The sequence below is a fragment of the Hakea prostrata genome, chromosome 6, assembly GCF_041222555.1.
Source record: "Hakea prostrata isolate BN-2017 chromosome 6, UWA_Hpros_2, whole genome shotgun sequence".
Taxonomy (NCBI): Eukaryota; Viridiplantae; Streptophyta; class Magnoliopsida; order Proteales; family Proteaceae; genus Hakea; species Hakea prostrata.
Window position 1 is genome coordinate 18,511,732 of NC_142605.1, and position 72,089 is coordinate 18,583,820.

The 72,089-nt window shown below is 37.7% G+C and overlaps 1 protein-coding gene across 1 annotated transcript; it reads left to right on the forward strand.

Moving 5' to 3' along the window:
- The first annotated feature begins 7,579 nt into the window (after positions 1 to 7,579).
- Positions 7,580 to 50,874, forward strand: LOC149012437 (Di-glucose binding protein with Leucine-rich repeat domain-containing protein). The gene is made up of 9 exons (XM_089159832.1): positions 7,580 to 7,847; positions 7,936 to 8,982; positions 9,199 to 9,349; positions 10,642 to 10,713; positions 11,814 to 11,882; positions 13,084 to 13,152; positions 30,860 to 30,937; positions 46,477 to 46,685; positions 49,318 to 50,874. The coding sequence occupies exons 1-9, from the start codon at positions 7,757 to 7,759 to the stop codon at positions 49,416 to 49,418; spliced, it is 1,887 nt and encodes a 628-aa protein (XP_089015958.1). The 5' UTR covers positions 7,580 to 7,756; the 3' UTR covers positions 49,419 to 50,874.
- Positions 50,875 to 72,089: the final 21,215 nt, after the last annotated feature.

A 72,089-nucleotide genomic window follows, 5' to 3' on the forward strand; every position in this document is an offset into this window, starting at 1 on the left:
GTAGGGAAGAGATTGAACCATGCATTGTTGGATACAAAATGATCAAGAAGCCCTTACCATGTTTTTGCTTAAAGTATAGGAGGGGTTTTTTTTTTTTTTTTGGTACGAAACTAAAAGCTTCATTCATGAACTGAAAAGAAAATACAGACACAACAAAGAAAAAAACGAAATACAAAAGATAAATACATGAAAACACAAGGTTCGATCTGAACTAGGAAATGGAAAGTGACCAAATGTCATACATGCAATAGACAAGGTCATCTAGGCTAAGGACTGGGTCGAGCCCAATCCCTTAGAAAAGTGATGGTAACAACTACAACAATAATTAAGCACCAAGGATACGATATACGTATCCTCCATCACAAACACCCAAAGAGGTGACACGCCACAAAGGCGGACATAGACACGCCACAAGGACGGAAATACACGCCACAAGGGCGCAGAGATAACACGCCACAATGGCGGAAAGATAACACGCCTCAAGGGCAGAAACAACAGCCACGGCGAAGACACACACGGCCACCAACAACACGAGACTCTCGTAGTAGCAAAGCTTCCAAATCCACTAAAGATACTTCCAGCTCCAGCGTAAAACCTTCAGACTTGCGGAATGCACTACGGGATCTCGCATCTACCTAAACTCTTTTTTTTTTTTGTCCTTCTCTAAACCGTTGAAGGGAGAGAGGCTGAAAGAGGGAGGTGAGGGAATAGAAGAGGGTGCGGATACCTGAACTTTTTTTGTTTTTTTTCCCTCCTCTAAACCGTTCACGGGAGAGAGAGGCAGGAAGAGAGAGGTGAGGTAATAGAAATAGGGGTGGGGATGGACAAAGCAAACAGAGAGGCAGATGGAGCACACAGGGGCGGAGGGAGAGAGGAGGCGATGGAACAGAAAAAACTGCAGAAAAAAGAAATCGATAGAGAGAGCCGGAGAGAATGGGAACCTGAGAGTATTTTTTTTCCCTTCTCTAAACCAGTCACCGAAGAGAGGCAGAGAGAGGCGGAGAGAGGGAAATCAGGGAGCAGAACAGGGGGGGGGGTGGAGGGAGAGAGGAGGCGATGGAGCAGAGAAGAGGAAACCCGAGAAACAAAGAAAAACAAAAGCAGAGAAAACGAGAGGCGGAGAGTGGAAGAGAGGAGATGAGGTAGAAAGTTTAGGAGGGGAGGTGGAGAGACAGTCTCTCCACCTCAAGGCGGGCGGCGACGATCGGTTTATTCAAAGCGATTTCTTCAGAGGAGGCGCTAGGGTTTTTTAGGTCTTCATTTATTGTTGTATAGGAGGGTCCAGTATGTTTAATTGCAGACAATCCAAACGACATAGCAAAAGATTGGAAAGAACTTACATTTGATAATGTTAAACATCTACCTTCTTGGCGATCTTGGAGATCCAGTTCCAATCACCCCCTAGGATCCATGAGATGTCAACAAAAGATCCTAATTGAGTAATTGATGTAGAGTTTCCCACTATCGTGATTGAAAAGAAGGAATAGAGCTCATATAAACAAAAGTCTTGTAGCCAATTTTGAGATTGAGCAGTAACCATGACATGCATGCATCAACTAGATTGTCACACCACGTCTACATAGATTCGATTGTCACAATATAACAAAAGACCTCCTGATCTATCCTTAGGGGGAGAGAACATAAAACTTTTTAATCCCCAGTATTTACATAAGATTAGGGGATATGTATCATGTTTTTTTTCCAGGTAACCGGATATGTATCATGTTAGGTCCTGTAATATGATGTCCCTTGATATCATGCTAGATTTTTTTTTTAATTATTTTTATATTTTTTAATTTTTTTTTATTTTCTTATTGTCAATGACATTTAAGGTTCATCTAAACTAGCTTTGATCCTCTCACTACATCCTGGGAGATTTGAATACATTAAGTTATGCCCCTGACTCTAAGGAGATTTGAATCATTGATCTCATACTATGAGACATTGGCCTTTCACCAAGTAAACCAACCCATTGAAAGTTGATTTCATGTTAAATTGTTAAAGCTGCTCACGGACGTCCACCTTTTTTGTTTGAAACTAAATATATTCAAATCCATGGTTGATATATTAGAACATGAGTATCTATGAGTAAAATTAGTACTTCTAATTAAGAAGATTAAAATTCTACACCAGGGTAAAGGGTCAATCAACGCTTCTAACAAGCCCATATTTTAATATTTAATGTAATCAATACAACAATAACATCAGAAAGGACTCTAATCCAGACTCTCTCTTGTCTCTCATTACCCACTGTTATGTTTGTCCGATACCACCAACTGTCGGATGGAGAGGAATCACGCATTTTGTAAATGGACCGACTCTTTTTCAATAATTTTTAGACAAACTGATTCCGTTTCAGCCTTTCCATCTGACGGATGCAATTAATCCAATCCATGCATCACCCATCTTAAAAGGCAGAAGAAATGGAAAATTTAGATCCAAAGAACTGACTCAAGATAAGAACATAAAATTTAATCTCCCTACTTCAAAACTAATCTCATTTCTCTACAATAGATAGATTGGCATCCACTCCATTGGGTCCCGGAGGAAGGAAAGGAAGATGAAAAGCAAAGAAAGTTAAACTAAAGAGCTCTTAGTTCTTGGTGGGTTGAGCTTTTACTCCAAATTAAAGTTTGACTGATTCTTACGAGCTTTTCCATGGATCTTGTGGGATTTGATTGGTTCCATGTCTTTCCTCACTGCTTCAATGTCATCAATGCAAACAATAAGTGTAAAAGCTTCCCAGTTCCAAACTACCAACTACCAGCCGGTCAGTATTGATATTTTAAAGAAAAATCAAAATTTTTTAATGAAGCAGTTATGATTTACACGGATTCACATCGAAATTCCCAGATAAAGGCCTCGTTGAGTCATGAGCACGTTTGGGGCTCTTATTTTTAATCGTAGGAACAAATTAAGCATTAAAATAAGGTTTTTATTTTCTTTTGGCTGTTTGCAAAGGTGGGGTGAAAAAAAAGAAGTGAGAAAATAAAACATGTGGGTCCCATGTGTAGTGGGATGAGGGAAAAGGAAAAGAAATAAAACGGTTTGTGAAAAAATGATAGGGTGGGTCCCACTTTTTATTTTCCCCAACTTTCTCATAAAGTCCCACCAAATATGTGGGGTTTTAAAATGGCATGGGGTGGAAAAGTTTGGTTGCCACATCAGCAAACAAGTTTCCTTGAATCAAGAAAAAGTAAAAAATCTACCATTTTGGAATTTAAAGGAAAAATAAAAAATTTATACTTTTTTCAAGAATTTTTCCACCCCATTTTTATTCTAGCAAACAAACCCTAGAGTACAGGTAAAATACAAAGAAGAACCCTAGATTTTTTTTTTTCTTTTTGGTAATAAGTGATTCCAACGTTCAAAACAAAGAGAGGACAAGCTCTCAAGGTTGCAGCTTCTGCCACTAAGGCCAAGGTTCCCAGAAAACCACCTGAGAAAGCACAATACCTTGGTCATCTCTGATGATCACACCAATACCATTTCTGTTATTCTCTTCCCACCACATAGTATCTTTGTTGAGTTTGAAGCAATCTTTAGTGGACAGGTCCAGTGATAGATTTCAGATTGGCTAGATCGAACTAGAACAGGAGAGAACATTGAAAAGCTTAGAGAACTCATCAACAGCTTATGTAACAATCTTAACAACTTCCAAAGGAGACCAAGAACTATTTCTGAACTAAAAACCTATATTTCTAACTATCCTCGTCAAGAAAACAGCTAGTTGCTAATTACTTCTCCTGTACTTAAATTGTGCATGGTTTTTAAATACCAAATTACCGTTGGGTCTTGTAGCACTAGGGTGTAAACAAATAATTGAAGTTTGCTTCCGAAATCCGTATTCTTTTAGCAGTGTCTGAATCCGTTTGATTACTAATAGAATGTGGATATGGTATACCCATTTCTTATCGATTATTATCTGTCCAATTAAATTCTCTGATTAAGTTATTTATTTTAGATTTATTTTTCTTATTTTTATAAATTTTTTACTTGAGATATATATGTGACTATTTTTCAGATTTCATCTACTAAAAAAACTACCAAAGTTGTTAAAGTTATTAAATTTCGAACCCAACATTCATATATAAAATGGTAAAAATGTCAACAACTAGTCAAAAACTTACATTTAATTTGTATTGATGCCCATTTAAAAGAATCTACCTAGGAAAATAATTATCCTATTATAATCCGAATTTGATTGAATCCGTCTAACTAAAAATATTATCCTACTATTAAGATGCAAATATAGTAAACCGATCCCAATCCCATCCATTAACACCCCTAACTAGTTGTTGACCAAAAAAAAACACCCCTAACTAGCACCATAAATAAACCCCATGGTCCACTTTAACAGGTCTAGGTTCCAGAACCCATTAATAATGGAATGTGATCTGGTGCAAAGTCCAATATGGCATACTTAACTGTAAATAAATAACATAGTCAAAGAATTATTATTTTCTCAATTATCGCATTTCTGAGGTTCTCCCACCGTCCATGTAGAATGTTTATAAAGGAGATCCCAAATCATTGGGCAATGGACTATTCATTCCATCGTTTTCATGAGAAAGACACAACATTTGGTCACCCTTTAATGGGTGCAACTGTGATTGCCTTGCAATAATGTACCACTTTTGAAACACCCCCCCTTGAAAAAGTGAGGACCAGGGAAAAGCTTTGCTTTTGGTAGCTTTTTAAGCTTTTCAAACTCTTAAGTGGGTTTTCCCCTCCTCCCCCCCCTCCCCCCCCCGCGCGCGCCCCCCCCCCCCTCCCCCCCTCCCCCCCCTCGCGGCCGCGTTGGTTGGTGTTTTTTTTTTTTTTTTTTTTTTTTTTTTTTTTTTTTTTGGGGGCCCCCCGGGGTTGTGGGGGGCGGGGGGCGCGGGGGGGGGGGTCCGGCTCGTTGGTTGATGGTTCACCCTGGTGGCTAGTAGGGATATGGCACCCACTTCTATTCCATTAGTTTTACTTTTTTTTTTGGTCAAAGCAAAGGCTTAAGGTAAAGAGTAATGTAAAAGGGTTTTAAGAAAATAATAGACTTCTTTTATCTCTCCTAAGGTTATTTAAATTATTTACTATTGTGAATATGTTTTGCTTATACTTTCATTTAGGACATGGTTTTTTTTTTTTCTTTTTTCTGTTTTCGAAGAATAAGAAAATTTATAAAAGGGTCATAATAGTAAAGGTCTTTGGAAACCACCTTTACCATCACCCTTGCTTGTAAACTCCCTTCATCTTGCTCTCCTACCCCATGCTCTTGCTTGAAAACAAGATTTCATATTATAAACTCAATTTAGAACTGTGTTTAAAGCAGATTTGTCAATGCCTACTTTCAAATAAAAAACATTCTACGAATACAAGAACATATAGAAATGGTTTTGCACATAAATTTTCTAAAAAAAAAAAGAAGGTTTTAGTACCCTAAAAGGAATTATGAGAGTATGTTTAGGCATCTTTCGCATAATTTGTTTTACCCAAATAAATACAAATGGTAGTGATCGATATAGTTTTTATGTTTGGCCAAAAAAAACAAAGATATAGTTTTTACAGCCTATTTATACTTAAAAAAGATTAAGAAGAAAAAACCATAAACAAGTTGAGACTTTGTTTGATTTTCTATGAGAATCATTTTCATTTGTCTTTTGCACTAGCTTTTAAGAGACATGTATACACGGGTTAAAATAGTAGTAAATTATATTCATTTATAAAAACCTATTTTTTTTCCTCTTTGTTTGTCCATAAGACCCCTAATGTTTTGTAAGTTTAGTGTTTTATGAGCTGATTGGTATTAAGTTTATGAAGAAAATATGAATGACCTACAATTGATGGTAAGAGAGGATCTATATAATTTTTTTTCCCAATACAAATTTTAAAATTTACGAAAAATTATTTACATAAAGGTAATGCCCAACGTGTTTTTTTAATGAAAAATCTATTTCACTCATTATTTACCAAATGTTTTTTTTTACTTTTATCCAAAATGAGTTTGAGTAATGATTTTTGAAAAATTGATACAAAATAAAAAAATGAATATCATTCCAAAAAAAGCCTTAGATTTGTTTGAAATATAGAGAAATTGTTTCACTTTCTTGCGATTCAGATTGGGTTTGAATACTATGTGTATTTTTGCAACATGATGATTGAGTTGTAGTCAACTGTTTGATGAAATACCTCATAAAGATTCGATTTCTTGGATGTCATGATTTCTAGATACGTTTGGATTAGAAATTATTGTGATGCTTTTGGATTATTGGATGACATATGATCGAAAGAATTCAGTCCCAATTCGATGACAATGTTGATCATGACATGCATGTTCTGTATATGAAAATCCAGTTACACACCTTCACGATGATCTTATCAAAGGAGGGGTTGAAAATAATATATCTATCCAAAATTCCATCTTGGCAATGTATGCTTACACAAGGAACTTTAAAGACAGAAATTCTTTTTGATAAGATAAGTAAAAGGATGCTAACCCATGGTCTGTCATGACTTTTGGTTATCTCTTGACAGGAAATTCTATAGGGTTGTTGAGAACTTTGACATAATGCATTATGAAGCTATTCCTGGCCTTGAAATATTAACTTTGGTTACCTCAGCCTTAGTCAAGTTGGCTAATCTCACTCTAGGTGAAAAAAACCAAAAAAAAAAAATTAATAATATTACATGGTTATGCATTAAAATCTGGTTTAATTGATGTAGTTGTACAAACTTCTTTATTAATTCTACATGCTAAGTGCAGTGAGTTGGGGCTATTAACTCTGTTGCTCAAAGAAATCTGTAAGAACAACATTACCTGAAATGCTATTTTGTATAAAATGGATATTATAAAGAGTCAATTGATTTGTTTTAGCAAATGTAGCTATCAAATATGTATTGGTTTCGAAAATATTTAAAAAATATTTTTAGAGTATGTTTATAAAATGTTTCAAAAAATATTTTTAAGCATAAAAACTGTAAAAAATATTATTGTTATTTAAAATATACAATGTTTCTACATACCATAGAAAATAGAGCAAATTATTATGGTACCTAGGTCTTAAAGCACTTGACACCTTATTTTATGTTTAAAAAACATAAAGACTTAAAAATTAGATTTTCATTGGATATATTTGTCCAATTTATCACTGAAAACTATTTAGATTCTATTTATTATAGAAATATTTTTAGAATTGAAATAAAATAAACATTGATATAACTGTTTTCAGTGATAAATTAAACAAATATATTTAATAAAAATTTAATTTTACCATTTTATATTTTTTAAATATAAAAATGCTTTAAGACCTCCACAATTTGCACTAGAAAATATTACCAAAATAAAACACATACCATTGAAAGCGTCGTTATCAAACGCATCTTATAAGGTTCGGGTAACGACGGATTAAATTAAAAAACGAAAAAGTCCTCGTGACAGTAAGGAATGTATCGTGACAGTGATGTTTATCAAAATATGTTGATCAATGAACAAAAAAAAAAAAAAAAAAAAGTTGATAGAAAAAAAAGCTGCAGTTTTATCCAAATGATGCCGGTTGAAGCGGTGGGGCACTACGGTAATTTCACTCAAGTCTCTCTCTCTCCTCCGTCAATTTCGCCTCCGTTTTCCTTCTCCTTGTCTTTCTTCTCTCTGCGGAACTCGGGAAGACTTTTTGTACTGTCCAAGTGTCAATTCCTTTTTAGTCTCTGTTTAGGAGTTCACTCCCCATTTCTTCTTCCTCTTCTCTCTTTTATGTCCGAACTCTGAGCTTCTGCAATGTCTTTCTTCTTCTTCTTCTTCCTACTCTCTGTTTCTCTTCTCCTCTCTTCCTCTTCTTCTGCTCAACTCAACAACCACTACCCCTACGGTAAGCTTCTCATCTCACTCTCATTCCCATCTTTCCTCTGCTTTCCTCTGTCATTTCCAATTCTCACTAACCATTTCATCAAATGCAGAAACATCTTACAGAATTGACTGCGGCGGCAAGACCAATTTCACCGGTACCTTTAACGAATCGTGGCTCTCCGATCGATTCTACACCGGAGGTTCTCCTGGCTACGTCTCCGAACCTCATCTCTTCCCTCAATTGCAGGAACAAACCGTCCGATTCTTTCCTATCTCCTCCGGCAAGAAGAATTGCTACATCGTCAACGTCCCTAATGGTCGATACTACATCCGTACATTCACCGTCTATGACAACTACGATGGAGAGCTGCATTCACCAAGCTTCGACGCTTCCGTCGAAGGTACCCTCGTCTTCAGCTGGCGTTCGCCTTGGCCGGAGGCGATAAGCAAATCTGGTGCTTTTTCCGATCTCTTCGCCTTTGTCAAAGACGGAGAAGCCGACATTTGTTTTTACAGCATTGCTACTGATCCTCCTGTCATTGGATCTCTTGAGATTATTCAGGTCGATCCGTTGAGCTATGACTCTTCGTCAACTGGTAATGACCTTATTCTGGTCAATTACGGGCGGTTGACTTGCGGTTCTAATCTTTTGGGTTCTGGATTCAGCAATGATACCGATTTGTTCGGCCGAGCTTGGCAATCTGATGCGAAGTTCCGACTCGGTAACATGGCCGCCATTAAAACTATTTCGACTACAAAAACTATTCTTGGTACTGAGCAGCCACCGAATTACTTTCCTATGGAGTTGTATCAGAATGCGGTTACTGTTACAGGAGGTGGAGCTTTGGAGTATCAGTTTCCTGTGGATGCGAAATCGGATTACTTGGTGTGGTTTCATTTTGCGGAGATTGATAGCAGCGTCACACAAGCAGGGCAGCGGGTTTTTGATGTCTTGATCAATGGAAGAAATGTTAGTAGGATCGATATTTTTAAGCAGGTTGGGAGTTTTGTGGCTCTAAATTGGCATTATACCATAAAAAATTTGAACAGTACGGTTTTGAGTGTGAAGTTCGTTCCTGAGGTTGGTGCTCCGTTGATTTCTGGACTTGAGAATTATGCTTTGGTTCACAAGGACCTGTCTACAGTTACCCAACAAGGTATTTGCGTAACATTACAAGTTTGCAAATTTTTTTATCCAATGGATTGTGTTTCTTTGACCGTCCGGGTTAAAGTTGGACGGAGTTGCAGAGAGTCAGGAGCTTGAGAATGCTTTCGCTATTTCGTTATTTATTTAGTTTTCTGCTAAAATTTGATGGGCAATACTCATAGAATTTAATGTTGATTAATGTTTTCTTTTTCCTTCTAATTGGAAGTGGCTGCGATGCGAGCATTGAAAGAGTCGCTGCGTATTCCTGATAGAATGGGTTGGAATGGAGATCCTTGCGCTCCTCCTAGCTGGGATGCTTGGGAAGGAGTTACTTGCCATCCTAATGCGGGCAAGTCTGGCCTCGTTGTATCCCAAATGTAAGAACTCTCTTTCTTTTGTTCTTAGTGATGAAGACGTGTAAACTGTACGATTCACAATATGCTTGAGATAAATAATAGAGACACCATAAAGACTTTGCCATGCAAAAATGATAAACGTTTTATGATACAGGGACTACACTTTGAACAGTGCTGCTTCTATTCATGTAGCATGAGCATTCCCCTTTTTGAATGATGAAATTCATCTAGTGTTTGACTTGGGATGTAAAAGCCATTCATTGACTTGGTTCATATGCTCCAAAAATGGAGATGACTAGATGCTTTCTCATTGAACTATGGTCATCATAATCTCGTCATGATATTATAATGGCAAATCTGGCGCTGAAGGCTTTGCTTGTGCAAAGCCTTGGGTGCAATTTTTCTACGCAGCCTACCACCCCAGCAATTTTTGATGAGAGGTTGTTTTGATACTTTGACCTTGTCATGATATTTTCTTGTATGTATGGTCAATTGATATTGTTATTTTGTAACAGTGAACTTTTAAAATGTTGTTTCAACTTTCAAATATCTTGTTAATAAAATTTACAAATTTGGCAAATAAGTTTTATGTATGGTTTATCTGAGAGCTTTTGTCTTCCATGCTATATTTTTCGGTCATATGAATTGCTGATACGGGTTTTCTAACTATTGGACGGATCGACCACATGTTTGGATTTTGTGTGCTTTATGGTTTGTGCTCCATCTCAAGAGTCTCGGACTGCTATATTGTTCTATTGATCGGTTCTATTGTTTTGAGAGTCATTCATTCTCAACTTTTTCCTGAAGTTTTATTCTGCGAGTTGTGGTATGCATTTTGGAAGAAAATTTTCATAGAATGGAGGCTGAAATGGACTATACATCCAGGAGGGCAGGAAATTAAGGTGTGTTCAGATGCTTTCTCCAGAAGCCATATAAATAATTCTCTCCATATGGATGCTTCAAAGTAGGAGCTGCATATGTGTTTGCGTTGACCATTTCATCTAAGCTGATGAGAATGGCACACATGTTGTTTTTGTTGCAACTAAGATGGTTGATTTGTCATGTCTGGGTACAATAGCAACAATTTACAGTCCATTTATGTCTGGTAGCATGCTCGTCCACAACTATCAACAACTTAATGTTGTCATTTTGAATTGTTTGTTCAGAGATCAGTTTTTAAATTATTATTGATTATAAAGTTATGCTTTCAATGTTCACCGTATTTCATTAACTGCATCCCAATTCACTAGTTAAGCATTGAAGTTAATTATTTCCAGTTAAATCCCTTCTCAAAATGTTTCTTATCATGACAGAGATCTTGGGAGTCAAGGCCTGAAAGGATATATTAGTGAGCAAATCGGCCTTCTTACAAACTTGGTAAGCCTGTAAGTATCAACTAATGGTTTTTCTGCTATTATTTCATATGGGACACATGTAAACATCAAATTGGCCTTGGTTATGCAAATGTTATTCAAATAATAATAAAACTACTCTTCATGTTAGTATATCTTCTTTTAGTTTTCTTGTCTCGGGAATTATTAGTTCATGTGGGATCTATTTAGTTCAGCTGGAAAAAGTTTAATGGTGAAGTATCATTTATTTTGGAGTGAAAAGATATAAAATGGTCATCATTTGGTTCAAAGAGTCTGTTTCCCCTGTAGCATTTTGAATACTTTTGAGGTATAATTCTTTGATGTTCTCTTGGCTGAGTGAAGATAACGGAAATGGAGTTACTGGAATTGTGCCATGAGTGTCAGCAGAAACATGGTTATTTTAAAGATGTCTGGAGGTAGAGGAGCCTGTATTCTCCCTCGTGGTAATCATATTTAACAAAAAAATCCTTAGAAGTTCTCATGCTTAAGGTTTTTGTAGTCAGAGAAATAGTTAACCTAGAAATGGGAGTCAAGAGAGCTAGTTTTTTAGTAAATTCTAAATGTTGGAGATCTCATAAAGCAGAAAAAAGGGGTCCAGAAAGTTCTGTAGAAGGTAACACAATGCGGAGAAATGGTATTTCGATTGCATGCAATGTATGATAGTTGAAGTCCACATATATCTATCAGTCGTTTGCATGCACAAACGCATGCAATTGATTGCGTAACAGTCTTTTGTCTTCTTAACCATATATTATTAGAACATGCCTTATTTTCCTTATGTAAAGGGTGTACCCATTGCACAAGGCTCCCATCACTATAGGATCTAGTGTAGGGTCATAGCTAGAACCAGTGACAACTTCGTCCCCGTGGAGCAATCTTTACCATTGCACCAAGATTTGTTCTCCTTCATTTTCCTTATGTGCTCCTATAAATTACTTTAAACATCAATTTTGTGTTCATGTGCTCGCAATCTCTTTCTGCCTCTTCTGCTTAACTCTCTCTTTGTGTTTGCGTGTGTTTCTTCAACTCATAGTGACACAATAAATTTTTTATTTTATTATGAGATACTAATTGTTCTTACTAAAGTGGTTCGTACTGTTTTGATTCTGCAGGAACTTAAGTTCTAACTCTCTAGAAGGCACCATACCTGCAGGGCTTGGTCAAAAGTCTCTTACACAATTGTAAGTTTAACATATTCCTTTGATACTATGCCACTTATTGTATTCAATTTTAATACACCAAAATTCTTAGAGCAACCCAGTGCACAAGGCTCCTGCTACTTCAGGGTCTGGGAGGGGCAAAAACAATGCAGCCTGCCTCTTGCTTTGCAGAAGAGGTGTTTCCAAGTTTTGAACATCTAACCAATGGAGTGCAATAGTGCAACCTAACCATTGCACCAATACTCATCAGCTAATTGTCCAAAAATCTTAGTCATTATATTTTCTGTAATCCTTTTGGTTTCTTTGGAATGAAATGGAATTTTGTCATTATTCCAAATAATCTTTCCTATAACAATGGAATCTCCTTCCTGTTAAATTGTTAATCATTAATAAAAAAGCTGCTAAAAGTTCCTTAATATCGTGGTTTTCCTTATTGTTCAATTTTATCTTGCACTGTATTTTCTGGGATAGTATTGTGAATAGTTTCATTATTCTGCAATTATTAAATTTCAATTATGTGAAAGTTCCATATTGCACTTTTTTTTCTACTTCTCTGGTTAGACATCTTAAGCTCCAATAGCATCTTCCTGCCTACAAGACAAACAAAAATGTGAACATATTTTTCTAAGTAATGTATGATTTGTCACATTAGTTCTCTGAATCTTGAGGGTTACATCCTGTCAAAAGATTATAGTAAGATTGACTGGCAATGCATCTGGACAAGCTCTCTACATATTACACATTAAATGATGAGTGGACTACGGTTCTTGGTTCAAGATCACACAACTTTAATTTCTTGATGTCTAGGGATGTGGATTGTGGTCGCAAGTCCAGAGATAATGGCCCTAGTAACCATGTTAACAAGGTCTCGGCGAGATCATGGGCTAACTTTAATTATTAAATTAAATCAAAGCGAGGTATGAGTGGGAAGCATGAAATTATAATAAAAGTTTGAAATATTCTGAAATCTTGCCGAGATATCGAGATATTGCCAAGATCCTACAATATTTGTGATCTTGCTTATTGCAAGGTAATCAAGAAATCCGAGATCTCAGTCGAGTTCTGTTATTTTTTTTCTTCTTCTTTCTTATCACTTGACTTGTATTGCTTGGCCAAATAAGCAAGACATTGCAAGGTCTCACGAGTTCTTGGGCCATTCTATGATTCCATGTTTCTTTATATATTATTGCTAGATGATAATTCTCTTCTTTTATCTCTGTAGGGATTTGTCATATAATATGTTAACTGGAGCTATACCAGATAGTCTATCTTCCGCGAGCCTCCAACTTGTGTAAGTTATTTTCCTTATATGCATTAAAACCCTGTGTTTCTGCTAAGTTTTATTATTCATAATGAAAGTTAATACATATGTTTTTTTCCTTTAAGAATCATGGAATTCTTATCATATCTGCTCGTTCTCAAGAACAATGATGATAAAATTTCTTCTTAAAGCCATCTGTTGAATTCTGTTTTTTTGCATCTCCGTAATTACTTGTTAAACACTTGAGATGGTGCTGCATCATTTTTATTTTATATTCTTCATTACCATTTTATTGTTTCCCTTCTTCACACTTTGCTATTTTATTTTGCAAAGTTATTTGGATTGCTTTAACCTTAATTGGTTTCCAGAGCTCTTCGGAATGGAACGGTTCCAACACTGTATATGAAGTATATATATTTATATATATTGGCTATGATGTATGTTGTAGAATATTGGGAAATTAAGAAGTGCCTGATAGATAATTAAGTGTTGCAGAGATGAGGATGTTTGGCAAAACTATAAAATAAGGAATGACCTTAATAGAGCTGATCTGTGATTTGCCGGATTCAAGATAATCTTTGAATGAGTTGTTTGAGGTGGCATGGTCATGTTCAAATGAGACCTCTGTATACTACCTTTTGAAAGCAATATAAGATTGAAATCTGAAGAAAATATACCAAAACACTGTTTGCATAAACTATATGAGAATCCTTATTGCCCTGCGTGGAGATGTTTTTAGGAAGATCTTATGGGCCCATCAAGTGGAGTAAGTTTTATTGTAATGCTGCCATAGTATAGACTATTTTCAGTTTTACAAATTGTATTTTTTTTTTCATTGCAATAGAATCTTGGTAGCTTTTAATTTTGAGTATTACTTTTTTTTTTTTTGTTTTCTAAAATAGGATCTTTTCTGATGTATGGAAAATTGTTAACTAGATTTTATGGGAAACCCATCTTGGTTGCATGCTACTTGGTAGCAAACACTTTCTAATTTGGACTCAACCCTTGAGTCTATATAATCCAATGCCCCTAAGAGTGTTCCTGCATGATTATTGATTAATGAAAAGTTTGCTTCTGAACTTGAATGTCTTGATGAGAGGCTGAGAGGCTGATAGAACCAATCCCGTCCCTTAACTATCTGTCAATTTGATCTTGTTCCTCACCTTCCCTTTGATCTCTGCTGCTGCTGCTACAAAAAGACTGAAACACTCCTCTGCAATAGCTGCTCCTGTGGTTTGGGTTCTTTGCTGATTCTGCTGCAACATCAGATCTCCATATCATTGCACCTGCTGATCAGAATCAGCTAAGTTTTTGAAGGGCTATTTCCGGTCACTGGGACCTACCTTAGGTCCAAGTTTGGAGCCATTCGTACTGCTGGTTTACTAGTTAGAGGTCACTGTCTACTTCTGTAACCAACCTTCTATCTGGCAATCAGAATTAGTCCCTATTTGGGGGGTTAGCCTACTTCTGCCTAGTCCTATACTTGACCTAAGTTTCAGGTCCATCAAAAGGTTGGTCATTGGAATCCTGTTATTCCCTCCTTCTGGTGACTAGACCTAGATGTGTTGTGCGGGTGAGGATTTAATTTCTGCTTGTTTTGTATCGTATTGTGGGTATCTTTGGGGTAGGTTACCTCTATAATCCAGCTTTTTATTAGGAAGAGTGGATTCAGATTGAAGGTACCAAAAGAGCTAGGGTCTGGCCTAAAATGACCTAGGGAGAAGTTGTGACAGACATGCATAGCTTAGTCCGATGTGAAGTATGACATTGAATAGAGTTTGGCTGATCCATTTAGTTATGGTAATGCTGAGTTGTGTCGTTATTACTGTTATGTTCTTTTCTTTCTACATCTGTTACTGTTTCGTCTTAGCAAGGTTCCTTGTAGCCAATGCATTTAGTTGAGATAGGACCGAGGTTTTTTATTATTATTATTTTTGGCTGTTGTTGCTAGATATACTGAACATCAGACCTAGGTTATACCGGTTTGGGTGAAGGTTCTGCCATGGTTATGTTTTGAGGATTCAGATTCATCTTACTGTTTAATTTTAGGACATGGCTAATAAGCGTCTGCTAATAACCAACCAGGATAGACATTTTGTATCTACCAATTGTTTAATTTCTTAGAGAAATGTTAGATAGCAGAGATATATGTATTACTGGTATTATCTTCTGATGTGAACCTGATTTTAGGGTAAGGGTTCCTTGGATGGATTCTTAAAAATTAAGGGTTCGCTTAGAATCTTCCAGCAAATAGTTCTAAAATGTTAGGGTGATTTTGGACTTACTTTTGAGATGTTCAAAATTTCTGGATAGCTTAGGGGGTGATTTGGATGTTTAGATCTCTAAAGAATTTACTGGAGGATTGATATGAACACAAGGACCCCCTAGACGAAACCCTAAGTGGGGCCCTAGGATGGCTCCAAGAAACCACCCTAATTTGGTCGGACCATTATTAGGGGGTATTTTGGCATTTTTGCCCCCTTTTAGGTCTGGAATTATTTCCAGATTAATTCAGAATTTTATTTGAGTTTAAATTAGTACGTTGAGTTGTGTTGGGTTTTGTCTTAGGAGTTTGTTTTGATTAAAAGTTGTTTTGTGAGTCCTTAGTTATATTATATTAGGCACATGAGTTTTAATTAAAAAAGAATTCAACATGTGCTTATCTAAGTTAAAGTCTAGTTATTAGCATGTGTCTTTTAGTAGATTCTAAATCAATAGTTGAGGTCCTTAAGTAATAAGATTCGAATTCAATAGTTTTGGTCTAGTGGTGGGATCATTGTCTATTAAGGATTCCCATAAAAGTTAAGAGTCTTCTGAAGGCTATAAATAGCCAAGTATTCTATGTAATTTTTCTGTTTAGTAATAAGATTTCAATTCTAAAGTTTTTGTCAAGTGGTGGCATCCTTGTCTATTAAGGATTCACACTGAAGTAAAAAGTCTTTTGAAGGCTATAAATAGCTGACTATTATATGTAATTATTCAGTTTTTGATGATAAATAAAATTGATTGTGTCCCTAGTTGAGGGGGCTGTGGTTGAGTGAAATTGTCCTAGTGCATCTTCTTCTTCTCCATTACCAATCATCTTCTAGTAATTAAGCAACCTCCTTCAAGAGATACAGCAGTGTGAAAGCAATCACAGCGGCACCAGGTAAGTTCAAGACCTCCCCCACCCCTCCCCTGCCTCTCTCTCTGCAGCTCCCCTCTCCCACCCACCCCTGCCCCCCCCCCCCCAAAAAAAAAAAAAAAAAAAAAAAACCCTGCCTTGAGTATTTGGGTTCCCCCCCTCCTGCTGCATTACAACAGCGGCATCCCCCATCCTTCATGACTCCTGGGACCACCCCCCCGGCCCGCCCCCCTCTTGCCCGTCTTCTCCTTTTCCTTACCTGCTTTTTTTCTTTTTTCTTGTTTCTCTTCCTCCCTTCCTCTTTGTTGGTGGTCTTCCTCCTTCCCTCTTTTCTCCTTTTCTTCCTTTTTTTTTTTTTGTCTGTTTCCTTTTCTGTCCTCTTTTTTTTCGGCTCTCTTTCTCTGTTTGGCTTTGTGTTTTTTTCTTTGTTCTGGTTCTTTGGCGTTGTCTTGGGTGTTGGCGTGGTGTTTGGGCGGGTGTGTTGGTGTGGTGTCGGTGGCGTTGGCTGTTTCTGGTGGCGGTCGCCGTTGGTCTTTGTGCCTCTCTCTTTCGTTGTTTGTTTGTTTTGGTGTTTCCTTTGTCTTTTCTTCTGCCTGGGACCACCTTGGCCCCACGACCCTCCGAGCCCCTTCCCCCCACTACGCTCGCACCCGCAAGTCTCCTACCCCTCCTGCTACCCCATGGCCGCCTTAGGATTCCTTCCCCTGCAGACTTCAAACCCCAGCCCCTTAAGCCTCCCTTTCTTCTCACCTTAGGTCGTGCCACCCGTTAGGTGTTAAACCTGCAGTTAATCTCTTAGTTAGACTGTGTTTTCTCAGTTTCTGAAATCCTGCGCTTCATCTTCTTTGCCTGAAAATTCTGCAACTTATCCAACTTCTGAAAAACCTACGTTTATAAACTTCAGACCTACCCTGGTCCTTGAATCACTGAAATTCAGTTCTGAATCTGCAGAAACTGCAAAGGCAGAGCTTATCCTACCCTAGCTGAAATACCTAGAAACCCTAGTTTTTTGTTTAGTTGAAATTTCAGATCTGAACTACTGTTACAGCAGGGGTTTTGAGTTACAGAATACCCTAAACACGCTGATTTGACCCTCCTCTTTGCTGGAATTCCCGGGCAGTTCTTAGATTTAGGCAAATTTGCAAAATACCCTTAGCCCTAGATCTGGGTTTACATCAATTGGTATCAGATGTACAGTTTCCAGCACCTATCTAGGAGTCTATATCCATCATGGATGAACCAGGTATCAACATACAGTTGGAACAAATTCTTAAACTCCAACAATAGATGCTTACTCAAATAACTGAGATGAATACCTGAGTTACAAACCTAGAGCAAGCCATAACAGTATAACCTGTACAGACTCCACCCTCACCACTGCCTAGACTTAACTCTCAAGTCTATATACCACATGGTGAATGAACAAGTGGCGCAAGAAGACACGGGGAAGATGAGCCAGAACCATACCACACTAGAAACTCTAGAGATAGAAAGGCTACACTAGAGAGTCCAGGTATGATAACCCAGTTTTTGAAAGATATGAGCAAGATGATGGACAACAAAAGAGGGCACCAGCAGCCGAACCATTGTTTGAAGAATACATGAGGGCTTACTTCACTGGAGTTCAAGAACAGAGCAGGGGTACAGATCACCACAGTGTGAAGATAGAGTTGAAGGAGTTTAATGGGTCCCTTGATCCACAAGTCTTCTACAATTGAAGGGCATCCCTAGATGACTACTTTGACTGGTATGTCTTATCTGAAGACAGAAAGATGCAGCTAGCCAAGACCAAATTGGTTGTAGCCACCAGAGATTGGTGGAGCACAATGGAAAGAGAGCTTTACCATGGAGGCAGAGAACCCATTACTTGGAACCAGATGCGAAGAGAGCTCACAGAAAGGTATCTCCCAAAGCATTACAAGACTAGACTCCAAGAGCAATTCCACACGTTGAAGCAAGGTAACCTATCAGTCTCTGATTATATCCTCCAATTTGACTCCTTGGCTTCTAGAACTGGTACTAGAGAAAGTAGCTTCAAACCATGACTAGGTAGATATCAAACCATGACTGGGATTAAAGTTAGATATCCAACTGGCCTTCGAGGTTACTGATATTGTCGATTTGAGGGATCCGTATGACAAAGCCGTAAGGGCCAAAACTTTCTTGGCTCAAAAGAAACAGCCTAGCCAAGACTACAGAAGAGACCCACCCACTGCCAATCCCACTACAGCTGCAACACTGAAGGTAACTACTACCAGAATAGGGCTAGTCTTTGGCAACAATCCAGGAGAATGTTTTTTCTGTCATGGAAGGGGACACTTTGCTAGAGAGTGTCCTAAGAGAAGAGGACTTGTAGTCCTAGAGGTACTCCATCAGACCCAACTACTGAAGAGACCCATGAATGTCCACCACTGGAGTTTGAAGATGAGAAGTATGGTGAAGATAAGATGGATCCATAAGCCCTCCTCAATTTTGGTCTCTAAAATTTTGATGACTACAACTACTGAAGAAGAAGAAGATTGGAAGAGGAACTCTATCTTCCACACGAGACTTAGAGTGGGAGGACTCAAAGCCTTAGCCATTGTGGACAGTGGCTGCAGTATCAATGCAGTGTTAGAAGACTTCCTACAAAAGACATTACTTGCACCAGAAAAGCACCCCAACCCTACAGGGTAGCACTTCTAAACGTCTCCAGATTAGATGTGGTTACCAGGTGCCTTATTCCAGTCTACACTTTTAGTCAGATGCAATCTAGTGTGATGTTATTCCTATGAAGACAACTGACATCATCTTAGGAAGGCCATGGCTATATGATAGAGATGTCACCATCCCCTGCAAGGAGAACAAGTGCCTCACTCGTAGCACTAAATCTAGCTGAAGATGCCAAGAAGAGACAAGCCATGCTCAGTCAACAGAGTCCCACTTAGAGCTAGTTAGTCATGGTAACCCAGTCCAACAGAACTCTACAGAGGTCTAGAGTGAAGACAAACCCAACAACATCCAGAGTCCCATCAGTAGGCAACGATTCATCGGGGATGAATGTCTTCAAGAGGGGGAGAACTGATGTGAACACAAGGCCCCCTGGCCGAAACCCTAAGTGGGTTGCCCAGGATGGCTCCAAGAAGCCACCCTAACCCTTCCAAACCACAATTAGGGGGTCTTTGGTCAAAAACCCTTTTAGGTGTAGAAATATTTCCAGGTTAATTCAAGATTCTATTTGAATTTAAATTAGGAAGTTGAGTTGTGTTGGGTTTAGGAGCTTGTTTTGATTAAAAGTTGTTTTGTGAGTCCCCAGTTATCTTAACTTAGGCACATGAGTTTTAATTTAAAAAGAATTCAACATGTTTTTTTTTTTAAGTTAACTTAAAGTCTAATTATTAGCATGTCTTTTAGTAGTTCCAAATCAAGAGTTGAGGTCCTTAAGTAATTAGATTCTAAATTCGAGACGTTTGGTCAAGTGGTGGGATCCTCGTTTATTAAGGATTCATACCTAAATTAGAGTCTTTCGAAAGCTATAAATAGCCAAGTATTCTATGTAATTTTTCAGTTTCCAATGATTAATAAAGTTGGTTGTGTTAAAACAAACACCCCAAAATAGCGATTCAAAATAAAAACAAAAATGAAAATACATAGAGATTTAACGTGATTCACACATTGATGTGGTATGCTACGTCCACGGTTGAAGAAGAAGAGTTTTTCACTATATAGAAGAATGGAAGGAGATCTCACAACCAATCGCCAAGAATGGTATTACCAGAAAACCGTAATCGAAAATCCTAGATCTCTCAATAATGTGGTAGGCGTAAGATACATATATATAGAGTCCAATTGGGTAAATCGGTCGATCCATTGTGTTGGGTTGCACCATACCACGGGGGGCTCTATCCCCACACCCCCCTACACTGAGATTAGTGGTGGGCTCCAAGCTCCGCTTCCACCATAGATCTTTGCAAACGGGTCATTCGGGTTGCCCACCAAAGTATGTCGGTACGGGTCCATCTTCCAAATCGGGTACAAGAATTCAGGTCAAAACATAATAGGTTGTGTTTAAGGATTAGGGTTCCTAGTTGAGTGAAATTGTTCTACTTCATCTTCTTCTTTTCCATTACCTGTCATCTTCCAGCAATCAAGCAACTTCCTTCAAGAGATACAGTAGTGCACAACCAATAACAGCAGCCCCAAGTTCAAGACCTCCCGCACCCCCCCTGCCTCCCTCTCCCGTGGCTCCCCCCGGGCTCCCCCCCCCCCCCCAAAAAAAAAAAAAAAAAAAAAAAAACCAACTTTCCCCTGCCTTGTGTACTTGGGTTTCCCTCCTCTCCTTGCTGCTGCATTACAAAAGCAGCATACCCCACCCTTTACGACTCCCTGGACCACCTCCACTAAGCCCCCTGGCCCCACCACCTGAGCACCCGCAAGTCTCCCACCCCTGCTACCCACGGCAGCCTTAAGATTCCTTCCCCTGCAGATTTCTAACCCCAGCCCCTTAAGGCCCCTTTCTTCTCCCCTTAGGTTGCACCACCCTTTAGGTATTCAACCTGCAGTTGATCTCTAGTTAGACCTTGTTTTCTCAGTTTCTAAAAATCCTGCACTTCATCTTCTTCACCTGAAAATTCTGTAACTTATCCAACTTCTTAAAAACCCAAAGTTTATAAAGTTCAAACCTACCCTAGCATTTGAGTCACTGAAATTCAGTTCTGAATCTGCAGAAACAGCAAAGGCAGAGCTTATCCTACCCTAGCTGAAATACCTAGAAGCCCTAGTTTTCTGTTTAGTTGAAATTTCAGGTCTGAATTACTGTTACGACAGGGTTCTTCAGAATTATAGAATACCGTAAACACACTAATGTGACCCTCCTCTTTGCTGGAATTCCTGGGAAGCCCTTAGATTTAGGAAAATTTTCAAAATACCCTTAGCCCTAGATCTGGGTTTACATCAAGGATCCTAGAGATAAGTTAGGATTGATATGGTTGGTATTGGGATGATTAAGGTTTTATCAAATCCCTATGGGTGGTTTTGGGATGGTTATGATTTGTAGGGAAGGACAAGCAGTGAAAATTGGATCCAAATGGGTGGGTAGGGAAAAGTTAGGGTCTTACCAAATTATTTGGGATGTGGCGGAGTGATCAGTCTTTATCTAAAATTAATGGGAAGAGAAGGGGAAGCGTGCAATTGGGTGTGGGAAGGTGTTGAAAGAAACGATTGTAGTGAATGGCTTATTGATCCATGATCTCAAGCCCTCTATTTATAATTAAGTGGAAAGTAGACTATTACAAGGAATAGAAGTTTACATGAATGCAAACTCTAATTTAACTCCTATACAAACTCTTATTAGACTCCTAATAGAATCCAACACTCCCCCTCAAGTTGAGGCATGGATATCACACATGCCCAACTTGACCAAAAAAGTATAAAACATCTGTCCAGGTAAACATCTGCAATTTGATCTTCAAACTTATAGATTACGTCTGCCTTATAGACTTCCATTTGCTTTGTCCTCATCTTTACTGCAACTTTATGTCTCCAAGGAAGAATGCCCAAGAAAAAGGTAGAATCTTCAAATGTTGAGAAGACTAAATTTCTGCGCAAATCTGAGGGAAAATATACTTTTGGGGTAACAATTGCTAGGGTAAAACAGCCAAAGTGAAACTTTTGATTTGTAGCAATGTTAGATCTTTAAAGGGAAAGTTTGCCAAGGGACAATCTCCAAAGGTAGGGGAAAATTAATCAAGATAAGTGACAATCTCCAAAGGTAATAGAGATCAAGTTCTGCAAAGGTCAAACGACAAATCTTTTGCAAGGTTAGATCTCCGAAGGGAAGATGTCAAGTTAAGGGGCAATTCTCCAGGGTTAACAGAGATCAAGTTCTGCACAGTCAAAAAGATAGCTCTATAGCAATGTTAGATCTCCAAAGTAGAAGATTGCGAAGGTAAGGGACAAACTTTCAAAGGTAACAAAGATCAAATTCTACATAATAAAGAAGTCTACATGAAAGGCATTGAATTGTAGACATCTTCAATCTCCCCCTCACGTGTAGCTTTACACGTGGGAAAACAATAACAAAGGAAATCCCAATGGGGAAACTTGGAAAGGAAGAAATTGTAATGGTAAGATGAAAGTATCATGAAAATAAATCTAGAGAAAATAACAAAATTTGAAAGGTGGATGATCGAGCCTACGGTGCCACTGATGAAGGTTTGATATTACCGAATGGACCGGATTGGAAGGTGTGATCAAAGCAAAAGTAGATCCTCCAATCGGCTCGAGCAAATAAAGTCCATTTACCATGACCAATCTCCTTCCCCGTGACCAGATCCGGAAGTAGCAAGGTAGGAGTTGGTAGGGGTAGTAGAGGAAGCAGTGGTCGAGGCTGTACCGGCAGTAGAAGACTACGCAGAATACGTCGCAGAGTAGCGAACTCCTATGAAAAACCAACGGCTGTAGAGGGTGTGGTGGAAACTATATCAGAAAGATTTGATTGTGGTTTTCCCTTTCTTTGTGCTCGTTTTTGCTCAAAATCAGCAGGCTTCCCATGTAGTTTCCAACAATTTTCCTTGGTATGATATGGTTTGTGACAGTGCTCACACTTGACAATCTCCTTAGCCGGATCAGATTTAGTGTGAACAGACTGTAAAGCTGATTTCTCCATAATAGGAGTATGAAGCATGACTAATCGACGACTTTCCTCACACTAAACAAGAGCATAAGACTGTTCTAGTGTAGGAAAGGGAGAACGACTTAAGACTTGCACTCTGATCTGATCGTACTCCACGTTCAAACCTTTCAAGAAGTCATATACTCGAATCTTATCAATGTACTTCTTATATGTCGCCACATCATCTGGATTAGTGGGGTGATAATCCCCATAATGATCCAACTCTTGCCAAAGAGATTGCAACTCAGCATAATAGTGAGCCACAAGTAGTTCCTTTTGGGTAGTCTCATGAAGCTTCTTTCGTAGCTCATAAACCTGTGCATCATTCCCCAACTGTCCATATGTTTCAGTAGTAGCCTTCCAGATTTGGGCTGCAGTATCAAGTAATAGGTAACCTCGGGCAAGATTTGGATGCATGGAATTCAAAAGGAATGACATAATAAGAGAGTCATTTGATATCCATTTATCCCGTAAAACACCTGCGGTAGTGGGTTTGATAGTGGTGCCCGTAATGTATCCAACTAGTCCTCTTCCAGCAATAGTCAGGTAAGCAGATCGAGACCAGATCAAGTAATTTGTGCCGTCAAATCTTACCGAAAGAGAATGAATAGTGGGAAAATATTCGGATCCAGTGGGAGCAGTAGTACAATCGATAGTGGCCATGTTGAAAAAATTGTCTGCAGTTCTTCAGTCTTCACCTTTTGAAAAAAAAACTAAAACGTCGCAGAATGCAATAGCCAAACAATGATATGATCAAATCTCCTTTCTCCCTTTTTTTTTTTTTCTCTCTCTCTAACAAAATAGTAGATTAGAAAAAAATAATAATAATATGGTTCAGCCAAATATGTAATGGTTTGGTTTGATTTGGTAAATTTGGTTTAAAATATGGTCTAAATTTGGTTTGGGAATTTGGAAAAAAACCAAATTTGGTTTGGCCAAAGAGAATTAGGGAACAAATTATGGCTTAATGGGTTTTTAGAAGGGCCAGCTTAACAAGGGAGACTGGATTTAGAAAGGGTTACCTGGTTCGATGGTAGAGGCTGTGATCAGAATCGGAAGCAAAGGTGAAGGTGATGGTGGCTTCTCTTCTTCTCTTTCTTTCCTTCTTCTCTTCTTCTTTCCCTTTTTTCCTGTGATTCAGAAAAAAACCAGACGATCGATGGGTCAAAAAACGCTGTTGGTATTCTGCTCTTTCTTTCCTAATCACAACGGTAGTGTTGCAGGAGCAGGAGGCAGCAGCTGCGATGTGATTTCTCTTCTAATCAAAAGAAGTAGCAAGAAGCAGCGAAACAGTGGGAAGCAGCAAGAAGCAGTCTGCGAATCGGTTCTTGTTCTTCTTCTTTCCCCCCCTTTTTTTTTTTTTTTTTTCTTCTTTCTTTCTTGGCCTTCCCTAATCGAACCTATGTAGTGCAGTGGAACAAAGAACAAAGAGAGAGAAAAAGGACGGAACTGCCGAAAAGAAGAAAGAAAAGAAGAAAGAAAAGAAGGTTGATGGGTTAGAACCAGCGGTGATGGTTCTTCTCTTCTTCGTTATTTTTTTTTTGTGGTCTTCTTGCAACAGAAAAGATAGTGCGTGAAGAACGAGAAGAGAAAAAACCCAATCGAATTTGCAATAGTAACTAAAGAATGAAAAAAGATAGTGCAGAGAAGAAAAAAAAAGGAAAGAGAAGAAAAAGATCCTAATCGAATTTAGGCTCTGATACCATGTTGAAAGAAACGATTGTAGTGAATGGCTTATTGATCCATGATCTCAAGCCCTCAATTTATAATTAAGTGGAAAGTAGACTATTACAAGGAATAGAAGTTTACATGAATGCAAACTCTAATTTAACTCCTATACAAACTCTTATTAGACTCCTAATAGAATCCAACAGAAGGGTTTGGATGAAACAATTGACAAAGAGAAATTTTGAGGTTTAGGGAATGAATCTTGGGCAGTTATTGCTTGGATATTTCTTTCTTTCCTCTTCCTTTCTTCTTTCTATCTTTTTCTATTTTCTGTTCTGCCACAAGTCAGAAAAGCGGGAGCGAGGGGGCCGACAGAGAAAAGAGGGGGAGTGGGGGGAGCCGCAAGGTAGAGGAGGGGTGGGGAAGGGGCTGGGATGTGTTGCAGGGGGTAGGGGAGGGGATCTAGGGTGCTGTCAAGGGGTGGGGAAGAGGGGACTAGGGGCTGTGATGCCTTGGGGGGGGGGCTGGGGTTTCCTATGTGCGCAAGAGAGAGAAGGGGGTAGGGAGGGGCTGCGATGGCTAGGGATGATGGGGAATGGGCTAGGGTTTGCTGGTACTTACTTGTATGGTGCTGTGAAGAAGGAAGATGCTGGTTCTTGAAGTTTAAATGCTGCAATTGAAGGCAAGAACAAAATCCGCCATGGCCCACCCAAGAAGGCCATGACCCAATTTCCCACAAGCAATATCAATTCTTTATTCAATGCAAACTAATCTTTACAATGATAGGTTGGCTTATTTATAGCCTTACATAGAAAATAAAGAATCTAACTCTAATAGGGAGATTCTATTTGGACTCAACTAAATCTCTAGAAACCAATTTAACTAGGGTGCCATTTATAACATAAGATACCCCTTACAATTAATAACAACCACATGAATTAATAACTCTTCTTGAAATGGAAGACATATGTTAAGACACCATTTGTGGGTTTTGGAATAGGGGCAGTTTTGGGTAATGAAATAATTCACGTGGGAGGGTCACATGGGAAGGGAGTTCGTGGGGGTTTATATAGCATGCAATTGTAATTAGAGAGGTGAGGAAAACAAGTTAGGTGTTTAGGGCAAGCTTGCTTGCGGTAGTGAACTGGGGTGAGTTCACTGGTTTTGTGTTAGGGAAGGCACTGTGGGGTGAATTGTAAGGGAATTCCCAGATTCATTTTAGTAATTTTGTTTGTTTGTTTATGTGATCGGCGTAATCCATTAAAGCTTAAAGGAAAATTTTATAGGACCGTTGTTCGATCAGCTATGATGTATGGTGCAGAGTGTTGGGCGGTTAAAAAGAATCATATAGATAAACTCAGTGTAGTAGAAATGAGGATGCTAAGATGGATGAGTGGCAAAACTAGGATGGATAAGATAAGAAATGATCATATTAGAGTTGGTCTGGGAGTTGCTCCCATAAGTGATTAGCTTCGAGAAAGTCGTTTGAGGTGGCACAACCACGTTCAACGGAGACCTATAAATGCAATGCCCCTGTACGGAGAAGTGATATAATCCATAAATATTGAAGGAACTAGAAGAGCTAGGGGTAGACCTAAGATAACCTTAGGAGAAGTGGTGAGAAAGGATATGTATAGTTTAGGCCTTGTATCTAGCATGGCCTCGAACAGAACTGATTGGAGGGCAGGAATTCATGTAGTTGACCCCATTTAGTTGGGACAAGGCTTATTGTTTGTGTTTTTGTTTGTTTGTTTATGTATTAATTGCAATCCAACTTTGGTGTCCATTTTGGTAGATTGCAGCAGAGAGGTGTGGGTAATTTTCTGGAATTATCAGGGAAGACGACGTGAGTTGCCGGAAAATTTAGGGGAGATAATTGGGGTCTTATCAACGTTGCATCAAAGCTGTTTGGATCACAGGGCATGGTTAGAGTGAGGATGGAGGCAAGAGTGGAAGAATTAGAGAAAATGGTGAAAGAGATTTAGATCTAGTTTGTTGCGATGGACTCTAGGTTCGAGCTTATTAGCCGACAGTTGGAGAAGGAGGAGCAAAGTAACAATGAGTTCATATCTGAACTGAGGATGTACTTGCTGTGTGGGAAGGCTTTGGAGATCAACTTGCCAACAATGGAAGTGATGCTAGAAAGACTGTCAAAATCTCCGCCACCGGCAACTAGTGCAAATGCAAAAAAAAGGTGGTGGTGAAGTTCCGATTAGCGTTGAAGGGGGTGGCAATCACAGGGATTTCGCTCCACGGAAATTGGAGATGTCGATTTTCATTGGCGAGGACCCTTGGGGCTGGATTGAGAAAGCTGAGTGGTACTTTCACCTCTACGAGTTGGAAGGCGAAGAGATCCTTAGGGTGAGACGCCATGTTTTGATGGCCCTGCTCTTGGCTGGTTGTAATTTCAGGAACTGCAAGCATCGATGTCTTCTTAGGAAGAATTGAAAGAAGCTTTGGTGTGTCGTTTTGGCTCGCCTCAATCGAAGACCACCAAGAAGCCTTGAATAGTCTCAAACAAAGCAGCACCTGTCAGCAATTTCAGGGAGAAATTTGAAAACCTTGGTGTAGCAGTAGGGGGTTGAGACGAAGAATGGCTCTGTGGGGCTTTTCTTTCGGGTTTGGTGGATGAGGTATGGGCCAAGGTCCGACTTTTCAACTTCGACTGGTTGATCCAAATTATAGAGTTGGCCCAGGCTGTGGAAGCAAATAATTGGGCTTTTAAAGGCTTTCATTTGCCCAGTTTGGTGCAACCCATTCCTTTAGTCCAGGTATTGGGCTAGCGGGTTTTGAATATTAATTCCATAACAACAAATGGGCCTAACCCAGCCCAATAGCTGGGAACCCAAATACGTCTGGAATTAACCCGGTTGGGTTGGCCTGAGCAGTCCTACCACCACCAACTTCTTCACCAACGAGCGCCACCTCGTCTTCCCCAACGTCTTCTCAGGTAGCGGCGGCCTCTACAGGACAAAACCAACGCTTGCGGTGGTTGATGCCAGAGGAGATTAAGTCAAAGATGGATAAGGGCTTGTGTTTCCATTGTGATGAGCCTTATTCCAAGGCCCATCAGTGTCCCTACAAGCAACTTAAAGTCTTGATTGTTCATGAGGAAGAAGCAGATGTGACGATGGTTATAGGCAACGGCAGTGGTGTGGTGACGACTTCTTTTGATGGAGGCCAGAGTTCACCTTGAGGGAAAGGTGAAACTTTAGGGGAAAAGTATTTTCAAGACACCATTAATAGGTTTTGGAACAGGGGCAGTTTTGGGTAATGAAATAATTCATTTGGGAGGATCACATGGGAAGGGAGTTCGTGGGGGGGGGGGGGGGGGGGTTTATATAGCGTGCAATTGTAATTGGAGTGGGGAGCAAAATGAGTTAGGCATCTAGGGCAAGCTTGCTTGCGGTAGTGAACTAGGGTGAGTTCACTGGTTTTGTGTTAGGGGGAAGGCACCCTGGGGTGAATTGTAAGGGAAATTCCCAGATTCATTTTAGTAATTCCATTTGTTTGTTTATGCATTAATTGCAATCCAAATTTGGTGTCCATTCCGGTAGATTGCAGCCAAGAGGTGTGGGTAATTCGCTGGAATTATCAGGGAAGACGACCTGATTTGCCAGAAAATTCAGGCGAGATAATCGGGGTCTTATCAACCTAATTATCTATAAGAGTCCTACTTTAAAGAAACTCCTTAAGACTTAGGAACTACACTACCAACTCAAATTAAGACTTTTAAACAAATTTGGAGTCTGAAAATTAAGACTAAAATTCTGAAATTAAATTCCAGCAACTAATTAGGGCTGAATTGACCAGAATACCCCTTTTTGAGGGTTTGGGCAGCCCCAGATGCACCACTTTAGAGTGGCCTTGGGGCCCACACCAGGGTTTCGGCCAGGGGGTGGGCCCTTGTTCACATCATTTACTTTGAAGCATTAAATACTTCTGATTTAACTCAGGATTTGGGCTTGTCTTCAGGATCCTCTTATGAACCAGCAGCACAATTAGGGCTATGATCCCTGCTGTTCTATTCCAAATCTTAGTGGACAGCAGCTAATAATGCTTCAACACATCGTGGATGGCAGCTAATAATGCTTCAACACATCCTGTGGCTTTGGGTGATTAACTAATCTATGGTTTGAGGATACTGTAATCAGGTTTTCTGATATGGACAACAGCTGTAATTGACCAAGAATGACCTGCAGTTCAAGGTCTTGACTTCCAAACCTTGGGGTATGAATAGGGAAGTTTAGGGTTAAGTGGGGGAAGGTTTTAGGGTTTGACCAGGTTAGTTTTAGGTCTGAAATTTGAAGAAACTAATTCTGTTTTATCAGAATTTAGTTTGCACAATTATTCAACAAACTAGGGTTCAAAACAAGGTTTCCTACTTGGCTTAGGACTCCTGGTAGCATTAGCGTTTGGGGGGAGGTACAGAAGGTGTAGAAGATGGTAATCCGAAAAGGGTTGAGGGTTTGGTTGATGGGTTAGAGAGATATTAAAGTGAAATTAGGGTTTTGGGTTACTAGAGTAAGAAGATGAAGTGCGGGAAATTTTCAGACCTAGGGAAATAAGATTTAATTGAGAAACTAATAGTAGGACTGGGGCCTAGGGATGGGTGCAATTCCTATAGGGAGAATAAGGGGTTGATTGGATTGGGGATTTACGAGATTAGAGGGGTGGGGAGAAAGGGGAGTGGGAGGGTTGCATTTTTTTTTTTTGCAGCTGGGGGGGGGGGGTGCTGAAGATGGGATGCTGCCGCAAGCTTGGAGGCGTTGAAGAAGACTTGAAACTTACAGAACTTGAGAAAGCTCATAACCCTTAAAAAAAAAAAAAAATCCCAGGTCGTCAGCTTTGTTCCCCACGACTCTTGAGTCTGAAATTTTATTCAATATCCAAAACTGAAAATTGCTTACAAATGGGTGGGGCATTAATTAGCCATACACTTGAGGGAACAAACTAAGACTTAGTCTGGAAACTTCACTGGACTCTAACTAGGGAATCCACTTTGGATTGAGATTCCCTTTACAACTCAACAACTTATTAACAACCTAGAAAGGAGTCTTCTAAGGATCTCCTAAATAAAAAATAACTTGCAAAAAGAAATAAGTTACTTCTAGAAGGAATCCTACTTGAAAATTGGATTCCAATTGGGACTGCTCCTCAGACAGGAACTCAACCACTAATCCAAATGAAAAACAAAAAAATATCCTAGAATTTATTGGACCCTTTGGTGTTCAAAGGGGATGGGGGAAAAGACCATAATGCCCTTCTGAGGGTTTGGGCAGCCCCTTGGTGCTCCAATGGGATCTGGTTTGTGGTCCAAATCTCAATGGATTTTATGTGGGCTGGGTCTGGTTACATCAATTCATACCTGAAAATTGGAACACTGCAATCAAAATATGCTAGTTTAAGCATGCAGCATGACATTATAAACATGCAGTTTGATAGCCTACTGAAATTGTGAGATATGTAAAGTTGAATAATATGGACATCAATGATATAAGTCCACAGTTTTATGTTGTCTTCAGTCCCATAATCCTATTGCACCATGGTGTATGCCATTTTCTGGTGGAGTGGAAACGTGGGTGTTCCATAGAGTCAGCTTGCCTTAATTGGCCCTTGCATGTAATTCTGAATTCATGTAAGGAGTTCTAATGCGTTGGATGTCATACCCATTCTGTTGAGGTGTAATTTGTCTTTAGTGTAGTGGCTATCTGTTTCTTTTGTAGTCAATTTTTTGGCCTTGTACAAATAGTTAACACAAATGCCTACGTTTCCACATAGCTGAGGTTTTCCTGATTACTAGGGCTTTCTACTTTCCTCTTATTTCCATTTTCTGTTTCCATCACTTTTCTTATTTCATTTTTACGTTGTGTTCTTATTCATTTTCCCCTACTTTATTTGAAAGGATCCATGTTTCTGACACATTTAGTTGGTATAAGGCTGAGTTGTTGTGGTTGTTATATGATAAATGGTGGTGAATAGGACAATAGGACACCAGAAATCAGCCAAATAAGCAGAAATGGATCTCGATGGGAGGCTGTAAATTTCCAAATGATATTCTTGTAGTCTGTGTTTGTATTCATCATCTGACTGAGGATTTACTCTTAGTGAGTTAGTTCTTGTATTCATCAGTCTGTATCCACTTGATACTTCTCCTTCATGTTTGTTAAGTACTTTGTATTTGTTTAAATTATCTAATTAAAATAATTTATTTAATTGTCCGCAATGCTCCAGGGTCCCAGGCATGACGTTCTTTAATCTCTTCTGCTTGTACATCTTTCCTCATATTTCAGGTTATTGAACGATAATCAATTGGAAGGGCAAGTACCGGAGAAAATATATTCAATTGGAGTTCATGGGGGTGCCATTGAGTATGTACTTCTAGTTTTTGCTCTATTAATTGTGTTGTTTCTCATTTGTTTAATGGAAGCCTAAGAAGTCCAGAAACTTTAGCAACTGTTCCGTTATGTTTCTTAATCTATCGTCTATAGGAATAAGCACTTCAGATTTTTAATTTATTTATTTATTGTGGTTGTATGCCTGTTATGTTGTATATTTTAATTACCGTGCAAATTTTAGGGCAACTCTAATTTTGATTTTGAGCCTTCCCACTGTTTGACCAGTTATTTTTACTTGAATCTGTCTAGGCTTTTCCTTCTTCCAAGATTAGAATTCAGCCTTTTGGGCTTAAAATTTGTAACATTGCTTGCTTTTGATTCTCTTCTCTTCTTTTCTTTCTTTTGTCACAAACATGCAGAGAGTTGGGATTCTAGGAAATATGAGTGGTAAATAATGTTGAAGGACATAAGTAGAGACATGGGTCAGTAGGCAGTTGCTGGGGATCCAGTTATGGGAAGATTGTTTCAACCCATAGAGTGATTTCTGGAGAATGCATTCTTTGCTGGATTTAGTCCATGATTCAAATCCTAGAAGAATGTCCATGTAAAATTTGCTCTTTTAAGTCACTGTCAAGGAAAGCATTCTTGCATATAGATGTTGAAGATTCCATACCATGTTTGTGGTAAAGGAAACAAGGCTGGAACAAAATAAATTGGGGCAAATGTTTTCTAGTGCTCAATGCTACATTTATTCTGAGGGAATCCCTAGGCAACCAGTCTGGTTTATAGTGAGCAACGGCTCTACTTGCATTTTGTTTTATTGTGAGTGCACACTTGCATCCAACTACCTCTTTTCATTAGGACAATGCACAAGCTTTCAAGTGGCATTTTTCTTCAAAGCCTGGTGTTTCTGTACCATGACATTTTTCTATTTTGGATCTGCCAGTGTTTTGTTGCTGGTCCCAAGCCTGGGTAAAGGAGGAGGGTTGGTGCTTCAGGTTGGTAGCCGGCATCGGAAAAAATCTAGTGAAACCTTTTTTCACGGATTTGACCTTATATGATAAATGCTATGCTAGGGCGTTCCTCGACAAAAGAAGCGACACGCTACACTATGGCTCAGGTGTAGTGATAAGTGGGCAAGGGTTAGCTAGGGTAAGCGACGCGTCGCACCGGTGCTCGGATGCGGTGATAAGTAGGCAAGAGTTCCCGCGCCGTAGACGAGTGCGGGTAAAGAAGCTAGTTCAAAAATGTAGAATTAGATTGGCATCTTGGAACATAGGATCTTTAACAGGTAATAGCTTAGAATTGATAAATGTTATGAGGAAACGAAGGATTAATATAGCTTGCATTCAAGAGACTAGATGGAAGGGTAAAAAAGCTAATGAGTTGGATGACTTTAAACTTTTATATTGGGGATAAAAATAATAAAAAATGGAGTAGGTATAATAATGGATAAAGATTTTAAGAATGATGTGGTGGATGTTAAAAGAGTGGGTGATAGGATTATTGCTATCAAGCTTATAATGGAGAAAGAGATTGTAAATATAATTTGTGCATATGCACCTCAATTAGGATTGGATGAAAGTCTAAAGTTAGAATTTTGGGAAAATATGGATGGATTAATACAAGGAATTTGTCAAGAAAAAAGATTATCATAGGAGATAATCTAAATGGACATATTGGAAAAGATCAAAGAGGCTATGAGTTTGAGGGTGTACATGGAGGATATGGTTTTGGAGAGAGGAATAAGGAAGGGATTTTAATTTTAGATTTTGTGGTTGCTTTTGATCTATTTATTATAGATACTTCTCAAATGAGAGATGAGTATTTAATTACCTTCAAAAGTAGACATCATATAAGTCAAATAGATTTCGAGAGGAGCATTTAATTACCTTCAAAAGTCGACATCATAGAAGCCAAATAGATTTCTTCCTAACTAGAAGGACTAATAGATTGTTGTGCAAGGATTGCAAGGTGATACTAGGGGACTTGACTGCACAACATAGACTTGTGGTCTTGGATATGTGTCTAGCCCCAAAAACTCATAAAAGGTGCAATGTTAACTAGCCCAGGATAAGATGGTGGAACTTGAAAGGGGAGTGCTTGAAATCCTTCGTTGATGAAGTAGTCAAACAAGGAAAGTGAGATTTTGAGGGGGACACTAATGCGATGTGGAATGAGATGGCTATGTGTATCAAGAAGGTGGCTAAAGATGTTATAGGTGAATCAAAAGGAAAACTTCATTCTTATAGAGAGACTTAGTGGTGGGATAGTGAGGTTCAAATTGCCATTAGGAATAAGAAAGCTAGTTTTAAGACATAGCAAATAACTAAGGATGTTGATGATTTTCAAAGGTATAGGTTGGCTAGAAATGAAGTTAAGAAAATTGTAGGAAAAACAAGGGAGAAGAAGTATGAAGAGTTATACAATAAGTTGGGCACATAGGAAGGGGAAAAATCTATTTATAAGATAGCTAAAATAAAGGATAGGAAGAGTAGAGATCTTGACCATGTTAGCTGTATTAAAAATGGAGATGGTAAAGTACTAGTATGTGATGAACAGGGGCGGAGCCAGGATTGAACCTTGGGGGGGGAATATATGTGGGCTAATGCGGGACCCACTGTGTGTCCCATTTCAGAATCTTTTATTATATTTTGACGTGGGGTCCACAATAAAAATTTAGGTAAATTAATAGGAGGATTAAAATATAGATAACACAATTATAAGTAAATTATAAAAAAAATACATTAAAATAAAGTAGGGGCTAAAATTGTGGGAGAAAAACTTTAAAAAAATAATGAAAGAAAAAGGTGAAAAATAAATTGTGGGAGAAATTATAAGAAAAAAACATATATTTGAAATCTATTAACTAAATATGGGATAAACACTTAATTTATCATAAATTAATTAAAAAAATCAATGATTAGGATTAGATATAATAATATTAATGGCAGAAATTTAAACATCCAATTAATAAAACTTAAAATTTAAATTACTATTAGTAGGATTCGAAACTTTATGAGAAAGTTTAGGGATTCAAAAATAAAATAAAATGATTACGAACAACGAAATAAAATAAAAAAATTATGCTTTATGAAAAGAATACTAGAAAAATCGTGAGTGTGAGAGAGAGAGGAATAATTTTGGAAGAGAGAGTGAATACCTAATAACTTTGAAGAAGATTTAGGAAAATTCAAATGTCTGCTAACTACTCCAATATTTTGTGAGACGTGTGAGAAAAAAAAATATGAAGAAAAGAGGAGATTCATGAGAGAATAAATAAGAATGAAAATATGAGAGAATATATAGGGAGAAATTCATGGATCGTGAGTTAGTTTTTAATTAGAATTTAACCTTTTATTCTTCAAAACTAGGGATTTAATGATAACCATTAGATAATGATTAAGAATGACAATTGTACCCATCATCTTTATCTTAAATTTTTATTTTTAATTTTTGGAGGGGGGGCCAAATAGTGGTATTTCACATATAAAGTGAGAGAAATAAGGAAAAATAATAGGGATGTTTAAATTTTCAAAAAATCCGGGGGGGGGCATGGCCCCTCCTCGGCCCCAACGTGGCTCCGCCACTGGTGATGAGGACATTAAGAAAAGATGAGAAATCTATTTCTTTAGTCTACTAAACCAAGCATGCTTTAAGCACCTGTGATTTGGATGATTACACCATTCACCAAGGCACCAATTTTCAACCATATTTGCGGAGGATTTCTATGTTCGAAGTAAAAGAAGCACTAAGAATGATGAAACTAGGCAAAACACAAGGTCCTGATGAAATCCCCAATTGAAGTATGGAAGAGCTTAGAAACCCGCGGGCTAGTTGGTTAACTAAGTTGTTTAATAAGATTATGTGCACAGGGAAAATACTAGATGAATGGAGGAGAAGCATTGTGGTTCCAATTTACAAACATAAATGAGATATTCAAAGCTATAATAACTATAGAGGCATTAAACTAATGAGCCATACTATGAAACTATGGGAGAGAGCAATTGAAATCCTTTTGAGACACTTAACCACAATTACGGAGAACCGGTTTGGGTTTATGCCAGAAAGATCTACAATGGAGGCTATTTACCTAACTAGGAGACTTATAGAAAGGTATAAAGAGTGTAGGAAAGACCTTCATATGGTATTTATTGACCTAGAAAAAGCTTATGATAGAGTTCTTAGAGCGTTAATTTGGCAAGTACTAGAAAAAAGAAGTGTTGCAAGTAAATATGTAGATATAGTTAAGGATATATATGATGGTTTAGTGACAAGTGTAAGAACCGGGGGGGGACAAAGTAATGAATTCCCATTTACAGTTGGGCTACATCAAGGATCAATTTTAAGTTCATTTGTATTTGCACTTGTAATGGATGAATTAACCAAAGACATTTAAGACGAGGTCCCTTGGTGTATGCTTTTTGTTGATGATATTGTGTTGATAGATGAGACTTAAGTGGGAATCAATACCAAGTTAGAAGCATGGAGAACAAATTTGGAATCAAGAGACTTTAAATTAAGTAGAACGAAGACAGAATATCTAGTTTGTAATTTTAGTCATTATTGGGTAGATGATGAGGTGGTGAAACTTGACAATAAGGAGATTCCTTAGAGTGATTCTTTTAGATACCTAGGTTCAATCATTAATAAAAGACGTGATATAGAGGATGATTTTTCTTAAAGAATTAAAATAGGGTGGTTGAAGTGGAGAGGTGAATTCGGGGTCTTGTGTGATTGATGTATTCCATTAAAGCTTAAAAGAAAATTTAATAGGACCGTTGTTCGACCAACTATGATGTACGATGCGGAGTGTTGGACTGTTAAAAAGAATCATATAGATAAACTCAGTGTAGCAGAAATGAGGATGCTAAGATGGATGGGTGGCAAAACTAGGAAGGATAAGATAATGAATGATCATATTAGAGTTGGTTTAGGAGTTGCTCCCATAAGTCGTTTGAGGTGGCCGGCCTTGTTCAACGGAGACTTATACATGCCCTTGTATGGAGAAGTGATATAATATAGATTGAAGGAACTATAAGAGCTAGGGTAGACCTAAGATAACCTTAAGAGAAGTGGTGAGAAATGATATGTATAGCTTAGGCCTTGTATCTAGCATGGCCTTAAACATAACTGATTGGAATACAAGAATTCATGTAGCCGACCCCATTTAGTTGGGACAAGGCTTATTGTTGTTGTTGTTCTTGTTGTTGATGGCTTCCTTGCGACCCTATGGAACAGATATAGAAGACAGAGAAGAAACAAAGGCCCAGTAGGAGGGAGACAATTACTCCCTTCTTCTTTTCTAAGAACAATTGGGTGATCATCATGATTAGTGGAGTCTTATTACCAATTGTTGGTTTGGAGAACTTGCGTAGGAGTTAGGAGGACAGATGAGCATGATATGGATGGGAGGCTTTTTTTTCCTCCTTTTTTTTTTTTTGGGGGGGGGGGGGGGGTTTAACTTAGAGGAGGCGATGAGATCCTGTGTTTTTAGCTGTACCATTAATCTCAACAGCTTGCTCCCATTGAAGATTGCAAATACCAATTTGACCAGCTTGCTCCCATTGAATATAACTATTAATGACAAATGAAGGAGAAGGATCTATTCTTCTAGTGTCTCCCCTTGAGGTGAAGAGTTCATCATCATAAAAAAGTGATATCCATGGTTATAAAAGGGTGTTTTTTTTTTTTTTTTTTTTTGGGGGGGGGGTGATGATAACACTTACCCTTTATGTGGTAGATTACCCAAGAAAAATTACACTTGAAAGCATGGTACAAATTTCGGTCGAAACATGTGAAATTTCGATCGAATTTCACATTTTTGAAAAGTCGAAACGAAACTCATGAGGACCGAAAAAAGGTCCTCAGTTTTGATCGAAACTGTCGAAATTTTGACTTTGGGTCGAAACATGGTTGAACCAGCCTGAACCAGTTGGGGAAAGTTTCGACTCCATTTTACCACCTTTTTTCATGATTTTGCATCATTTCGACCACTTTTGAGCATTCCTTTGTTGATTTCGACCCTTCTTGGTGGATTATTTTATAGTTTTCAAGCTTTGTTGGAAGGTAACCTAAGTTTCCCCTATTTTTTTATTTTTTCCTTTCTTTCATGATCAAATGGTGTTGGAATGTTTTGAAATTTACTATGATGGCCTCTAGCAGGTAGATTAACAAGTGGTGGTTGTTGGATTTGATCGTTGTAGTGTTCTACTATTTTTTTATTTTTCTGATTTTAAAAAAATACCTAAAAAATTACATTTTTATTTTTATTTGCTTCATGCTCAAAGCATATTGGATTGAGTTAATATTGTTATGTGTTGTCTCTAATAAGTAGATTTACGTATGTAATTTATTGAATCTGATTTTGAAGTGCTTAACTATGTTTTCTGATTTTTCTTGTATTTAATAATTATTATAAAATTAATTTAATTATAAATTTTTTTTAAAATTAGGAATAAAAATTTCATAATGTTTATGAATGTCTTACTCTACATATATAATTGATTGGATCTGTTTTTTGAAGTGTTTTAGTATGTTTTCTGATTTTTCTTATATTTAACAATTATTATAAAAAAATATTTTAATTATAAAAAGATATTTTTAATTAGTGAGTTGTACTTCCCATTTTATTTTTATTACTAGTTACATTGTATTTGAATTTTGATGTTTAGAGATTATTTGATGTTTTGAATTGAACTTAGAAGTTAGAAGCAAGGAACAAGATTTCGCTGGGTATCGCCGGTTTGCTACCCAGCGAAATCTCGCTGAATATCGCCGATCTCTAAGTCCTCATTAACTTAATTCTCGAGTCTCGATTCCCAAACCCATATTTACAAATTAAAATACCCTCTTACTTCTCTGACACGCAATCCCAATTTCCTCTTTGAAGTTTTTAAAATACCCTCTTACTTCCATAACACACAATCCCAATTTCCTCTTTGAATATTTTAAAAATTAAAATACCCTCTTACTTCTACGACACACAATTCTAACTTCAAAATCCCAATTCCCAAGTTCCCAACCCATTCCCATCACTTCATTCGGTGATTTCTTCATGTGCAAGTGCAGCGATCAGTCTTTCTTCAACTCGCCGGAGAAGACGAAGTTGTAAAACCACCGACACTTCATTCAGTGATTCCACTAGAATAGCTTGTTCTCTCTTCTGTTTCTTTCTCTCTCTCTCTCTCTCTCTCTTTCTTTCTTTCTTTCTTTCTTTCTTCTTCTTCTTCTCCTTCAACCCGGCGATTTTGGTTTGATTCACCGGAAGATCGACGATTTTCCGGCTATTTTCGCTGATTTGCCGGAAAATCGACGATTTTCCGGCGATATTATGCATTTATCGTTTCGCCCCCTGATATCGTTTCGCCAGGGGGCGAAACCAGCGAATTTCGGTGATATTTTGCCAAATTTTGCCGAAAAAAAGTTCCTTGGTTAGAAATCATATGTTGCTCAAGTATAGTTAACTTTATTGTGTACTTCTCGGTCAACTTTACATTAATGTTATGTACTTTGAATGACATATCTAAATTGATTTTTTTAGTAAAATGCATGTGTCAATATGTTCTTTATACTCTAATTAGCTTAAATGTAGAATCTCACCCCAAAATACTCTTTAAAACCTGTCGAAACTTGTACGAAAAAGTCCTCGGTTTCCTCGAAATTTCCCAAGTTTCCCATTTTCACCCGGTCGAAACTTGAGTTTCCCTCGAATTTTTTACTATGCTTGAAAGACCTTGGATCAAGTTTTGATCAAGAGGGAAAAAGTATTAGACAAAGTAGACACCCAAAATACAAGCAGGGAGATTTGAAGCAATACTAGGGTTAGGAAGCCGACTGACTGGTGTTTTAAATTTAGGGGAAGCAGAGACCTATTGACAAGAAAAGGGACAATGACAATATCACTCCAAAAATACTTGGGAACCAGAGGGTGTGTATTGTAATTCTGTTTTTTTTGGTCTTCTAGGGTGCACACTTTTTGGCATTTGTTTGTTTTTTGAGTGTTTAAATTTTGAAATTCTGTCTGGTAAGTTGGTGAAACTGGGGAAAAACATTTTATACTCTAAAAGGATATAGAAATCTGTATGGGTCACACTACAAAGAAGCTTTTTAGTTTTAAAGAAAAACATAAAATGCCGCTATCTTTTGAAGGTCTGGATCACCAGCTTTAGACTGAAACTTTCTAACTTCCTAGTCCACAGGTTCATACCCTAGTTGAGTTGATAAATATGCAACAACATGGTCACAAGTTTCCCAAGGCCAACCACCGTATCCCCAAACCCGCTATCTATATGTTAAAAAAAAGTTATATTTTCAAAGTTTCAAGAGATGAAAACAGAAATGAGTGGCTTCCACTTTCATTTGGAGCCTTCTTGGTGGCGACTTGATAGTGGGTTTAGATTAAGGCTACAACAAGCTAGGTTGGACCAGGTTTTCCAATCCCAATCCCAACCCTGAATGTTCTTAGCTAAGCCTATTTCTGCCCTGGCCCTAATTTAGGACCTAAGATTCTTGTCCCTGACCCTAAACCCTGAGGGGCCAAGCCAATGCCAAGCATAGGGGTGCAAGTTTGGCCCTTATGTCCTTAACCCGCCTTATCCGGCCCTGAGCCTAAATAGGGCATGGGCTCAATATTTTGGCCTTGAGGTGGGCCTGGCAAGGGCGACTTGGAATTATTGTTTGTCCCATCTGACCTGTCCTTGATTTTTGGCCTTGGTCCTCTTGACCTTGATTTTGAACATGATTTTGTCTTTGATCTTAACCCTGATTTTAGCCTCGTCCTATGGATTTAATCCTAATATTGACTCTCTTATTAACTTTGATCCAAGCCTTGATTTTGGCCCCATGTTATTTTGATCCCATGAGTCCAGTTTGTATTATATTATTTTCTTATTTCTTTTGTTGTTGTAATTTAGTAAAAATAAATGATTATTTTTATGTTACCATAAAAAAAAGTCTTCTGTTACATCCTACATTTTTGTTAAAAATATTATTTAAATAATTGTTGACTTAAAATGAAAATTCTAATCCGATTTAATGAGGGTATTTTATAATCAAAATCTTAATTAAATTGGTAAAGGCTATAAGTTTAAGGTCATAAAAATTGTTATCCTTAACTTAGGATTTTCTACGATCAGAATTCCAATTAAACTATTCTAGGTGTTTTTTGATGATCAAAGCACAAAACAAGTTTAACTCAAAACTTATTAGGATTGTAAATATTTGTACAAGCCTCATGTTATAAATAATAATTGAAAAACCAATTCAAGTCATTATTGCACCTAACTATAATTTTTATAGATCGGCAGCCCTAATTTGGAACATTTAAGTATATTTCAAAATAGAAGGCTTTAAAGAAAAATTTGAATGATATGATTTATGATTAATTTTTTTTTCATATGACATAATATATTAAAAAAATGTTTTTAACCATATTAATTGTTGATAAAAGATGATGTCTTGTTTGCCAATATATATATATATATATATATATATCAAATGGACATGAAATCAACTTGCAATGAGATTGACAAATGAATCATTTCTAGCATGTAATTCGTAGTTTTTTTTATAAGAATTTTGTTTTACAATTTGAAATCGGCCAAAATTTTTGGTATTATTTTGAAAAATTCGATTCGGAAGAATAAGATCATATTAACCCTGTTTTAGGGTAAATGCTATTCACATTTGTACTTTCTTTTAGGTACAAACAATTGGTTTTTAATTAAAGGAGTATAATAGACACTTCATATCATTGGGTAGGTTTTTGTCTTTTAAAAATATTCTGTTGGTAGGGGCTATTAGGGGTGCAATTGATATTTTGATTTGTTTTGTGGTGACATTAATATTAGAAGATAAATCATGAAGTGTCATTGATAATTTGTTTATATGGTATATCTATTATGTAAAAGACTTCTATTGCACCTCTTAACAAAAGTTTTTTAGTAGTCTTATATGTTGATTAGGCATATGTTAAAATTAGAACAATAAAAAATATAAAATTCTGAATATTAACATCAAAATTTGTTTGTTATTCATTTTGCCATATAATACAATTATATTAGACCAATATTTTTTATATATTAGATGGTTCATATTGAACAAAATGGTTCATATTGAACAACTGGTTAGATTAAAAATTAACCACATGTTAGATTTTGCATTTTATCGAACATATATTTATATATATATATAGGGTAGAGCCAATCAAGAACGGGAACATGACCATCAGGGACAAGAACATGGCCAATTAGGGATACGGGTAGGGACAAGGCTATTAGGAACATATGAAAACGTTTAGCTAAGAACATTTAGGGCTGGGATTAGAATTGGAAAAGCTTGGCCTAGCCCATCCCTGTTTTAGCCCTAAGACAAACCATTCCCAACTTAAATGTCCCTGATTGGGCAGGGTTTTGATGGGTTGGCCCTGTCCTTATCTCTAATGGCCTGTCCTTATCCCTGTCCCTGATTGGCCTTGGCTTTGTCCTTAATTGGTGCTGTCAATGTCTCTGATTAAGTTTTAATAATATGTATAATTGATAAAAGTACATAATTTAACTTCTTGTTCAATTTGAACATTTAATATATAAAAATAATAATAAAAAAAAATTGATGTTAATATTTAGAATTTCATTTTTTTCCCATTATTCTAATTTTAATATATGCCTAATCAATGTATAAAATTATTAATATATATATTTTAAGGGGTGCAAAAGGAGTTTTCTATATTATTAATTTATCAGTGACACTTCTTGTTTTATCTTTTAATATTAATATCATCACAAAATAAATCAAAATACTAGTCTCACCCTTGGTTGTCCCTAATAACAGAATATTTCTTAACAAGATAAAAGAAACCTTGTCCAATGACATTAATACCTTTTTAATTAAACACCAATTATTTTTGTTGAGAAGAAGATACAAAATGTAACTAGTATTTACTCTAAAACGGGGGTTGGATGACTTTGTACTTTCAAATCGAATTTTTCTAAACAATACCATTGACCGAAGCTGAATTGAAAAATAAGTTTCTTATAAAAAATAACTATGAATTACATTCGAGTAATGATTCATTTGTCAATTTCTTTGCAAGTTAATTTCATGTCATTTGATTGATTTATCCATAAAAAAGTATATAATAGATATTAGATACTTCACATTATTGGAGGATGAGGCATCATCTTTTATCAACAATTAATGTGGTTAAAATTATTGTTTAATATATTATGTCATAATTTTTTTTTTAATTTATAGATCATATCATTCAACTTCAGTTGAGAACCTTCTATTTTGAAATTTTACTTCAATATTTCGTTTAGGGTTCTCGATCTTTAAAAACTACGCTTAGGTGTGACTTGAATTGAATTCCAATTATTGTTTATAGTGTTAGGCTAGTACTCATATTTACACTTCTACCAAGTTTTGAGTTAAACTTGTTTTGTGCTATGATCATTAAAAAAACCCCAAATAATTTAATTGGAACTTTGATCGTAGAATGCCCTAGCTTAAGAATAACGATTTGTGACCTTAAACTTATGTCCTTTAAAATGTACCCAAGTTAATTAGATTTTTTATTCTAAATGAGCCTAATTATTTTTAGTTAGAGATTTAACTCTAAGTAAGTCAACAGTTATTTATGTAGATATTTTTAATAAAAATGTAAGATATAAAAAATGAATTAATTTGTTTTTATAGTAACATATTATAATAATAAAAAACAATAAATCATTTATTTTTACTAAATCTCAACAACAAAAGAAATAAAAAAATAATATAAGAGAAGGGACTTATGGGATTAGAATGACTCAGGGTGAAAATAAAGAGGAGTCCAGATTCTCCTCCCACATAGAGAGGAATTAATTCCAATCCATATGGGTAGATGCTTGACAAGTGTCTAATTTAATAACATGATCCAATTTTGAAGGAAATTAAAAAAATAGATTTAACCCCTTTAACTACCTTTTAGACTTATTCCTAATTAAATATTTTATTATTAATTTTCATATTAACTTAATTAAACCCATAACATTAGCAATGAATATTCTCTCTCCTCTCAAATTAGCAATGAATTTTCTAAAAATTTCATATTGTTCAAAATTTTTGTTTTATATTCTTGTTGCAATTTTAATTAGAGAGAAAAGAATAGAGAACACCGGGAGGGGGGTGAATTTATGGAATTGAGGATGAGAAGGAAGGAGAGAGACAAAGAATGCAAACAGAGGGAGAAGATTCGTGAGTGAGGGAGGGAGAGAGATGTTGTTGGATTTAATTAAGTTAAAATAAAATTAAAGATATATTCAATTAGGAATAAATCTTAACGGTGGTTAATGGGGTTAATCTATTTTTGTTAATTTCCTTAAAAATTGGATCGTGTTTTTAAATTATATACTTATCAAGCATCCACCCATGTGGATTGGAATTAATTCCTCTCCATGTGGTGGAGGATCTGGGTTCAATCAATACTTGGATCAAGGTTAATATGAGGGTCAATGTTTGGATTAAATCCATGCTTAAAGTCAGGGTTAATGGTTAAGATTTGGGCCAAAATCAAGGTCATGATTAGGGGACAAAATCAAGGTTAGAATCAGGGACAAAATCAGGGTTTGGGTTAGGGTCAAAATCAGGGTTAGGGTCAAGGCCAAGAATCAAAGAGGGGCCAGGTGGGACAAACAGTAATCCCAAGCCTGCCTTTGGCCCTGACTGCCATCAGGGCCAAAATCTTTAGCCTAGGCCCTGTGTTCAGGGCAGGACAAGGCCACCAAGGCTAAACTTGCACCCTAGTTTAGATTCAGAAATGCACCGCAACATTAGCCAAGGAAGTTCCGTATGTAATGCTATGGAGCATTAGAAGTAGTATTCTTCTCAATTGGAACTTTTTGATTGCAGAAATCTTTTGAGCAACAGCATGACCGAGTCCCAAGACGATGGGGTTGAAACTGCAAGAGATGTTTTTCCCCAAGCTACTTTGACAGACATCTCAGTTCAGGAAAGAAATCTCCAGTCTTTCTATTGAAGTTCATGGCCATCAGAGGAATTCTTCACCTACCAAACACCAGGATTTCCAGTGGGAGTCATTGATGAGCACGTTTAGTATTACTTAAAAGCAAGTCTTCAGTTGAAACCAAAAAATTATGAAATTAGATCCTCTAAAGAAAATTTTTGGAAAGAAAACAAAACCTGTAATTGGTGAACCAAGAGGGAGTGGAATGAACATGGAAGATGGGTTGCTGGATGGTTTCAGAGAAGCAGTGAGACAGGCATTAACAATTATTCCAGCCAAACCAATTGTGCTTCCTAAGCACTTTTCCGGTCGGTGATGATCAGCTTTCAGAAAACGCCGAGCAACTAAGAGAGAGGTAGACTCCTACTATTCAAATCCCCTGGAAAATGGCCCTTTTTTTATGAAGAATGGTTCAGTTACCTGATTCATGGCTGAAGACAGTGAATTTTCCTGAAGGAAGTATAAGAAGAAAGAACCAAAGAAGATCAGAAGCACCAATTGGAGCAAAGCCTTTGAGGAATCAAACATCTTTTAAGTCCTCAGTCCTCACCATTTCATCCATTCCCAGAAGAGTGTCAAAAATCAGAATCTCAATCTGAGCCGATTCAAGTCCTTGGGTGAATCTTGAAAACTGGCTTCTAACTAGAGTTGATACTGTCCTTAATGATGAATCTCAATCACTTAGAATGATTCACAAACCCAAACTGCGATTTGAAGTCTTAACTGTTATCTTCCAAGTTAGATCGACTTCAATAGAACCCAACTGCAGCATCGCTGCCTTTAATCACATAAGGAATAACTTTTGGAGAAGAAGACGGTGACATGTTTTTAAAGGCTTCATGGATGTTTTTTATGTTTTATTAGGGAAATTCCGTAAATATGTCATAACTTAAAAACACATGCTTGTTTTTCCAACTTTTTAAATTTTTTTTTGCAAAATGATACCAGATACACAATCATTTGAAAAACTGTCAGAAAATGAAGATGAGAGAAAAAGATAGACGATAAAAAAATATATCTCCAGGCATGCTATGGCAATGAAAGCTCTGTCCGTCCATGCCATGGCAATGCAGGCTCTGTCTGTCCATGCTATGGCAATGAAGGCTCTGAACTAGAACAAGTTGGAAAACACATAGATGGCAATCCACGCTATGATAAAGCATATGGGACTGCATGCTATGATGTGGGATATGGTGGATGTGCCTGGACAGAGCATTCATTGCGTATGTTGGTTGTCCCCAGGTATAGCATTCATTGCCATCATGGTGGACATCCACAGGTTGGATTGCCATAGGGTTGATGCAAAGAGGGTGCATTCACACGGACAGAGCATGCATTGCCCTAGATGGCTATCTATTTGTGAGCTTGTATTGGCTTCTTTGGGATATTAGTTAGAATTTAGACCTCAACCTCAGTCTTGAGTGGTATTCAATGGAAATTTGAACATCGAATACATACAGCTGAGCCAGGCATAGATATTTTTCCTAAGAAATTAGTGTTAATTTTCTAGTGCCTTGACACCGTGTTGTCTAAATTCTAATACCAAAAAGCCCCTAAGTGGTGGCTTGGGTGTTAATTTTCATTCCTTGGTGTAGGTCCTAATAGAAACATTCGAAGCTTCTCAAATGTGAACGAGAATTTTGCTAAAATTCTGCAGTAAAATATTCAAATAAAATTTTGTATTTTTCATTGTTCTCGCTAAAATTTTCTGTTTCAAGTATATGATTATGAAGACTCTAATGTTTCATTGTATTTGCACAATTGCACTCATAACTTTTAGACATTAAATATAATACTATATACACTGACCTAGGTTCCTTCTACTCTCAACATGCTTTCGTATATCAATACGCAAATAGAATTGGATAATATTATACAAGTAGAATTGGATATTATTATGCAAACAGAATAGTCAGAAAGCATACTGTATCAATATCTGGATGAACATCCCAGATTGCTTGCACACAGACCTCAGTCTTCATCTCTGATTACTGATTGTTCATAAGCTTTCCATCTGAAATAAGAAAGAAGAATGGACTGATTGACCTTCATTATAACCATTTTCTGTGGGTGGGAGAGTTATTGTGAGGCCTAACAAAATTAGAGCTTGCAGTAGACTAAATCTGAAGGGGCAGGCCTTGGTGCAATGGTTGGTGGACCACAGTTGTAGTGTGAGGTCAAGGTATCGAGACAGCTTCTCAGAAAAAATTGTTGGATAAGGCTGCATACGAAAATTGCCCCTAGACTATGCTTGTGCGGAAGCCTTTGGCACTGGGGTCGCCTTTCAGTGATTACTGCACATACAATTAGATGAAAGTCAAATGTATAGAGTATTTAGTAAGAAAGTGAGATACATTAAAGACTGTCTGTTCTAGACTTCCGGTTGTTCACTTGGTTCTTGTTTATATATTTGGATCCCTTTTCCCCGAAGATCCCCTTCTGTTTTCTAGTCTCTTTTTCTTCTTCTTCTTTCTTTTTATTTATTTATTTATTTATTTATCTTTCACTTCTTTATGATCTAATTTTTTGGATGGATCATAATCTCACTGTCGGTTTCTGTATTTTCTTCCAGTCTTTCTGGTAACAAAGGCTTATGTGGTGTGCCTTCACTTCCGGCATGTCCTCTATTTTGGGGAAAAGATGGCCTGTCTACTGCAGGCAAAGTTGCCATTGGTCTCTCAACTGTGATTATTATCAGTGTGATACTATTGGTGGTTTATTTATGCTTCATCCGAAAGGGAGAGAATGATTATGACTTCACTCTTCCTCATGATTTAATATGTAAGTCTGAATTCAAATATGCATTTCTAATAATTTTTTTCTTTATTCTTTATTCTTTATTCTTTTTTTTAATTACATGGACTCAAATATTCTTTATTACATTTGAATTTTTTTGACTGTTTGGTGTACCTGCCTCACCATTGGGTGCTGCTGTGTGATTCTATGTTACCTGCAAAAGTTTCTGATATCTTTTTCTGGTAAACATTAAGTGTTTCTGATGTTTCTTTTCTGTTCCTTATTTGAGTAGATCCTATGCTCCTTATTTTTTCTCTGGCTTCTCTTACAACTCTAAATCCCCTATCTTTTATTCTTGGATATAATTACTTTTTTCATGATAAGTGATAAATTATTGAATAGAGATACAAAATACAACAAAGATGACATAGAAGGAGAGGGGCCTCAGATTGCAAAGATCTTATAGCCCTTTCAGGAAGGGAAAATCATCCAAAGAAAATCAAAGCGGTCTCTAAAACCCTTATTTTATCAAATCATCCGCAAGCTCAGTATCTGCTTTGTTTGATTTTGAAAGATATTCTTACTGTTGGTTTGATTTACCGTTTACTTAAGCAGCTACTCATGCTTGCTCTTTGATGCTAACATTAGGAAAGTAAACAGAATAGGCAATAGGAACCTTTAATCAGCAATTTCCCACGCACCCCACAAAACTTTTATCTGTTCTTTTATGTTAATAAGACATTTTGAATATATAAATAATTTAAAATATATATATATATATATATATATATATATATATATACGGTGCACTAGGCTCCTGCCACTCTTGAGGTCTTTGGAGGGTCATAATGTATCATCTTTAAAACCTGCTTCACGGAAAGGCTGTTTTTCACATGATCCAAGTTACATATTTTCTAAAGGTAGCTTTTTGCACTTCTTTGATATTCGCATACTTAGGACTATTTAATGGTCCTTTCATTTCTTATGAACTTCAGGGGTAATGGTTTAGGGTCTTAGGCAAATCGGACTTGAAGAGAGTTTTTTCCCTTGATATCTGCATGTCCTTTTTGTCTTAATTGGAAATGTTTTGTTGTGATCTTCTGGGTTGGTGGAACTTGGATGCATCTCAAAAGGATATATAACCTGCAAATTTGGTTTAGCGCTTTCATATAAGTTTCTGTTACTTTCCATGACTCCAATTGTAGTTCATTTTCATTTCAAAACTAGTTGTTAAGATTCCGTCTGTTGAAATAGTTAGTATAACAAAATTGATTTTTCCATATTTTGTTTTATAATTCAGTAAATTTTACATAATTGTATCAATTTCTGGTAAATTCGATGGTTTTGGGGCTTTGCTAGGTAGGAGTCTTCTCTATTCGAGTTTTATATTAAAAAAAAAAAAAAAAAAAGAGAGAGAGAGAGAGAACAGAAAGTGGAAGGCTTTTACAAGTCTTCTTGTTCCTTGTTTTTTCTGTAATTTGGTGGAGACATTCTTTGCAAGCTGTCATTCCATCAGTCATCTGTGTGTTCACTGTCAATTTCTCTCTTCTATTGGGGTCTTGGTGGTGTCATGAACCCTGAAGTTCTCTCTGGATTTGTCAAACGGGATGCTTGAGCATCTTTTCTCTCTTTTCCCAATCTTCTTTTTATTTCTCCTTCAAAGAGAAGGATATTGAAGTGTCTGCAGAATATCAGCTGATTGGAGGCAGAGGGTCTGCAGCGATACTTCTCGGTGTGGGGGTGGGAGCTATGGTTGCAATGGGTGCTATAATGGATTAGTGGTTGCATGGGGAATTTTGGATGAAGCATGCCATGGGGTTGCTGATGGGTAGCAGAGTGCTTGCAGGGGCAGTTCATGCACTCAGCAGAGCACTTGGGCTAGGGCTTTCAGATGTGAAGGTGTGGTATAGGGTTTGAAGTCAGGGAATAGGGGTGTGGGGTATTGCGGGGTGGGGCTGCAGAGTTGCAGTGGCTAGAGATTTTTTTAATGCAGTAGAGATGAGGTGATTATTGCTGTGGTGGCATGCAAGGTGGTTTCAGAGGTTTGGTTGCATGGTGGCTTGTTTGATTGCTGAGTGTCCAGTAGTTTCAGAATGGGTCATCGAGTGCTTTGACTTGCTACAGGTATGGACCTAGGGTAAGCCATAAAAATAAAGGGGACCTCATTTCTAACATAATCAGATACAGAAGTGTCTGATACACAGGTCAATCTGTGCCAATTCAGATCAGTTGTGTTTCAGTTTCCAGGCTGACTGTTCCCTGATCGAATACTGTTGATTTCAACCATGAGTGCTTGTGTTGCAGCCTTGCAGGTTCGTTGCCACTTGGATTGTAGGTTGTGTTGCTAGAGATAGGAAGGTCGCAGGGTTGTTGGGTCACATTTGTGCTATTGGGTGCTACAGTGGTTCTCATAGATACGGGACAGACACATTGGTATCATTGCTGCCTGATATCGATGAGGCTTTGGAGTACTGGCCAAAAAATAGTGTGTCCTAGTTTGCAACTGATGCGGTTTGATATAAGCTGATCCGTGTCAATGCTATATTGGATAATTATTACTAGGATCACATATGACTTGTGTTTATTTTTTTTTCTTTGTGGATTTCAGATTTATTTGTTCTAATCAATACTGTAGTGGCATTATTCATCGACTAAACATTTTATGCTTCTGTTTCAGCAATTGCGGCTAAGAGGAATAGGTACCACAGACAGAAGTCATTGATGCTTATGGAAATGGAGCCACAGAGTGCAAATAAGTTTCCTGTGAATCCCCGCTAACAGTCTTTTTGAAGTATTGATACTGAAATTGAGCAGATACTTTGGTCTACACTCAGTCATACAATGGACCTTGGATGTGATTTACCTGCGAACCAAGTGGTGTCCCATCGCATCAGAGATTTGGTTGGCAAATTCAAGTTCAATCTATACACTTGAAGGTGGTTGAATTTTGCTTCCCCCCCCCCCCCCCCCTCCTCATTTTTACCAATCTGTACCATAGCCCAGGTGTTGGAAAAGTTGCATTGTCTGTAAATTGCATTATATCTTAGTGAAACTCAGAACAAAGTACGTGAGATGCCCAGTGTATCATACCAAAATTTTGGCATTGAGCGGTACAAAATAGTTAAAGAGTTCAGTGGAAACCTCAGACACCAGAGTTATCAGTTGTACTTTTTCTGTGTCCTCACCCGCTCTTCAAATCTGTCCACTTAGTGGGCTGGTTGAAAAAAAAATAAAAAGAAAAAAGAGAAGAAAAAGTGAGTTAGTTGAAATAATCAATCTAAACCGAATGTTAGTTTCTTTGTTTTTCAGCTTAGAAGCTTTTGGAGAGAAGCAATACTCTCTTTCTGGTTTCTTTTCCATACTGAGATTTTTTCTTGGGTTGAGTCACCAATAAAGTTATCTATTGTTAATGATGTTTTAGGATCTAAATATATTTGGACACATGGTTTCAAGATACAAATCTTCCACCAAAAAACAAAGGTTTCAAGATACAAGTAACTCCATTCTTCTTTGCATTGGAGATGCATTCCGAAAAGTTCAGGAATGTAACCTTATAATGTTGGGAAAAGAAAAGGAGACCTTCTAGTTTGGGTTTCTTTAAAGGCGTTTCACACGCCAAGTTCTGTTCATGTTGAGATATGACTTGTGATCCCTTGGGTCATCTTTTTTCTTTGAGATTGCAGTGGTTCGGAAGGGCTTGCAGAATCACCCCGGGTAGATTTTCTTGATCGTCACTTTGGAGTTTGGTTAAGGCAGAGTGTTGGTTGGTTCAATTTTGTTAGGAGTTCAATTCATATAATTTTCTATTTCTTATTTCTCAAGTAAGGATATTTGTGTATTAGTGTTTTTTCACTTCATTATAAATAAAGAACTTGTGATCATAGTAATCAATTTAAGCCATTCTATCACAATTGCTTTTCTCTACATGACATCATAGCGAAAAATCGTTTAGGGAAAAAAAAAAACTCAGAAAAAGAGGAACAGAGAGTTCAAACCTTCTTTCAACCTCTCTCTGTTGGCTCGACTTTGGTTGGAGTTGCACCCATTGCCTTGCCACCATGACTTTTGCAACCATCAAACCTTGTCACCGTGAGTTCTCCAACCACAAAACAGATTGCCCATCAACTAGAACCATCATTGATTTCGGCAACACAGACCTACAACTTCTTCAAAACCCGTCACCCATTTGCAACTCTGATCGCACCCCTTTCCTTCTATCGCCTCAACCAGAACCATCCCACAAAAGAAAAAGAAGAAGACAAAAAAGGATGAAAGAAGGAATCCCATCGATCTATTGAACCCCATTGAACCCACTGATCCTCATACCTGATCAGACCAAAGAACCCACTGCCCAATCGACCTCGGCTTTCTCCTTTTGAACCAGCTACCAAAAAAAAGGATTTTGACAATGTTCTTATCCTATGAATCCTATGAATTCTTAGATTTATTTGGGTGGTCAGACTATTAAATTTATGACGTTTCAATTGTTTCGAAAGGGTGAAGCTTGGAGAACAATAAATTTTTTTTGATCATGGCAACCACCATGGTACTACTGCTCCCACTGGCGCCGAAATTTATCCCAATCTTCTTCCTCTTTCGGTAAGATTTGATAAAACAAATTATATGATATGGTATCAATCTGCATAGTTAACTATTGCTGGAAGAAGACTTGTTAGACACATTATGGGCACCACTATCAAGCTTACCACCACAAGTTTTTTTCAGGATAAATGGATCTCAAATAATTCTCTTATTATGTCATTCATTTTTAAGTTTCATAAATCCAAATATTGCCTATGGATACTTATTACTTGATATTGCAGCACAGATCTAGAGGGTTACTAAAAAAACATATGGACAGTTAGGGAATGATGCATAGGTTTATGAGCTACGGAAGAAGCTTCGTGAGACTACCCAAAAGGAACTGATTGTGGCCTAGTATTACGCTGAATTGCAATATCTTTGACAGGAGTTCGATCAGGGAGATTATCAACCCACTAATCCTGATGATGTGGCTACTTATAGGAAGCACGTTGATACGATTCAAGTATATGACTTCTTGGCTGGTTTGAATGTAGAGTATGATTAGATCTAAGTACAAGTATTGAGTTGTTCTCCCTTTCCTACATTAGAACAATTTTATGCTCTTAATCAGTGTGAGGAAAGCCGTTGGTTAGCTATACTTCATGCTCCTATTGTAGAGAAATCAGTATTACAGTCTCTTAGCACCAAATCTAATTTAAGGAGATTGTCAAGTGTGAGTACTGTCACAAACCATATCATATCAATGTCAATTGTTGGAAGCTCCATGGGAAGCTTGCTGATTTTGAAAGGAAAAGGGTACAAAGAAGGGATAAACCGAAGGCTAATCTTTCTGAGACTATTCCAATAACATCCTCTATAGACATTGGTTTTTCACAGGAGCAATTAGCTACTCTACGACGTATTTTGTAGTCTTTTACTATTGGTACAACGTCTACTAGTAATTCTCTGCTACCCATTCCAATTCCTACCTTGCTACTTTAGGTATTACAGGCTTCGATTTTTATTCGGTTTCTGCACCTTGGATCATTGATACATGAGCCACAAATCATATAACAGGTTCATCCTCATTTTTTTTAACACTATTCTCCAAGTTATTGGAAAGATAAAGTTCGAATTGTTGATGGCTCTTCTATTGTTGAAAAATGAACCATTCAACATTCTCCATCACTTTTTTTGTCTAAAGTTTTACATCTTCCTTATTTTTATACTAACTTGCTTTCTATCAGTAATCTAATACATGACTTGAATTGTAAAGTGATTTTTTCCCATCTTATTGTGTCTTCCAAGATTTAGCAATGGGGAAGGAGACTGGACGTGGTAAACTAGACAACAAATTTATCTACTAGAGTCGACCGGAGGATTGACTTCTGCACTGGCTACATCTTCTCATCAGGTCCATTCGATAATGTCAAACCTTCATTAGTGGCACCCTAGACTAGGTCACCCCCCTCTAGGATTTCATAAGAAAGTATTTCTTGATTTTGTGTCTTCTTGTAATAAGGACAAATTTGTTTGTGAAGCCTCCATTTTTGTGAAGCAAACTCGTTTTACTTATTTACCTTCTTTTTACAATAGAAAATATATTCCTTTTTGCTAATTCATACTGATGCATGGGGCCCCTGTTGACATGTGTCAATTACAGGTCTTAGATATTTTGTTACTTTTATTGATTGTTATTCTCGTTTTGCATAGATTTATCTTTTAAAACAAAAATAAAAAAATGAGGTTTTTGAACTTTTCATGATTTTCATAATATGATTAAAACTAAGTTCAATGCTACTATGAAGATCCTTCGTAGTGACAATGACACCAAGTAAATTAATGGTAAATTTTCAGGAAACCACCTCTAAGGCTAAGTTAGGCAATGAACTAATCACAAGACTCTGGCTCATTGTAGAGTAAAAATGAACATAAATGTAGAGGAAACGATTCAAATACTTCATCTGGGCGTAGGTTACTTGTTTATATAGATTATACCTGTGATTCTCGATCGTTGGATGGGTTTGTGATCCTTGTTGGTGGCCTCCGATTGTAGGGTATTACCCTTGATATTCGGGATTTGGTAAGTTACCAATCTTAGCACGATTCCCCTCTCCGCCTCAATGGGAGTTACCTCCTATAACTCGGTTACGTATCCGGTAAGATTCGGGATCACATTCGTGACTTATAACCATTAGACGGCTCTCTCCTTTACGATCGTAGAGACTAGGTCAAGACTAGTCCCGATCGTGGTTCAACCGGGCCTTAAGGCTTGAACTCAGTCGGATTGGGTCTGGTTTAATTTTCTCTGTATCACACTGATACATTGAATTCCTCTAAATATATTCGCAAAGGGAACACTCAAAGATGGGACTTCATCAGGAGCAACACCTTGGATCTGATTGAGAAGACAACATTCAAACATGGGTTTTGTTTTGTGTTTCTTGCTGTCAATCTTCAACTAACAGATTCATCACCAAACAATCTTACTAACTGCTGTGTTTAGCAATTTTTGTTTGAACCTTGTTCAGTGTTCTACTGGATTTTGATATGTAATGATTGTTTAATCATGAGTTTCAGTTGTGGGATTTGAGTTGTACCTATGTGGATAGTAAATATGAACTTGAAAATTGATGTTGAATCATGAGTTTTAGTTGTTGGATTTGAGTAGTACCTATGTGGATAGTAAATTTGAAATTGAAAATTGATGTTGAATATTCTGCATTCCTAAAATCCACTTGAACATTATTTAATCAATGATCTCCTAGGTGAATCCATTCAACATAATTCAGATTTTCAGTATCATTAGATATATGCATGATGATGATGATGACGTAGATGGTTCACACCAAGTTGTAAATAAAGATACTTGATTATTGATTGAGTATTACAATGTGAAGCCAAGATTTTTCATATGTGGAAGTAAAACCTTGTGGTCGGCAAATTAAAGGTTTCTAATTTAGTTCAGTGCAACTTACTTAAACCAATGTTAGTTTTTCATTGAACTGAACTAAATTGGTTTTCCAGCAAGTGCTCAAAGGTAAAGATAGCAAGATGAAAGACTCAATATTCCAATTGGATAGGTTCGCTAATGTTTTAAAGGGGAAGGTTGAGAGGGACAAGTGGAGGGAGCCTAACAAATAGAATCTCCAAAGGTAGGGGAGGTGGATTCTCTAGGGTGAAGTCCTCAAGGAGATAAGAGTCTTCCAAAGGAGAAAAATGAATCCTACAAAAGGAGAAAGTTATCTACTAGGATAAAGTAGTAAGAATCCAAGCAATGAATAGCAAATATAGAAGAAAGAAAGAAGAGAGAGAAGTACTGAAGGAAACTCAAAACTTAGTTTTGTGGACATCAAGGTTGTACTATTCCTACCTTTAATTCTTAGATAAGGAATTCATAACCCTCTCATCTATTATACTTGTATATAGTTGTATGTATCAGTTACTTGTATATAGTTGTATGTATCAGTTACACCTACTTAATTAGCACAAAATCTATGTGTGTGTGGAAAAGCATTAAAAGTCATAAGCTTAAATAACCGTCACATGCAAGCACCAACTAATCCATGAATGAATTCGTTGTAACGATTGCACGACCATAGTACCTTGTCTAATGTTTTCTTTGCTATAATGAAACATTATGAAGAATTCATCTATAAAACACACTTGCAAAATTCCATTTATTTTGACTACCATGTGGGTTGCATCACTACATATTTTAGATTTTCATATTGACAATATTCTAGGCCAAAAATCCTACATATACATGGAAAACTACTAATAAGGCTTCATATATGTAAGTGGATAAAAACAGTCCTTTAATTACAAAATGATAAAAGATCAGATTTCTTCCAGAATCTTCATCTTATTAAAGCAACATAACATTGAAGCAAGTACATCAAGTGATTGTTTATAACCAACCCACTTTGACCATACATCCATTACGATTACATCGACTGATCCAAAAACCCACCCCAACTACCAATTACCTAGTGAGACCATACACCGCCGCATAACATCGAAACACAAATCACAACCAAACCTCTACTTACATTCTTTGCTAAGGACTGATCATTCTTCATTATGGCTTGATCATTCTTGATTGAGGCTTGATCGTTCTTCATTAATGGTACCTCATTCTCCAACTGCTTCACTTTTCTCTTCAATAGCTTAAAAGTATATTCTTCTACTCCTCCAGTAATGGGAAGTAAAACAATTAGTGTGCTTGCTTCTCCAATTGGATTACACCACCTATAAAACCCATAGCCATGACGAAAACTTTCGCATGACTGATACAGCCTATCAGGATGTTCAGCTGACTCAGAAATCTTGACACCCGCTTTCCTCCCACATTTGCAATTGGTGTTCTTATACTTTAGATAGTTACTCTAACAATCATTGATACTAGAGATCGACATCCTATAAAATGTCCCCCCCCCCCAACAAAAAGAAGAAGAAGAAGAAGAAAACCAGTAAAGCCTTAATAATCCTTAATAATACAAAATACATAAAAAATGTGCATAAAGTAATATACATGTCCAATGAGTTTCAATATCAAACCTGGAAGATTCCTAATTGGCTAGAAATAGAGGTTTTTCCTTTTAAAACTTTGTTTCCTATGATTATTGAGGGTGTCCATCTTTTAAATAAGCTTCATTACATGCTAGAAAATGAATACTTTTAACACTCGGTCTCCTATGATTTTGAGGGTGTCCATCTTTTACGTAAGCTTCATTATATGCTAGGACATGACTCAGCCATAACTATGTGAAAGATGGACATGAGCATGGCAAAATATGTCCAAGCTTCCTACCCTAAGGGTAATCATTGTACTAAACAATATGATGATGCAGAAATTGCTAAATAAAGAAAGAAAACTTATGTCTGAACTACAATAAAACAATGCAACAAAGTAAGGAAGCATGTGGGGGGGGGGGGGGGCATTGGGGCCTCAGGGGGCTGAGTGCGTGTGGGGGGTGTGCAGGGCAGATCACCCTTAGGTGGGAGCTGGGTGCACGTGGGGGGTCAAGGGGCCACTGGTGCAGCGTTGGGGCCTATGCATGAGGGGGGGGGGGAGGGTAGGGGTGCCACTTGGCCTAGGTTGGGGCCTCCTGTGGGGGCTCTGGGTGGGTGGTGTGTTGTATGCGCACACGGTGCTCACACAAGCATTTTGTCAAGCACCAGGCATGCACACAGTACACCGAGCACCTGGGTTGCTTGTGTTTGTGTGCATTGGTGTTTTGGTGTACCAAACATCCATGACCATACCTGATATAGATGATCGAAGACCTTGTATCCCATTGAGAGCGCCGGTGGTGGTGCTAATCAATGGTTTTGCTTCATAGGTTAGAGATGTTGAGAGGTGGTGCGTTTGTGGATTACACTAGTCACTAGCGTTGACTACTAGCAACGGTTGGTGGTGACGGAGTTCGGTAGCCAGAGGCAAAGGAGGAAGAAGATCTAGATCGTTATAGAGGAGCTCCTAGTGTGAATAGTCGATCACAAGAGAGGTTAAAGAGAGATGTTGGGAGGGAACTTGAAAGAAACTAGGGGCAATATAGTAATTTGAGTAGGGTAAGGGCATTTATGTCATATCACATTTAAATTTAAAGTAAGGGTTAGAAAGTTAACGTTGGGTTTTTGTTAATATATGAAGTTCATGACTTTGGGCCAACTGTAATAAAATCCACATAAGTGGGCAAACATGATTTTGGGCCCAATTTAAGTAGGCCAAATGAAAAAACTCAAAATGATATGACCGTGGATGTTTGATTCAAGTCATTTTTAATCAAATAATGAAATGATCGAGACAAATAAAAAAAGAACTAACAAAATTTTCCTGTGAGGTTGAAAATTGCCAACCAGGAAAGAAATGAACCATGCGTGGCTGGTGAGAAGTCACATATACTTGTTGGGGTCAATTACAGAACCGACAGTCGCCTCGTACATGTCTAGAAGCTCAATTGTAGTCTACCCATTGCACCCAGAATTTTGAAAATGGAAGATCTTCCAGGTGAAGCGCTGTATGTGGGACAACATGCAGAGACTTCAGTGGGTGAGCTACTGGTTTTAATAGGAGTTGAAGAAATGTCTAAGATGGAGTGCCAGAGGGTTACAATCAACAATCAGTAGTGGGGCATGGTTGGTTCAAGTTAGATTCTTAAAATTTACCTCTTTTTATTTCCTTAGTTTTGATCATCTTCCCCTGTTTCTCAAGTATCTAATGATTATCTCCAAAGAGTGGACTCGTGGATTTGAATCATTTGACATGAACCCATCAAAGTTTTTTACTTATTCATCTATTTCTTAATATATAGTCGATGATCAACATCATATAGTGAGTCACTTAATAGGATTTGAAGATTTCCTAACAAGACAAAACATATAGCAACCCTTAAAGTATTAACCAATCAAGTCATTGGTCACCATGGTCTTTGTGACTTCGTCATCTTTGTCTTGTCTCAGGGCCAGCATTAGATTAATTAAAAAGGAAGGGTGAGTGCATGCATGCCTTTACTTGAATTATTTTCTTTAGAAATCACTTTGTCGTCTTCTATGACTTTGAAAGTCATGCATTTCTAAACCCTAAAGCAAAGTCATGCATTCCCTACCTTTACATGATTTCTTTCTCAATTTGCAAATCTTCAAATGTTGGCTTTAGTTCCTTTGACTGAACCTCTAGATTTTGATGAAGTCCTCTTTATTGAAAAGAACAAATTTGATATTAGGCAGAACCTATATTAATTATTCCATGCATGAACAAACAAAAATTAGAAATTAAAGGAATTATGGAAGATTTAGAAGGGTGACTTTGAATATCAGTACATTATATACTATATAGTATTTTGTGAAGTTCAGCTAATCCATGGAATTTGTGTTGCAGTTCCTAAAAGAAACTTGCGAACCACCTGGTTCCAGTCATAAAATGTGGAAGTGCCAATTTAAGAAAAAATCAACAAAGTTTCGAGAGCCATTGAATTGAATTCAGTGTTGATCAAGACAGGTAAGAAGGCCAGAAGGGTGAATCTAATATCAAAGGGTTTACGTAAAGCATAGATCGAGGACGTAACCTTCCTTCAATAACCTTTTGTTAGACAAAAAGTCTCGATTTTATCTTCTGAAAGAGTTAACATCACAATGCTTTGAGGTTTTCAAAGTCTTATTTTACCAGCTGTTGGAAGATTTGTTTTAGGTTCTCTTTGTCATGAGGAAGATAAAGACATACGTTGCTGGGCTTAGAAAGACTGAGCAGCTCATCATCTTACCCATATTAACAAGAATGAGAGCAGTTGAAAGTGGATGTAAGGTTTCATTATAGGACCGAAATTTTTTCTCATTTCGTCAAAGAAGAAAATTTTGAGTCTCTCTCCTATTTTTTTGAGTAGAGTAATATACACTCCTTGGATTGGTATTATATTTACACATTCTAGAATTTATTGTATTATAAATGTCTCATTGTATCTTCCACAGTTAGTTTTAAATAGAAAAAAACATATTTACCCTAACTGAATCTTCTTATAAGTGAGAAAAAAAAAGTTGAAAAATACTTCAAAGTCAATAGTTGCTCCCTTGAAAAATAGAGTGAGTTTGAAATTAAAAGTTAGTTGTATGGAAACTTTGAAAATAAAGTAGATGTTGTGTCTTATTTAATCCCATTATCGTGAGGGTAGGGTTGTGATTATATATAATTACAAACATAGGGGTATGTGTTAGAATCTAGGGTTTTTTTCCAAAACACTATTCGAAACTCATACAAGAACTAGAATACGATATAATATTTAGAGAGAAATGTGCATACTTTAAAACACCATATGTTGAAGAAGGTCAATACTAAACCCTGAAATTCAAATTGATGAAGCTTCTCCAATGTCCTCGTCTTATGTACCGTATCTCCTTCTTGTGGAGAGAGAAAAGAACAAAAAGACATAAATAATTGAAGGAATTCCATCATTGCTATTTATAATAGTAATCCTAAATCTTAGTTCACTTTCACAATAGACTGGTTTGACTCATCTCAAACCTAATGACAATACGGCGGTCTGATGTGTTGAGACCTCCTTCAATTATTAACCTTAGTAATTAATCCAAGTTCACATATTGTCTAGGATAATCTTAGTAATATCAGTATAACAGAATAAACTCTAGAAGATGTAAACATAACAATTTACAAACTTAAAGTGTACATATGCAGTATGCTTTCATTATTCACCAGAAGGTAAAACAGAATGAGATATAAGGGTAGAGGACTATGCTTCCCTCAAACTCATTTACCGCACATTTTAACGGAAGGTTCACTTTTGAGAATTGGAAAGATGAATCAGATCTAGGTGGCCTCTCCTCCTAAACATGTGAAAGAAATGTGTGAGGAGAATATAGATTGATCTACTCGCAAGTTGAAGATCCCAAGTCTTGGTAAGTGGGATTCAATCTATGGCCCTATTGCTAGCCAATAGAAAATCTTCTCTCACTAATGGAGTAAGGGCCTTTTTGTATTAATTCTCATTCTCTAGTTTGCCTATTTAAAAGAAATAAGTACATGATTTTTTTTTTTGTTAGAAATGAAAAATGATTTGCTAACTTTTGTCCAAAATAAATTATGGGATGAAAGTTAAGTTTGGTATGTCAAAATGAGAAATTCATGAAAAATGATAATGAAAATTGAGAACGAATTGTTAGGGCTTAGGAATGAGAGAGAGAGAGAAAAAAGAAGAAAAAAGGAAGAAGAGAAACAATGGGGTTTTCATTGATACCCTCAATTTGTATTTAGGTTTTAAGTATTTTGACAAAAATGAAAACAATGAGTTCTAGAGTCATAATTCCTAAATCTTAATAGAGAAAAAGTTCATTATGTATTTTTTCTATTCTTTCAAACAAAAATAACATTTAAAATAGATACCAAACATAATAAAAATAAAAATAAAATAAAAAATAAAAAGAAGAAGAGGAAATGTCAAAAAATGACCCCAGGGTTGATGAGGAGAGATTCCCCCTTTTTCTTTTTCTTTTTTGGTAATTCAAATTCATTCAACCAAAGAAGCATAAACATCCAAGTTACAAAGCTTGGATAACCAAGAAGTGGACCTTGTCCAGTGAAGTCTGTTCGGCACAGAGACAATCATCCTAGCCAGGGAGTCAACAGAGCTGTTAGTCTACCTTGGAGAAAAAGCAAACACACAATCTAAGAATTTAGAGGCTAAGAAATTGATGTCCTTAACCACATTGTGAATGGATATAGGAACCTCCGCTATTCCATTGACGAAGTTGGCTAAGGGTTGGCAATCCACCTCCGCTTTTACCCACCAAAAGCCTTCACCTAGACATTGAAGATGTTCTTCTCTTAATGCCATGGCCTCACCTTCAATCACCTCAGAAAAATCAGTAGGAATAGAGACTGCAGCCAATTATTCACCTCTAGAATTTCTTATAATGAAACCCAATCCACCTTTAGAGTTCAACCAAGAGGCATTTGAGTTGAGCTTCACATATTCCCTTGAAGGAGGGAGCTAGTGCTGCAGTTTGCATTTCTTCTTTTCTTGCTATTGAAGGGCAAGTAGATAAGGACTTGAAATTACATACCTTTGCAAATTGGGCCACTGCTCTTTTTCATTTTGCACTTAGCACCGAGTAAATCTAAAAAGAAGAGGCTTACTGAGAGATGCGACCTGTCATAGATGTGGGCAAATTGAGGAGTCGAAGGATCATCTATTTTTGGAGTGCCCGTTTGCTAGATTGGTATGGTTTGGTTCTACTTTCTCCTATGCCCCCCACTAGTAGCCCCACAACTTTGGCTTTATGTTATGGATTGGATGAAGTTGAATTGGCCAGGTGAAAAGCAAGGTCATCGAGCTAGACTAGCAGCCTTGATTTGTTGGCAACTATGGCTATCAACGAATGAATTAATCTTTCAAGGGAAGCAAATCTCCCCCCCCCCCTTGGATTTTTATTTGCGGTAGCCGCTGCTAGCAGTAGCTAGGGCTGCGATCGTGCCATGTGCGCAGAAGCAAATCTAATGGTTATGAATTAAAGGGCAGGGATATAAGTATAAATATAAATTTTCTAATTTTACAAAATCTCAACTAATTTTTTAAAATTTACAAATACAACTCCCTATGTTCACCGACTGAACACAAGGAACACTGGAGGATGAATTCGATTTAGGGCTTTTTGAGTCTCCCACTTTCTTCTTCCTCTCTTCCCCAAATCCATCCTCGCCTTGCAGATCTTTGAATTCCGACACCACATCATGATGCACACCCTTCTCCAGGCCGATCTCTGATTTAGTGTCGTCTACCACAACTTCAACTACGGCATTGCCGATGTTGCTGCGTCGGCGAGGTTATCAAGCACGATCGCCTCCTCGATGACCGATTCTATATAACATGCAAAGGGCAGGAGAGATTCCGTGCTTTCACAATGGTTCGTAACATGCCTTACTTGGTCAGCAAGGTCAGTTGGATGGAAGATAGACCCTCGCCGAACGGCGACAATAATCTCGAAACCCTAGCCAATGATGTCGAGACCTACATGAAGAATGTTATTCGTTATTCTAACTCTGATTGAATGGTAAACTAGAGGCTAACACCAAAGATTTGAGGCGGAATATGTTTCCCACATAACTCGTGATCATTGCATTTCAACAAACAAGGTTTCTCTTATTTGGAAGCCGATCAAAGAGATATTTGCTTTCTCAAGCTCCCTGTTTGGAGTAAAGCAAGTAATCACCGAGGTCCACGAAAAGATATCTCTTTTGGGCATTTTGTTAAACAATGCAGAAGCTTCATTTATTTGATCATTATGCAAGTATCTTGCTATCATCGTGTTCCAAGAGACGAGGTTCTTAGAGTGCATTTGATCAAAAAGGCATCTTGCATCAGTTATTATGCCGTTCTTAGCGTAAGCATCATCGAATTCTAAGTCACAACATTTTGATATTCCATTTTCTCGAAGATTTTGATGGCTTCTTGGATTCTACCACATTTTCCCAATTGGGCTATTCTCGATTTTGATTATACAATTTGTGTTCTTCCCGAGTCCGGTTCTCCTGGTTCACCTGAGATCAAAACAAAAGTGAGAGTGGGCCGCCTCAGAGGATGGGAAGCCACCTCCAATGATTAAGTCAGTCCTTGAAGAAGACATTGAGAATCACTCTATGAAGAATAAATGTTCAAAGACGAAGCAGGAGATTAATGAAGGGAATGTTCTTGGAGGAGTTAATAAGAAGAGCAATGGCTGGAGAGCGTGTTTTTTCACCTGGGAAACTTATCGTTATTTATAACGAACTTGAGACCCTTTTCCATCTGCAATGGCAGGTTGATGCCTTGAGGAAGGATTCAACGGTGGAGATGGCTTCTGAGCATGGGTGATAATGCTCCCTGAGCAGTCCTCCGAACAGCTGTTGATTTCCCTTTTGAGGGTCAACTCAAGCATCACACTGATGTGACGCTATTCTTTGGCTAAGGGGACAAAAAGAGGTCTCGTGGTACTCAAGACAGCTTCAAGACGATTCAGAAGCTTCCATGCTGTCCTGATCATTAAATGGGGCCTTGGGCATTTATTGCTGAATTTAATGCTGATGGACGACGTCTGAGAAGGGATACTCCGAATCCCTATTTATCGCTAGGCTGGCTGCAAAGCTGGTGGGTGGCAGCGCTTGTCATCGAGCTCTGATACATCTGCTCTGTCTGGTGTCGTCTGAGAAGCTCCCTCACCTGGCTGGCAAGTCTCATTCGCATAGATCCTGGAGCCCATGGTCTGTTTTGAGCGGATCCATCCTAGGCTAGTGGTTCGATCCGGATCACCCATAACATTAGCCCCCTAATCTTAATGACGCCTTTTAATCATGAAGAGTACCCTTGAACTGAATGGAGCAGCTGAGAAGTTTATACGTTGCACTTGGGAGTTATTGAAGTGACTGGTGGTCTCGAGGCGTCCGTACCCGCAGGCGCCAACTGTCCTGATAGCAGTCGTTCTCAGTCATGTCAAACATTTTCGTTTTACAAAGCGACGGTTCTTGCGAAGAGGCATACCCAAAGGTTAACACAATCTTAGGATCGAAGCTCTTGTAGAGGCGGTGTCTGCTGGTGATAACCTTGGAACCTCACGCAACGTTGAGCAACTTTGGGTGGATTTATCTCTTGTTTGTATTTCTATGACTCCTACTATTTTTTGGAACGTTGTCCTAACGCTGGGTTCGTACGCCGGATCTCCTTCTTTCTCCCCAAGTGAGTTCCTCTCCTCTACCTAGGGCAATGGGTAGAAAATCGGTGAGGAAACGTAGTTCTGTAGTCGTGGCAAGCGCTCCTCCTCCTTCAAATCCATGGGCGGAGCATGGGATTTCCGGTGATCCTTTTAGTGACAAGGCCTTTTCTTCCTCTACCCCTCTGGACAAAGCCACTGGTTCTGTCGGAGGACCTTCGTTGACCGTTCGCAAAAGTGCTGCTACAAAGTCCCACAGTTCCAAGGGAGCAAGCCATTGACTAGTTTGGTTGACTAAGTCATTTAATAAGATTATGAGCACAAGGAAAATGCCAGATGAATGGAGGAGAAGCGTCGTGGTTCCAATTTACAAAAATAAAGGAGATATTCAAAGTTGTAATAACTATAGGGGCATTAAATTGATGAGTCATACGATGAAATTATGGGTGAGAATAATTGAAACCCATTTGAGACACTTAACTACAGTTACGGAGAACCAATTTGGGTTTATGCCAGGAAGATCTACAACAGAGGCTATTTACTTAATTAGGAGACTTATGGAAATGTATAGAGATTGTAGGAAAGATCTTCATATGGTATTTATTGACCTAGAAAAAGCTTTTGATAGAGTCCTTAGAGCGTTAATTTGGCAAGTACTAGAGAAAAGAAGTGTTGCAAGTAAATATGTAGATATAATTAAGGATATGTATGATGGTTCGGTGACTAGTGTTAGAACAGTGGGGGACAAAGTAATGAATTCTCGATAACAGTTGGGTTACATCAAGGGTCAACTTTAAGCCTATATCTATTTGCACTGGTAATGAATGAATTAACCAAAGACATTCAAGATGAGGTCCCCTGGTGTATGCTTTTTGAGGATGATATTGTGTTGATTGATGAGACTCAAGTGGGGATTAATACCAAATTAGAATCATGAAGAGTAGCTTTGGAATCAAAAGGCTTTAAACTTAATAGATTGAAGACCGAATATCTATTTTGTAACTTTAGTCATGATTGGGCAGATGATGAGGTGGTGATACTTGACGATAAAGAGATTCCTCAAAGTGATTGTTTTAGTTACCTAGGTTCAATCATAAGTAAAAGAGGTGATCTAGAGGATGAAGTTTCCCAAAGAATTAAAATAGGGTGGATGAAGTGGAGAGGTGCGTCTGGGGTCTTATGTGATCGGCGTATTCCTTTAAAGCTTAAAGGAAAATTTTATAGGATTGTTGTTCAACCAGCTATGATGTACGGTGTAGAGTGTTGGGCTATAAAAAAGAATCATATTGATAAACTCAATGTAGCAGAAATGAGGATGCTAAGATGGATGAGTGGCAAAACTAGGAAAAGACAAAAAATGATCATATTAGAGTTGGTTTGGGAGTTGCTCCCATAAGTGATAAGCTTTGAGAAAGTCGTTTGAGGTGGCACAACCACGTTCAACAGAGACCTATAAATGCTCCTGTACGGAGAAGTGATATAATCCATATTGAAGGAACTAGAAGAGCTAGGGGTAGACCTAGGATAACCTTAGGAGAAGTGTTGAGAAAAAATATGTATAGCTTAGGCCTTGTATCTAGCATGGCCTCGATTTTTTTCAAACTGATTGGAGGACAAGAATCCATGTAGCCGACCCCATTTAGTTGGGACAAGGCTTATTGTTGTTGTTGATTTTGGAGGATTTAGGGTTTAATTAAAACTCTAAATTATAATGGAATTAGATTATGTTGATTTGGTTTTCTATTGGGATCCAAATGGGCGGATGGTAATATTTTGTGTGAATTGTTAATCAGTGAAATTTTGTAAGTATCTTGGTTTTTTCATGAAGTTTTTGATGATATGGGATGATGAGATCTTGAATCTTGTCTTGTGTGGGTGTTTTGGATTTGTTTTGGAGAAATTTTTTTTCCTTCTTCCAAAAGAAGCGCCGTCTTGTATGAAGTGAGAGTGAACTGAGTTGAACCCCACCCCGACTGGCCATGGACCTGAAGAAAAAAAAAAAAACAATGGCGATGGACTTTTTATCTTAAATTGGTCGCCCCAGAACGATCTCGAGGGGACAATTTCAATTGCTTTTGGTACGAGTAGATACCAAACTAATGGACGACCAGGATTGTTTGTAGCTTTTCCTCTTAATATATATATATATATATATATATATATATATATATATATATATATATATATATATATATATATATATATATATATATATATATATATATACATACTATCATATCATACTATCATACTACTATTGTAAAAACATGAACTAAAGAGAGATGGCTACATTTATCTTCTCTTAAATGCCCTTATTTATTCAATCCTTTTGATCATAAAATCATTAATTAAGAACGACCAAATTGTAATTTGATATATAATAATATACTTATTGTTGTTCTTAAATGAAATTCCATATTCCAAGGTTCGTATTCAAAGAGTAGGGGTGTCAACGGTTTGGGTTGAGGCGGTTTTGGGCCGGGCCTAACGGTTTCGGGCTGAAAAACACTTAGCCCAAACACGGCCCATTAAGAAAATAACGGTTTCGGGCCGGTGCGGTTTGGGTTTGGGCTAACTAACGGTTTGGGCTAATGGTTTAGAATTGGGTTTGCTAACGGTTTGGGTTCGGGTTTACTAGCGGTATGTTTTGAGTACCTTGTTAATATGTGAAATTTATCAAGAGTATGTGAACATATATAAGCATTAAGTTATCTCCAAGTCTTTTGGGTTGGGTGTTTACAATCAAAATTTTTTTCTACAAAGATTTATAAAATTTATAAAACTAATATACAAAAGAAAACTGGCATCATAATGAATTTTAGTGGGTTGTCTCTGCTTATTTTCCTCCTCCTTCTTGACACTTGTAAAAATGGATCAAAATAAAGCTGATGCGGATCAATTATGCTTCTGGATCCGACTGAGTCACCTCTCGTATCCGGGACGGTGAGTCCTGGCAAAAGGGTTAGATGCGGGCCGGCTTATGCGCCGGGCAACCGCCTCCGATGATGAAGTCAGAATACGAAGAGCGAGAGGTCTCGTGTTAAAGCTACACCAGAATAGACTCAGTGTGTATTGGTTGCTTACCGGAGGGGTAGATCTGTGCATTTATAGTGTGGGTGTTACCTTTTATGTATTTGGTAAGTTAGCCAGACAAGGGCTGATGTTTCTCCTTGGATAATGCTCCCTTGTCGTTGGTCCCATTCAATCAGCTGCTGAGTTGACCTTCTATAACAAGGATGATTGCTATATATGTGGCGTATGTTACGCTTTTGGTCATGGATGATCGGCATCTTTCCCGATTAACTAGCATGTGGAGCCCCATCCGGGTCAGACCCGGTCGGGTAGAAATCTTCCGTATCATAAGCCCCCTATTCCGGACGTTGTTTACATCGTGCGGGATAGCAAGGAAGATTAAAAAAGGTGTAAGTCCTTATGGAAGGCGTAAGATGAATGGGATTGACCCGATTCAAATAATTACCTTAAAAAATGTGTTACCTTAAAAAAGGTGCAAGTCCTTATGGAAGGCGCAAGATGAATGGGATTGGCCCGATTCAAATAATTACCTTAAAAAATGTGCAAGTCCTTATATATGGAAGGCGCAAGATGAATGGGATTGCCCCAATTCAAATAATTACCTTAAAAAAGGTGTAAGTCCTTATGGAAGGCGCAAGTTAAATGGGATTGACCCGATTCAAATTAGTACCTTAAAAAAGGTGTAAGTCCTTATGGAAGGAGCAAGATGAATGGGATTGACCCGATTCAAATTAGTACCTTAAAAAAGGTGTAAGTCCTTATGGAAGGCGCAAGTTGAATGGGATTGACCCGATTCAAATTAGTACCTTAAAAAAGGTGTAAGTCCTTATGGAAGGCGCAAAATGAATGGGATTGACCCGATTCAAATTAGTACCTTAAAAAAGGTGTAAGTCCTTATGGAAGGCGCAAGATGAATGGGATTGACCCGATTCAAATTAGTACCTTAAAAAAGGTGTAAGTCCTTATGGAAGGCGCAAGTTGAATGGGATTGACCCAATTCAAATTAGTACCTTAAAAAAGGTGTAAGATGACCGGGATTGTAGAAGGATCGACACGGGTTTCCAACCGATGTCTTTGATCATTGTAAATTCTCGATCCTCCCGATCGTTGTAAATTCTCGATCCTCTCGATCATTGTAAATTCTCGACCATCTCGATCATTGTAAATTCTCGATCCTCTCGATCATTGTAAATTCTCGATCATCTCGATCATTGTAAAATCTCGATCATCTCGATCATTGTAAATTCTCGATCATCTCGATTATTATCACGAGCAACACGATCATTATCACGAGCAACATGATCATTCCCTTGCGGAGCTCGTCCATATCTGCTGCCGTAGCATACCCCTGAGGGCCTCGGGATGTGCAATTCCCGTTTGGATTTTCAACGACCAGGTTCCCCTCGAGAGGATCCTGTTCCACTCGGGTTGAGTGGACTCCATTGTCTTGATGTGTTTGATCTTCAGGAATCTGATTCCCGCCAACATTTTCTATTCGGGAACGTCTATTATTTCCTCTTCGTCTTGGCATGACTTGAAGATTTTGTCGTTCCCACAGACGGCGCCAAACTGATGCGGATCAATTATGCTTCTGGATCCGACTGAGTCACCTCTCGTATCCGGGACGGTGAGTCCTGCAAGAAAGGTTAGATGCGGGCCGGCTTGTGTGCCGGGCAGCTGCCTCCGATGGCAAAGTTAGATGATGAACCGAATGAGGTCTCGTGCAAAAGCTACACAAGATTATGCTCAAAGTGTATTGGTTGCTTATCGGAGGGGTAGATCTGTGCATTTATAGTGTGGGTGTTACCTTTTATGTATTTGGTAAGTTAGCCAGACAAGGGCTGATGTTTCTCCTTGGATAATGCTCCCTTGTCGTTGGTCCCATTCAATCAGCTGCTGAGTTGACCTTCTATAACAAGGATGATTGCTATATATGTGGCGTATGTTACGCTTTTGGTCATGGATGATCGGCATCTTTCCCGATTAACTAGCATGTGGAGCCCCATCCCCCCCCCCCCCCCGGTCGGGTAGAAATCTTCCGTATCAAAAGCATTTAAAGATTTTCAAATGAGAATACATTTGCTAAATATTTACTAAGCCCATCTTCCAAATGGCGAAGGCTTTAACAAGCTTGTTGTTTGCATATTCCAAATCAAAATAATAAAGGAAAACAAATGGATACTTGGGGGTTTTCTTGTCTTTTACATTTAAATTTATTTTATTTTATTTCTTTATAACGGGTTTAATGGGCTGGTTCGGGTTCGGCTAGTTTCGGGCCAATCAGTTCGGGCTAGCGGGCCACACACGGGCTGGCCCGGCCCAGCCCAAACCATTGCGGGCTGAGGTTGTTTAGCCCAAACATAGCCCATTAAGCCTTCGGTTTGGGCCGGTTCAGGCTATAGCGGGCCGGTTCGGTCCAATTTTAATGGTTCGGGTTAGGTTTTGACACCCCTATCAAAGAGAATTGGCGTCTTGGTTAACTTTTAAACTCAACCTTTTGTATTCTAATAATTATGTAATATTAATTACCTATTACCTGCCATCTTAAATGATAAATCAAAGTGGTTTGCCCAAAACATAAAGCTTCTTCGTCCAAATCAATCGTTAACTCTCCCAATATTTTTTTACAAATGAAACCATTTCTATTCCAAAAAAAAAAAGAAGAGGATTCTACGACTCTCTCTCCACTTGGAAGAAACTGCAAAAATTTACCATTCTCTTCGCATATAAAAGTGGTAGCAGTGGCTTAGATATTTTCTCTATTTCTAAAACCCTATAAATTCTACTAGGGTTTTTGCAGCTCCAACCTACCTCGAACTTTTTGGACTTCACTGAACTGGTTCGAAATGGGGAAGAAAGCAGTTCAATAGGTTTGAGTTTCTTTTCTCTTCCGTTAGCTTGCGTTTGTTGATTAGTGAATAGTGATTTCTAAAGTAACTATTACTTGCAGGTTGCTAAAGTTGCCTCTTCGAATCCACCTTCGAAATCAACAAAGAAAGGTATTAGCTTTTACAATTAATAAGCAGTTTCGTTGTTCCTGAGGTGTTTATGGTGATCAATTAATGTTTGGGTGGTTTTCTTTTGTTTCGTTTTTAGGTAAGAGGAATGCCAAGGAGAGCTTGGAGAAACTGGTGAGTGCCAAGAAGCAGAAGATAGCTGAGCAAGAGTTTTTGAAGAAACATAACAGAAACGTTAAGACAAAAAAGAAGACCCAACTAGCTCGGAGGATATTTCCTCGGAATCCGGAGAGGAGGTCTGTTCTAGTGTTCTTCTAATCTCAGTTTTGTAATATCTCTGCTTGTTTTGTTGCCTTTCTTTATTTTATCTATCGTATTCCATATCAGTATTCTCTTAACTCATTTTCAAGACACCATGAGTCAAAATATGCAGATAAAATTTAGGGTAATTTTCATCTGGACCCCCTGAGGTTTGATCCATGTCATTTTTAGTCCAAATAAATGGACACTTTGCATCTGCCTCCCTTGAGGTATCCAATAAGATCAACTAAGGACAAATTATGATTTGTATGACCAAAATACCCTCAGAGTTGCCTGCTGCTGCAGTTAGATGTGGAAGATGTGACTATTGTGTCACATTTTCAATTATAAAATTTTCCTTTCTAAGCGTTGGAGGAATAAATGTTTTGTGAATATCTAACAACATGGACGATTTATTTCTCTTCTTTTAGGGTAGGGTGGAGTTCGGTTGAATGAATATAATATGGCTTTTACTAATGTCAAAACTTCCCATTACATTGGGAATTGCCGAGCATTGGTTATGTCTACTTGTGAGATACATCACCAAAAGGGGCTTGTTTGCTTAGGAAAAAGTCTTTGAATGGGTTGTATACAGGGCCTTTGGTGCTTGGGGGCTTCTCATATAATATGCCACTTGGGAAATAAATTTTCCTCTCTTCAATAATTTTTACATTTTGTTTTCTGTTTAGAGGCTTTCTCATTTAACTTAGCCAATTTCAATGCAGGAGGCACCCCTTGTGAAGCTTTCTAATACCAATGCTAAAGCACCCAAGGACAACAGTAATCCCGAGGATGGTTCATCTGAGTAATAAAGTAAGGAAGAAGTGGAAGAAGAACCTGCTGATACTCCAAAAAATAATGTAAGCTTCTCAAGCTTGATATTTTACTAAATTGATAATTCAAATCTGCAAAATTTTGTGATGCTCAATGGAATTTTTTTTTCCCTAAAAAAATTATGGCAACCCGCTCTGCAGTTGTCAACAAAAGCATCAACTGAAAGCAATAATACTCTTCTGATGAGGAGAAAAGTGAGGAGGAGCAACCCACTAAGACCCCAAAGAACAATGTAAGCAATTTTTTCAACATATTTTGTGCTTGATTTCATATAACTAGCTTTTATTTCTCAAAGATTAAATGGAAGGGGTAGTGAATCCATGTTATTGGTATAAATTCAATACTGCTTAGGGTCTGATCATACTTTTCCACCTTCATCCAAACCCCACAAACTCCATCCTTCATTATTTGTTCATCCAGATAGAGCTTACCTCAACATTGGGTTTCGTAGACCGGTGAATCTTGTCTCTCAAATTGTATTAGACCCCTTGGAAATCTATAAATATAAACTGTAATTTATTATTATTATTATTATTTTGGTCAAATTTATTATTTCTAGAGTGATCAAATTAAATTTGACAATTTTGGATGGATGCTTTAGCTACTATTTGTGTTCATGCCACCTCTGGCTGTCAAAATGCCAGCAGCTGCATGCATTCCTCCTACATCCTTATTTGAAGAAAAGTGATTTTGTAGGATCATGTAAAGCCCGAATGGGATTTGTGGGACGTGAAAACAAATATACGTAGTTTTACCTCTTATGAATCTTGATTTTCTTTTATAATTTAATACTACTATCATTAGTTGTTGATATCGTTACTATAGGCAAGTTATATCTGTTTTTGACCCTATAGATGTCAGGTGCTCTTTTTTTTTTCTTTTCCTGCTTTCCTGGTTAGGTTAAATTGATCCATCCTTTGATTGAAAGGTGGCTGAAATAATTTTCTGCTTTAGATGTAGATATTCTGTGTTTACAACATGATTTATTTAGAGGCTCTGTGAGGTTACATGGTAAGTTTCCATGCATAGCCAAACATAGTGGTGCCTCTGATATTTCAATCAGCTTTTTTTTGTACTAATTTGTGGGATTATGCTCTTGACTGGTTTTGGAGGTCCATGCCTGACAATTTTGTAGATAAACCTTGAAGTTTATAACTGATTTTCATAAATATTTTCTATGCATTAATTGATTTAATTTGGGGATTTCAGCTCATAATTTTGGTGTTGGTATTCTTGTATGTTTGCTCACAACCCTCTTTGCAACTGATGAAATCAAAGCCATCAAGGAAATTGAGCCTGCATTGAAGAAGCAACTTATTATTTCAATTGTTTTGATGACTATCGGAGTTGCACTCATTAGTTGGCTTGCACTACCATCGTCCTTCACAATTTTCAATTTTGGAACTCAGAAGGATGTGAAGAACTGGTAAGCCACATTATTTGTATTGCTTTCATGGTGGTTTAAAGAACGATTGAGATTTTCGTAATCCTAATTGGAGGGTTCCCCCCCCCCCCCAAAAAAAGAAGAAGCATGTACTCCTCTTTCACCACAATTTTTTTTTTTTACTATTGTATCCCTCATTTTTATTCAAATGTCATATTTTGT

Excerpts from the sequence above, each read along its gene's own strand:
- LOC149012437 (XM_089159832.1), top strand. The coding sequence starts at position 7,757 with ATGTCTTTCTTCTTCTTCTTCTTCCTACTCTCTGTTTCTCTTCTCCTC. Across the intron at positions 9,350-10,641 it reads GGCCTCGTTGTATCCCAAAT|AGATCTTGGGAGTCAAGGCC; the intron begins GTAAGAACTCTC and ends TTATCATGACAG. Across the intron at positions 10,714-11,813 it reads CTTACAAACTTGGTAAGCCT|GAACTTAAGTTCTAACTCTC; the intron begins GTAAGTATCAAC and ends TTGATTCTGCAG.